This window comes from Stegostoma tigrinum, chromosome 43, assembly GCF_030684315.1.
Source record: "Stegostoma tigrinum isolate sSteTig4 chromosome 43, sSteTig4.hap1, whole genome shotgun sequence".
In the NCBI taxonomy this organism is placed as follows: domain Eukaryota; kingdom Metazoa; phylum Chordata; class Chondrichthyes; order Orectolobiformes; family Stegostomatidae; genus Stegostoma; species Stegostoma tigrinum.
The window spans coordinates 12138601-12210689 of record NC_081396.1 but is presented as its reverse complement, the minus strand read 5'-3'; the positions used below and the strand labels follow the sequence as shown (position 1 = coordinate 12210689).

General features: G+C 44.1%; 1 long non-coding RNA gene and 1 pseudogene across 2 annotated transcripts; both read left to right on the top strand.

The window, feature by feature from the left end:
• The first annotated feature begins 19015 nt into the window (after positions 1 to 19015).
• Positions 19016 to 69764, top strand: LOC125449039 (zinc finger protein 271-like; annotated as a pseudogene).
• Positions 23043 to 43324, top strand: LOC132206775 (uncharacterized). Of its 2 annotated transcripts, XR_009443142.1 has the most exons (3): positions 23043 to 23187; positions 28762 to 28936; positions 38646 to 43324. It is a non-coding gene; the product is annotated as an uncharacterized LOC132206775 (long non-coding RNA). The 2 variants fall into 2 exon arrangements; XR_009443143.1 differs by lacking the exon at positions 28762 to 28936.
• Positions 69765 to 72089: the final 2325 nt, after the last annotated feature.

The following is a 72089-nucleotide window of genomic DNA, read 5'->3' as shown; positions in this document are numbered from 1 at the left end:
AAACTCAGTTCCCGATTCAGAAATTTGTTACTCCCTGTTGCCTGGAGCAATGGTGCAGTGGATAAGCAGAGGTTCTCTGTAGTTGGAGGTTGGGATTCACCGGGCAGGTTGGGATATACAGCTTTTCCGGTTTGGGGAGTGTTCCTTTCCATCTCTCCCATGAAATGCCTCTTTTTTTTGTTGATGTCCAATACCTTTCCACATCATCATTGTCAGAGGAACTGCTGGTGTATCCATCATGCAGCTGCCCCTTTCCATTTTACGGTGGGCCAGTGTGGCCTGATGCATTTTATTTTCCCAATTGTTTCTCACCGGTATCCATTTGCCTGCCTCCTTCTTATCCAGCTCCTCCATTGAGTCTGACTGCTCAGGTGGAGGTTCGGTCGATGGTTGTGCCTCAATGCGGGCTTAAATTTTTCACTTCTCTGCTTTGTCCATATTCTGGGAACCCCTGTAATTAATTATCTTGCTGGACAATGAAATCTCATTGCACGCTGAGATCGCTACCTTGTGTAGCCACTTCTGGCGACCTTCACGTGTGTTGCAATGCAGTCCCCACACCTTAGGTCGGCCTTGACAAGGTGGCCTGCTTCCCTATGCAGGATGCAGCTTTTGGACTCCTTGCATTCCTTAGTCAGACGTCCCTACCATTTTCAATTCCCGCAAATCACTGTGCACTCTGCTGCCATGTGCTCTGATGCCCCGCAGGTTTACCACAGTCTAGGCTTCCCACTTAGATACGCAGCCTCAGTTCTTTCCGATTGCGCGTAGATAGAGGGCGGGTGGAGGCGGGGTCCACTGCTTCGATGCTGCGTCTTTCAAGTTGTATGTATCTTCCCAGGAAGGTCAGGACATTCACTAGTAGGACATGGGTACTGTACCTGCAGATGATAACAACGTGGTTCCTCTGTGCAGGAAGAATGAACAATGTTGCTACAGACAGGGCGGAGAGGGGACCTTCGCCTCCTTTCTTCTCCAATAACTTTAGGAGAAGTTTACATTGCTTCAAGCTCCAGAAGATCAAAATGAAGTTGCCCACGCTAGAGAAATCCTGCAAACAGAAAATATTTGCTGCTTTGAAGCCATGACAATCCAGAAGGACATTTTTTCATGACGAAGGTGAAGTCAATGTTGGATCCTTCCTCCATCTTCCACACAGTCACTCTGGCCTGGTATGCAAGCATTAGACAAGGCACCTCTGTTTGGCTAGTCAGTCGCTGAATTAGCGTTAAGGCAAAGCCAGCATAAGGAACAACCAACTCCAGCTTAACCAATGATATTTCACACTGTGCTCACAATCCAACAGTGACCTCAAGATATTCCAATGACGAAGGTTCTCAGCTCAGACCCCGGATAAGGTTTCTGCCCAGCCAAGTAAGAGGCAAAAGATGTATACAATCCAAAGAGAAACCAAAGAAAAAACACTGCATAAATACAGCAGCTCCACCTACCCAACAGTCATTCACTTTATCATTGCACTGATCACTGGGAACACTCAGAGAACATAAGCAGTCAAAGATTGGTACAACATGAGGAACAGTAATCACAATATTCCATCACTTTTAAATTCACTGCAAATTTTTGAATGTTACTCTTTCAATACAAAATGTGACCTAGAACAATATGGATCTGTAAATGAACTCTGAGTTCCCTGCAGTCTGAGATTACAGGCCATTTGTAATTCTTATTTCCTTCAATTTTATACTGCATCAGAGTTCCCTTTCTGTGTTTAAACAGTCAGGTGGACACATCATATTAGGACAGTGAGTCCGAGGACCTGTTCGGTTATCAAACCCTGTCATTGACTCGATTCCTGTAAGTAGTGTTCTGCATAGCTAAAAGTTGTCTTTTTTTAGCAAAGGCAGGGAATGTCAAATTCCAACTTTTGGTTTTCTTAGTATACAAAGACTGTATAGAAAAACTTTAAAACCTGTGTAAGTACATGAAGTTTTTTTTATAAATAAACATTATTTTTGCAATAAAAATTCAGTGTGGGACAGAACCCATGTGAATATATTGTTCAGGAAATTTTGGGGCAGTGCAGGAATTCAGTGCAGAGGCTAATAGCTTGAAAGGTTCTTTTATTTTGACAGTATGACTTGAAGCCCAGCATCAGGGGCCCAGTACATGAAAGTGGCATCAGAAGGAAATAGTACATTCATTGGTTAGTGATACCTAATAATCTGACCGTCTATTTTAGATTACATTCAGATCAGAAGTAAATACTGGATATATTTATAGAGGACAAACTGAATGACCTGTACGATTTTATTTTATTTCATTTGAATCAGTTCAAGTATTAAATAATTAAAATAGATATACGAAGTGAGGCAATGTGCTGTACTCGCATTGTCATTCATAGCTGTCACAAATGCATTGTATTGGTTGTATAAATAACTCCAGCTCACAGCTATAAGAGATAATGGGAACTGCAGATGCTGGAGAATCCGAGATAACAAAGTGTGGAGCTGGATGAACATAGCAGGCCAAGCAGCATCTTAGGAGCACAAAAGCTGACATTTCGGGCCAAGACTCTTCATCAGAAAAGCATCCACAAACTTACAACCTATGCCTCAAAAATTCTTACTCAAATAATTTACATGAATTGCAAACAAAAGTGGACTTTTGTTTGATCCTTGAAGAACACCACTGGGTACAGGCCTCCAATAAGATAAAGCAATGCTTCACAACTACCCTCCATCTCCTATCTTCAAGCAAATTTTCTAGCCAGTTGGCAAGCTTTCCCTGATTTCTATGTGATCTAACTTTACTGAGTCATCATGTGGAACTTTGTCAAAGCTTTATTAAAGCCTATATAAACAATATCTATCACAATACCCACATCAGTCCTTCTGGCTATGACCTCAAAAAGCTCATTCACATTTGTGAGACATGACTTCCTCCGCATAATGTCATGATAACTATTCTTAATTGGTCTTTCTTAAATAAAGTCACAACATTAGCCACCCAATTGTCCTCTACCAGCTCACCCATGATTGTGGTCACAGTCAGGGAACAGGATGGTGTGTTGAAGTGGTAGGCAGTTGGGAGCTCAGGGTCTTATTTGCCTACATAACGGAAGCGTTCTGTAAAGCTGTCACCTAGTCAACGCTTAATTTCTCCAATGTAAAGGAGACCACATTGTGAGCAGTGAATGCAGTAGAATAGATTGTGTGAAATGCAGATAAAACATTGCTTCACCTGAAAGGTATGTTTCAGCCGTTGAATACTGACCAGAGAGGAAATAAATGGACAGTCATCTTAAATGGTGGCTCACAATCCTTTGGATGGGGATGCTTGAAGGATTGTAGGTAATGACAAGGGGAACATTATCATTGTGACTGGATTGAGGAAAGGAGTGAGGGCTGAAGTATGGGAGATTGGTCTGAAGTGGTTGAGACCTCTGTCAACAACAGTGCTGAGGAGTCCTCAGTTGAGGAAGAAAGTGGACATTTCAGAGGCACAGATGTCAAAGTTAGCACAATCGGAACAAATGACAAGGTGATGGAACTGGGAGAATGGAATGAGGCTATTACAGAAAGTGGGATGCATGGCCGCGTAGTTCTGGTAACTATAGAGGTCAGTGGATTTATAATGGATATTAGGGGCCAATCTATCCCCAGAAATAGAACCAGAGATGTTGAGGAATGGAAGGGAAATGTTAGACATGGAACAAGGTGAAGGTGAGGGCGGGTTGGAAATCAAAAGTGAAAATGATAAACTTTTTCAATTCTGTATGAAAAAGGCACGCAGCACCAATTATACTATTGACATCTGGAGAAAGTGTTTTGGTGGGGGACAGGCCATTGTTCCAGAAGCGGAGGATACTGACACCATCCCAGTTAGAGGAAGGAAGTATGAAGGGATGGCTCATCCATGGTAAAGAGGAGGCACTGGAGCCTGCGAAATGTAAATTCTGAAATTGGCTTAAATCATCGGAAGAGTCGAAGATGTAAGTGGGCAGGAGTGGACCAGGGTAGAAACGATTGAGTGAATGTCGGAAGAGTTATGTTCTATGGTGCAGGAGCAGGTGGAAACAGGGAGTCTTGTCTGTGGATTTGGGGAACAAAACAGTAGCAAGCTGCATGAGTTTGGGGTCTATCAGCTTGGAGACAGTTGGTGGAGGTGCGGTGGGGGTGTGGTGAACAATGGCAGTTGACATGAATTTGGTGACTGCGATTGACACAATGGCTGGACATTCCACCATTGGATCCTGGCCCAGGGAGAGATCGGAGGAGGTATCTGAGTCTTGCAAAGACTTTGATTAGAACAGTTTCAGAGATTTGGAAATTCAATTCCATACAGTAAATGTTATGGTGCCCTATTAGAACTGAGAAAGTAAAGGAGATTTGCCAGCGGCTTTCACATTCTGAAATAAGAACAATATTTAACATAACAAAATTTGCTACCCAAAAAAGGAAGTGGAAACAGATCCAATGACAATTTCAAAGAGTTACTGGAATAAGAATGAAAACATGAAGTCAGGTGAATTTCGAAAACTCCTTCAAAGTCCAGTAGAGTCACAATGAGTTGGAATCCCCCTTTCTTGTGCTAATTATTCTATGATTGTGAGAAAGATTAAGTTCCTTCTGGGCCCCCAGAGTTACATATTTTTTTTTCACATGTGATGGCACTGTAGCAACTGAGCTTCTCCTCCAGAAAAGGTACATCGTGGATTGCAGAGGAACGTGCATACAGCAACAACTCGATTTCTCAACTTCAAAGGACCATAAAACCATAAGACAAAGGACTGTAAGTAAGGCCATTTGGTCCATTGAGTTCACTCCACCATTTAATCATGGCTGATGGGCATTTCAACTCCACTTACCCGCATTCTCCCCATAGCCCTTAATTCCTTGCAAGATCAAGAATTTATCAACCTCTGACTTGAAGACATTTAACGTCCCAGCCTCCACTGCGCTCCATGGCAATGAATTCCACAGGTCCACCACTCTCTGGCTGAAGAAATGTCTCCTCATTCCCGTTCTAAATTGACCCCCTCTAATTCTAATGCTGTGCCCATGGTTCCTAGTCTCCCCGCCTAATGGAAACGACTTCCCAGCGTCCACCCTTACTAAGCCAAAAATGATTTCATAAATGACTGAACTGCTGCAAACAATACCCATGGCTATATCCAAATTGTACACTTTAAGAAATAAAGAACAAATGTCTGCCTATAATTTGCAGTTTGAATGAGTGACAACTCAGTGTGGAGCTGGAGCAATACAGCAGGCCAAGCAGCATCAGAGGGGCAGGAAATGTGACATTTTTGCTCGGGACTTTTCTTCAGAAATGGGGAGGGGAAAGGGAGTTGGGAAATAAATAGAGAAAAGAGGGGTAGGGCTGGAAAGGTAGGTGGGATTGTGATGGGGTTGTGCATGAAGGTAGTGAGTGTTGGGGATTGTTTAGTGCGATGAGTGGAGTGGATAGATAGGAGAGAAAATGGACAGGTTGTGTCAGGTCAAGAAGTCAGGGATGAGAGGGAAGCTTGGAGGTGGGATGAGACTGGGGTTAGGGAGATTTTAAAATAGTGAATTCTGTGTTTCGACCTTTAGACAGTGGGCTCCCGAGATGGAATATAAGGTGTTCCTCCTCCAGTTTGCGTGTGGTGTCATTGTGGCTCTGAAAGAGGCCCAGGATGGACATGTCATTCAGGGAGTGGGAGGGGGTGTTAAAACAGATGGTGATGGAAAGGGGATGTTGTTTGTGATGTACAGAGCATAGATGCTCTAAGAAACAGTTCCCAGTTCTGCACTTGGTCTCACCATGTGCACGAGGCCACATTGGGAGCAATGGATACAGTAGACCAAGTTGGCAGATGTACAGGTGAACCCCTATTGGATATGAAAAGTTTGCTTTGTGCCTTGAGTGTAATTGAGGAAGGGTGGGGCAGGCAGGTGTAGCACTTCCTGCTCCGCTGATGCTACCTGGTCTGCTGTGTTGTTTCTGATTTCAGCATCTGCAGTTCTTGTTATCGCTCTTTAACTGAATCCTCCTTTAAGCCGAAAATGGCATCCTGCTCTTAGTGATTATCATTCCAGATTTTATAGGCTGTGAGACAGGTTCCATGGGTTGGAGGATGGATGATGGAATCCATCTAATAGAGAAAAAAAAAGGGGTAGACTGAAAAGAGAATGATAGACCAGTTAGTCTGCAATTGGGAAGTCAAAAGAGCCCATTGCAAAAGATGCAATGAATGAGCACTTAGAATAGAGCGTTAGTCTTGAACACTTTCAGTATGCTTCTGAAAAGTGACATCATGCTTGGGAGGTCACCTGCAACATTTAGAGATAAAACCACTGGAGCTGATTGAGCAAGTTAATAAATGTATTTTACATTGACTTTCAGAATACTTTTAATCAGGTCCCACTTCATAGATTAGTATGAAAATATAAAGAGCATAGGATTGGGTGTAATATACTGACATGGATAGAAATCGGTTTGCAATCAGCAAACAAAAGGTATAAACTGGTTTTAACCTGAATGGCAGACATCGACTACTGGTGTCCTGCAGGAATGAGTGCATGAACCCCAGCTATTGACAAAACATATAAACGATTTAGTTGAGGGAACAAGACGTAATATCTCAGAATTTGCAGAGGAGAAAAAGCTGGATGGGAGGGTGAGCTGTGAGGACAATGCACAGATGTTTCAGCCTGATAAGAGCAATTGAATGAGTGGCCCCATGCATGGTAGATGAAATGTAACATAGCTCAACATAGTGTAACACAACTATCTACTTTAGGAGCAAAATAAAAAGGTACATTATTTAGTGAATGTCATAGATTGGGAAAGATAGAAGAATAACAAAACCCATGTGTCCTTGTTCACCAGTCACAAAATAAGCATGTGAAGAAGTAGGCAAATAGTATGTAAGCTTTTACAGCAAAAATCTTCAGGTATGGGGAAGGGATGTTTTGTTGTAACTACACAGGACCTTGTTGGGGCCATCCCTGAAGTTTTGGTCTCCTTTATCTGAGGAAGGAAATTCTGGCTACAGAGTGTAATGAATTTCTGATTTTAGCATCTGCAGTTCTTGCTATCTCTCTTTAACTGAATCCTCCTTTAAGCCGAAAATGGCATCCTGCTCTTAGTGATCATCATTCCAGATTTTATAGGCTGCGAGACAGGTTCCATGGGTTGGGGGATGGATGGTGGAATCCATCTAATCCATCGAAGGTGGGTTCAATTCCATCCTTGGGCGACTGTTTGTGTAAAGTTTGCACATTCTCCCCTTGTCTGTGTGGGCTTCCCCTGTGTGCTCCCGGTTTCCACCCATAGTCTAAGGGCATGCAGCTAAGGTGGATTAGTCAGGTTACAGCTGTAGGTTGTGGGGGGGGGGGGGGGGGTGCGGTGGTGAGTGGAGTTCCATGAAGGAGTTAGGTCATATATTTAGGATTAAAAGGATCAAAGCACATATGGAGAATACATGAACCAGGTTCTGTGCTGAATGATCAGCCACGTTCATTTGAATAGTTCAGCTGAACAGCCTTCTCCTGCTCCTATTTTCACTGCTTCCTTATTCCTTATCCATGGGTGAAGTGTCTGAAGATTGCAGGGTGGCTAATTTTGTGCCATTATTTAAGAAAGATTGCAGGGAAATGCCTGGGAGCTACAGACTGGTGAGATTAAATACCGTGGTGGGTACGTTGTTGGAGGAGATTCTGAGAGACAGGATTCTCAGACATTTGGAGAGGCAAGGACTCATTTAGAATAGTCAGCATGGCTTTGTATGTGGGAGATCTTGCCTCATGCATGACTCAATTTTTTGAAGAGGTAGCAAAGATAATAGGTGAGGTTAGTAGGCTAGTCATTGTTTATATGAACTTTAGCAAGGTTTTTGACAAGGTACATGGCAGGATGTTCAGTAAATCTCACAGGATCCAGGGAAGCTAGACAATTAGATTCAAAACTTGCTTGGCGGTAAAATACAGAGGAAGGTGTTAGAGGGTTGTCTTTATTTTCCCCAGACTGGAGGCCTGTGATCAGTAGTGTGCCACAGGGATTGCTGCTTGATCCACCATTATTCGTCATTTATTTAAATGAATTGGATGAGAATGGAGCTATGGTTAGTAAGTTTGCAGTGCCACCATGATTGGTGGTATAGTGGGCAATGAAGAAGGTCATCTGTGAATGCAGCGAGATCTTGATCAACTGAGCCAGTGGGCTGAAGATTGGCAGATGGACTTTAATTTAGATGAGTGCAAGGTGTGGCCTTTTGGCAAAGCAAACCACAGCAGGGCTTACGTACTCAATGATAGGGCCCAGAGGAGTGTTAAATAACAACAAGATCTCGGGGTACATGTTCATAGCTCTTTGAATCTGGAATCACAGATAGACAAGGTGGTGATGAGGGCTTTTGGCATGTTTCATCTGTCATAGCATTGAGTATAGGAGATGGGACATCTTGCTGACATAGTGCAAGCTGTAGCGAGTACTACGTGCTGTTCTCTTCACTCTACAATAGAAATAAAATTAATACGCTAGAAATAGTACAGAAAAGATTTGCTAGGATACCATCTGTACTGGTAGGTCTGCATTATAGGTGAGGTTGGATAGGCTGGGGCCTTGTGTTTTTTTTCTCCTGGAACATATGAGACTGAGGAATGACATTATCGAGCTACATAAAATCATGATATCATATATAAGGCAGATAGTGAACAACTCTTCTCTATGGTAGGGGAGTATAAAACTAGAGGGCACTGGTTTAAGATGAGAGGTGAAAGATACAATATGGTCCAGAGGAGGCAACTGTTTCACAGAGAAGATGGTGAGTGTCTGGAATGGGCTCCCAGAGGCATTGGTAGAAACAAGTACAATTTCTTTATTAAAGAAACATTTAGGCACATATGAAAATGGGATAGGTACAGAGGGAGTTGGGCTTAATGCAGGCAAGTTGGATTAGTTTGATGGTGGAACCTGGGTGACATGGGTAAGTTGGGGCGATGGGCCAGTTTTCATGCTGTAGACTTCAATGACTTAATGGTTCATGTATAATGCTACATGCCATCATTAGTAATACATTGATTTGATATTATTCCCATTTTCCCCTTGGTGATGCATGCAAATTGCGTATCTGTTTCTGCTCTCTCTTCTTCTGTCTCCACAACATGTTTCTCAACAATCAACTTCATCCTCCTTTCTGCATAAAATCCTTTGCCTTTTCCTCTTCAATGGGGAAGCAGGAGCTGATGTGAGCTATTTGGCCTTGCCAGGCAGCTCTTCCACTCACTGTGACTAGGTTTTAATGATGTCATCCACATTGTCCCCCTGTTCATGATCCCCTTAACTGGCACTCACTCCTATCAATCTTGGTCTTGAATATTTTTAACAAGTATGTACCCTGAGTTCTGAGCGCCGAAATTTCTAAGGATTCAGAAACTTTTCTGTGGACATATTTCCCCTCATTTTAGTTTGAAATAATCTCTGCCTTCTGAAACTTTGATTCAGTGTTCTAGAAAATTCTGAGTAAATGTGGACACACTCAGCAGAGGTTGGCTGCATCCATGCAGACAAACAGAACAAATGTTTGGGTTGATGGCTCCTCATCAAGACTGGCATTTAGGTGAGACATGACTTTTTAAATCAACATCTATCATGAATAGCTCTTTGTAATTGATGTACTTTAATCAGATCTGTTCTCAGTCTTACGATATCCAAGGTATGGAGGACGATGCACACAGGGTACTGGTTGTGGTTATTGGAGGTCAGGCTTCTCAGCTTCGGGACATCCTTTCTGGAGCTCATTAGGGTAAGAATTTTCAATCATCCTGAGGAAGGGTCACTGGAGTTGAATGCTAATTCTGATTTTTCTTCACGGATGCTGCTGGACCTGCTGAGCTTTTCCAGCAAAATCTGTTATTGTTTGTGATTTACAACATCCACAGTCCTTTCGGTTTTTAAGCATGGGTTCAGAGATGTTATGTTGCATTCCTGGGCGAGATGGGACTTGAACCTTGGTCTTCTAGCTCAGAGGGAGAAATACTACAATGATACCATAAGAACAATCATTCCTCAGAGAAGTGTCCTAAGCCTTGCCAACTTCAGCAACTTAGTCAATGACAGTTTCTGCATGAGAAGACCAGAAGTGGGATGTTTGCTCATGATTATTCAATGATTAGTATCATTCATAACTCCTCAGGTACTTGAACAGTACATGTCCAAATGCAAAAAAAAAATCCATGCTTTCACTGAGGAATGACAAGTAACATTGTGCTCACAGAAACATCAGACAATGAAGGTCTACAATGAAGGATAATCTACTCACAGCCCCTTTATTTTCATTATGATCATTGAATCTCCACTATCAACATCTTGGAGTTAGCATTGACCTGAAACTAAATGGGATGGGGTTTATGGTACAGCACCTAGGGGGCTATGTCAGATGCTAGGAATCCTGTGCAGACACATGTCCAAAATATACAAATCACACGTCAGGAATGTGAGGAAATACTTCTCACTTTCCTGAATCGGTGCAGGTGCAAAACCAGTCAAGAATCTTGGCATTATCTAGAACATTGCCCTCTTGATTGGCGCCACATCCATAGGCATCCACTTCCTTCATCATCTATGTTCAGTACCTGCAGTGTTTACTATTTACAAGATGCAGAAGAGGAATTCACTACAGCGTCTTATATAGTAACTTCCCTACCAATGATCACTGCCGTTGTGAAGGACAAGGGCATTATATCATTGAGAGAAGCCCCCCGCCCCACTGCAAGTGAACCATCATGCAACTTACCATCGTGACTTGGGAATATTTCACCACCCCTTCAGTATTGTTTACCATGTCAAAATTCGAGATTTCTATCCCCAATGGCATTGTAAATCAAACTACTGTAGATGATTTCCATCAGTAAAAGACAACTGCTCCCCAGCACTCTTCAAGCACAACTGGAAACGGGCAATATAATTTCAGCCTAGACAGCAACGCCCACATCCCATGAGTGAACAAAAATAAATAAAATGCTTGAACACTCATTCCACCACCTCCAGGACATGTACAACATTCTCATGGTTTACAGCAATATCTGGATTTTTCTTCAGCATTTCCTCTCTTGTGAAGATACAAGACAATTGCTTGATCACATCATCATTATGAACTTATCAACTTACTGCCACATGTAGGCCAGACCAGGTGAGGATGGCAAATTTTCCGTGTTAAATGGAATCAATGGACCTGTTCAGTTCCGTATCCTGATGATGATTTTATAGTCTCCGTGACTGGGATTGGCTTTTACACATGATCTTTATGGAATTATTTTCATGTTGCACCAGATGGAAAGGTGTAGCTTAGATCGAACTTTTTCAGGTGTTTTGTGTTTCATTCTGGGAAGAAAAATGAGGAGATAGGCACATACGAATTTCAAGTTAAGTATACACTGCAAGATGAGGATAAAGGGTAATGTAGTATCAGAGATAATGGGAACTGCAGATGCTGGAGAATTCCAAGATAATAAAATGTGAGGCTGGATGAACACAGCAGGCCAAGCAGCATATCAGGAGCACAAAAGCTGACGTTTCGGGCCTAGACCCTTCATCAGAGAGGGGGATGGGGGGAGGGAACTGGAATAAATAGGGAGAGAGGGGGAGGCGGGAAATGGGAGAGAGATTCCCTGAGGTTGGTCCGGAGGGTAACTTCTTCAGGTTAGGCATCCCTGGAAGAGGCTTCGCAGTGAGGTTAAAATAGTATCAGAGATAATGGGAACTGCAGATGCTGGAGAATTCCAAGATAATAAAATGTGAGGCTGGATGAACACAGCAGGCCAAGCAGCATCTCAGGAGCACAAAAGCTGACGTTTCTTCCAGGGATGCCTAACCTGAAGAAGTTACCCTCCTCCCTCCGGACCAACCTCAGGGAATCTCTCTCCCATTGCCCGCCTCCCCCTCTCTCCCTATTTATTCCAGTTCCCTCCCCCCATCCCCCTCTCTGATGAAGGGTCTAGGCCCGAAACGTCAGCTTTTGTGCTCCTGAGATGCTGCTTGGCCTGCTGTGTTCATCCAGCCTCACATTTTATTATCTTGGAATTCTCCAGCATCTGCAGTTCCCATTATCTCTGATACTATTTTAACCTCATTGCGAAGCCTCTTCCAGGGATGCCTAACCTGAAGAAGTTACCCTCCTCCCTCCGGACCAACCTCAGGGAATCTCTCTCCCATTGCCCGCCTCCCCCTCTCTCCCTATTTATTCCAGTTCCCTCCCCCCATCCCCCTCTCTGATGAAGGGTCTAGGCCCGAAACGTCAGCTTTTGTGCTCCTGAGATGCTGCTTGGCCTGCTGTGTTCATCCAGCCTCACATTTTATTATAAAGGGTAATGTAACTGGTTGTTCTTCTTGCAGGTCAGCAGCGATGCAACAGGCCAAAACGGTCACTTTTGACTCTGACAATTCCTGAAGCTTACACATGCAGGGTGGAATCTCTTTGACTGTGCATTAATGATTTGTTCCATGTATGAGAATTATTATCTCATGTTGAAATGACAGTACAAAGACTTTTAATTTAAAACCATGAACATGGGCCAAATATGTTCACCTGTGTAGGAACAAATAAAACCAAAATAACTAAACATGAACGAACCATCAATTGGAATGAATATGTTCAGTATAGTGGTGTAAAAGAGTGAAATATCAAGGTGTGGTACTGCAGTGGAAATAAAAGTGATATGTGAAATGCATATTTGCAATGTAATAGAGTAATGCCATCTGAAATTGTGCACTAGTGAAAAGTCAGTGGAAGTAAAACAAGAGTACAGTGAGACAAGCTTCTATTTCCAAATTGCCTTAATTAATTCAAACCCCGTCAGTTGCTGAAAAGTGCATCGAACTGATTTCCACATCGGAATGTTTGGTTTATGAGTTCAGAAGCTTTGCTGTTGTTGCGCCATCTCCCCTTAACATTGAATGAGTTGGGAGTCAGTGTACGCTAGCAAGAACAGAGCTGACGGGTGAAGGAAACTTTGTGTGAGTGAACACAAAGACTGCGGGATTTCAATTATTTAAAGATCACATGGAATTTGAGAAGGCAGCCAGGACAAAGACGAAATCGCCATGTTCAGAGAACGTGGAAGAGGGATTCAAAACCATAGCAATGGGTGAAACGTTGACAAATGGCGATGTTACAGAAGTGTAAGAAGATGATGTTAACAATGGATGAGACATTTACTCAGAATCTCACCTTCTGATAAAACATGGCACCAAGATTGCGAAAAGTTTGATTCAGAGCTAGGCATTTCCAGCTGAGGGACAGATTCGGCAGTGAGGAAAATAAATATGTCACAGCAACCAAATCTTTATCTTGTCAATATCTATTTAAAGGAACATTTTTAACTCAATATTGAGTGGTGCATAAACATTCCAATAAATTACCAATGGTATAGCTTTCAAGAGAACTGGCCGCGAGGTAGAGCCAGGTATTGTCAGCATAGATTTTTTAAAATTTATTCATTCACAATATGAGAGTGTCACTGACAAAGCAGCATTTATTGCCCATTCCTGACTGCACAGAAGGCAGTTCAGAGTCAACCACATTACTGTAGGTCTTGAGTCACATGTAGGCCAGTCCAGGAGAGGATGACAGTTTTCTTCCCTAAAGGACATGAGTGAACCAGGTGGGGTCTTCCCGACAGTCAGAAATGGACTCACGATCATCATTAGATTCTTAATTCCAGATATTTAATTAAATTCAAATTCCACCATCTGACTCCCTTGTGACTCCCTTGTCTGCTCCACACTGCCCTCCAACCCTACCACACCCAGCACCTTCCCCTGCAACCACAGAAAGTGCTACACTTGCCTCCACTCCTCCTCCCTCACCCCCATCCCAGGCCACAAGATGACCTTCCATATTAAGCAGATGTTCACCTGCACACCTGCCAATGTAGTATACTGTATCCATTGCACCCGGTGTGGCTTCCTTTACATTGGAGAAACCAAGCGGAGGCTTGGGGACCGCTTTGCAGAACTCCTCAGCTCGGATCGCAATAAACAACTGCACCTCCCAGTCGCGAACCAATTCAACTCCCCCTCCCATTCCTCAGACGACATGTCCATCATGGGCGTCCTGCAGTGACACAATGATGCCACCCAAAGGTTGCAGGAACAGCAACTCATATTCCGCTTGGGAACCCTGCAGCCCAATGTTATCAATGTGGACTTCACCAGCTTCAAAATCTCCCCTTCCCCCTCTGCATCCCAAAACCAGTCCAGCTCATCCCCTCCCCCCACTGCATCCCAAAACCAACCCAGCTTGTCCCCGCCTCCCTAACCTGTTCTTCCTCTCACCTATCCCTTCCTCCCACCTCAAGCTGCACCTCCATTTCCTACCTACAAACCTCATCCCGCCTCCTTGACCTGTCCGTCTTTCCTGGACTGACCTATCCCCTCCCTACATCCCCACATATAGTCTCCTCTCCACCTATCTTCTTTTCCCTCCATCTTCGGTCTGCCTCCCCCTCTCTCCCTATTTATTCCAGAACCCTCTCCCCATCCCTTTCTCTGATGAAGGGTCTAGGCCCGAAACGTCAGCTTTTGTGCTCCTGTGATGCTGCTTGGCCTGCTGTGTTCATCCAGCTTCACACTTTTTTATCCACCATCTGCCATGGCTGGATTTGAACCCAGGTCCCCAGGATGTTATCTGAGTCTCTAGATTAACAGTCCAGCGATAGCACTACTAGACCATTGCTCTAATGCTCTAGTTTCAAATGATGTCAGCAAGAGGCATCATGTAGTTTAAAAATAGGTGGTGGTTAACATTGGATCCTCGGGGGACACCGGACAAAACCGTGGGAGAGTAGTGGTTGTTGTAGGAAAAGTAGCTGGTGCAGGAGATCCTCCCTGCTACACTGAGATCTACGAGGATGCACCCAAAAGAGTGCAGTCCTACCTCACGTGGCAACACTGCAGAGGGATTGGTAAGAGAGGGGGGGCTGGTGGTGTGATCAACCATGTCAAATACTCCAGACAGGTCCAAAATACCAACATATTGTTTATCTTTCTCACTGCCATACAGGGTGTCAATGTGACTTGGGACAGAAATCCTGATCAGAGAGATGCAAACGTTATTTCAGAAAAGAGAATCAGGAACTGAGGGGTTCATAGATTTTCAAGAATTTTAGAGAGAAGGGAAGTCACAGCAATATTGGAAGAAAGGGAAACAGCAGAGGAAGCTGATCGGATTTTCCTCGATCTTAGAGACAAGCTCCATGAACTCTTCACTCTTTTTTTTAAAATTGAAGGTGAGGATGGGGAAGATAAAGGAGTAAGCCCTTCAGAATGACGAAATTTGTTTTGCAGATACCAAAAAGACTTTACACGGATTTGAGATATCAAGGTGTTGAGCCGAATGAACACAGCAGGCCAAGCAGCATCAGAGGAGCGGGAAAGTTGACGTTTTGAGCCAACACCCTTCTTTTTCTGAAGAAGGGTCTAAGCCCGAAACATCAGCCTTCCTGGTCCTCCCATACTGCTTGGCCTGCTGTGTTCATCCAGCTCAACACCTTGTTATCTCAGATTCTCCAGTGTCTGCTGTTCCTACTATCTCTTACACAGATCTGTCTGATCTGATGTTTATCTGGAACATTAATACCCATGATTGGGCAGCATATTAGCATAATCAAAAACTGAACCCAAAGAAATGTTGATGCCTGATTGTGATGAACATCAAAATCCAATTACTGTAGTTACTTATGAACTCACTAGTGACTCAGAAGATAGATGACCCAATAAATATCTTCCCATATACAGAGCAGGGGAATCATCTCTCCACATAGTGAAGATGCTGGTGTACAGCAAGATCAGATGATTCTCTGAACCCAGCACTACAGCAGAACATTTGAGTGGTCTTCTGTCAGTGTAAACACAATGATGGGATACCCCAAAACATTAGTACATCTTGAGAGACAGGGACAGGCAGGGAGAATTTATTCTGTATTTTATTCCAAACTACCTGCACCATTTCGATCACCTTTCTTCCCCCCCATTGTTAAATCTTTCTACCTCTTCCCTGCATTTCCCCGACTAGATATTCATTGAGTTTCCTTTTTGACAAAGTGATTGCTAGAGTGCTACAGCGATCCTTAGGAAACTTGCAGTCTTCAGAACTCAATATTGAGTGCAACTATTGTCGGGCTCGAGCATCCTTTCCCACATCCTTACTCCAAACACCACATACCAGAATTTTATACAACATGGGTTGCTACCACAAATAATATATTGTCAGCTACTAATGCTCCCAATTTGCAGCAATTTATTTTCCGAGGCTGGCCTCTATCCATTCCTTTGTCTACTTCTCTGGGCTTCATCTGCACCTATCATTTTCTTACTCAACCAAGTCCACTTTCAATTCATTGCTTCACACAGACATACACACACACAGACTGGCACTACCAAAAGAAGGCAATCAATGCAGTTTACCAAGTATAATTAGGCTGTGAAATGCACTGCTTTGATGCATTCTACAGGTTCAACAAGGCAGTCAAGATTACATTAGTTTATTATTAAAATGAAAACAATGATCTGGGTCATGCGGCGAAGGCAGGATAATAGCACAAAGTGACGATGCTGACTCAGAGAGTCAATGCAGACATGAAAATGAAATCATTTACAGGGTTAGTGTTGTGTTGTGTTTGTTGACCGACATAATGTTCAAAACCACAATAGAGGTCATCTCCACTGCAAGAAAAATAAACAATCATCCTGACTGAAAGATGCTGCAGGTAGCGTGCCTGGCAATTCAGCAGCACAGCAAGATCCCCAGATCAACAGAACTGGAAACCTCAATTTAGAAAACACACCGAAGTGATAGTAAAATACTAAAGAGTTAAAGTTCACACATTATTAGAGGCAGAGGAAGTTAGACAGGAGGAGTTCAGGCAGGTGCATGTTGAAACTGAGCAGTGGATAGATTGAACAAGTCAGTGTGCACAAATCACTCTTCATTTTGCCCTTACCAACATAGCTGCCACACAGATGCCCTGGTGCAGCCTGCCTGTTACAAAAAATGGTGAACAGTCTGCAAACCTTGAACATCTGTGAGATCCTGAGAAAGCAAGGTGTAGAGCTGGATGAAGCCAGCAGGCCAAGCAGCATCATAGGATAATGTCTAGACCCTTCTTACGGAAGCTCCACACCTTGTTATCTCAGATTCTCCAAAAACTGCAGTTCCTATTATCTCTGCCTTTGAGATCTTGCAGTGTTTTGCAAACGAGGAACCAATAGCTTCTCATTTTGAACCCTGCACCCTCCACAATATGCTTATGACGGTAACCCGGTTGACTGCTCCGGCCACCCGCAATTAATCCTACAGACAAACGGGGTGGCCACGTTTACCCACATGGGCCCGAACTATGCCTGCTTCTTTGTAAAGGTACATGGAACAATCCCTCTTCCAAAGCTACACTGCCCCTATCCCCCATCTCTTCCTCTGTTACATTGATGACTGTTTTGGCACTGCCTCGTGTTCCCATGAGGAGCTCAAATAGTTCATCCATTTCACTAATGCCTTTCACCCCAACTTTAAGTTTACCTGGACCATCTCTGACACCTCTCTCTCCTTTCTGGACCTCTCTGTCTCCTTCTCTGGCATCCACCTGGAAACCAACATCCATTTTAAACCTACCGACTCCCACAACTACCTGGAATATTCCTCCTCTCACCCACCTTCCTGTAAAAAGGCCATCCCCTATTCCCAATTCCTTCGCTTCTGCCGCATCTGCTACCAAGATGAGGCATTCCACTCCCGAACATCCCAGTTGTCCTCTTCTGTCAAAAACCACAACTTCCCCTCCACAGTGATCAAAATTGCCCTCAACTGTGTCTACCACATTTCCCGTGGCTCATCTCTCACACCCCCATTCGCAATGTTAACCAAAACAGAATACCCCTCGTCCTCATGTACCACCCGACCAACCTCAAAATCCAACACATCATCCTCCGACATTTCCACCATCTGCAATCCAACCCTATCACCAAAGACATTTTTCCTTCCCCACCCTTATCTGTTTTCTGAAGGGACCACTCTCTCCATGACTCCCTAGTCCACTCCACCCTCTCCTCCAGCCCCACCACCCCCGGCGCTTTTCCCTGCAATCGAAGCAAGTGCTACCCCTGCCCCTATACCTCCTCCCTCACCCCGATCCCAGGCCCGAGGAAGACTTTTCACATCAAATGGATGTTCATCTGCACATCTGTCATGTTATATACTGCATCCGCTGTTCCCGTTGTGGCCTCCTCTACATCGGGGAAACCAAACGGAGGCTGAAGGACCGCTTTGCCGAACACCTACGCTCTGGTCGCAAAAAACAACTGCACCTCCCAGTCGCGAACCATTTCAATTCGCCCCCGCCGGACGACATGTCCATCCTGGGCCTCTTGCATTGCCACAATGACGCCACCCGAAAGATGCAGGAACAGCATCTCATATTTTGCTTAGGAACCCTGCAGCCCAAGGGTATCAATTTGGGCTTTACAAGCTTTAAAATCTCCCCTCCCCCTACCTCATCCCAAAACCAGCCCAGCTCGTCCTCGGCTCCCTAACCACGCCGCCCACCTCAAACCCCACTCCCATCCCCTCGCCACTAACCTCATCCCGCCCCCTTGACCTGTCCGTCCTCCCTCGACTGGACTGGCCTATCCACCCCCCGCCCCCAACTCCCCACCCACATTCACCCTCACAGGCTCTAATGCCGCCTCTTTGACCTGTCTGTCTCCTCTCACCCTATCTTCTCCTTTATCCACCTCCCTATTTATGTCAGAATCCCCTTCTCCTCCCCCATTTCTGAAGAAAGGTCCTGACACGAAACATCAAGCTTTCCTGCTGCGTTCATCCAGCTTCACACCATGTTATCTCATTAATCTGCAGCTCTTCGTTCAATTGAATTTTATTGCATGTTTGATTATCGCGCGGTTACGAGAAGGGGAGCATGAATGGCTGGCCTTTCAACCAATAGAGGTGAATGGAGGGCGGGGCTGGAGGACAGGCAGTGTACGACTGGTCCTACAGCCAATGGGAGTGAACATGGGGCCGGGCTAACGGGCGGTGACGTGACCATCACCCCGAAAGGCACCGCTGCCTCTGCGGGCTGGACGGATGCGGAGTTTGAGCGAGATGGTAAACGGGGAGGGCTTGCCGAGAGTGGGAGGAAAATAGAATTCTTGTAGAGACTGTGAGGTTTTCGAAATGCTGGATATATCCGCCAAGCCCGAATAAAGTCTCCTCGTCCCCTGTTTTTAGAAAACGGCTGCAGGCCTAGGGCATTTGCAGCCCTGGTTTCTCTTTAATGGGGCAATATCCAGCAAAAAGCGTGTGCGGCCGCTATTTTTATTCCTTCGCCTCTCCCATCTAGGGGTTTTTAGAGTGTGATTCCGCCGACAACAAACTCAAACCTGCATCAATGTTTGTCTGTTCTGAGTTTCAGTCCTGGACTGATAGTGGAAACACCTTTGATAGGGTAAGGCCACAAAGTAAGGCCCTTACAGAAAGATATACCTGCCGCTGTATTTGTCCTTCACGGTGAGATGATTCAATGTATCACTTGCATTCTTCTCTGTTTGCTGTACCAACATGCTGACCGAAAGAGTTAGTGGAGTATGAAACAAAACAACTTCAGAGACTCTAATATAAAATTGTTGAACATATTGTTCCCATTGTATCCATGCTGATCATCAAGCACCTCCTTACATTCATCCCATTTCTGGCATTCAGCCTGTAACCTATGTTGTAGTGTTTTGCATCATCATTTGAGCACTTCAAGGTTACAATGTTTCCTGTATCTGTCACCATTTCAATTGCAGCCAGACCTGCTGAGTATCTCGGAGTTTCTGTTTTATGTCAGATTTCCAGCATTTTCCTTCTGCACTTGTGCTTAGTCCTTCTGATGGATCACAGGGTGTGGGACGAAAACAGGAACAAGTTGAATTGCAGATCAATAAAATGATCCTGACCACCTTTTTCTGTTTCTGTAACTTTGTGAAAACACTCCCTAGTTACCTTTCCTGAAGGGTGTTTATAAACCAGTTTTAAAGATAATCAGCAGTTTATCCAGATGTCAGCTCCACAAGCAAAACAGTTTAATTTCTAAGTTTTACAAACTGTCAATTTTTCTGGTTTCTCAATAACTACATTTGTTTTCTATTTGATAGGTTATCATGCAATTGGAAAATTCAAATGGAATCCCATCCAAATCAGACTGTCACTGTGTTTATTAAAACCTAATTATCTCTGGACTTTGAACCTTAAAGAAAATTAAGGAAACACAAATGTTGTGTGTGTGGAAGGGTCTATGAAGATATACCTGAAATGTCCAAACACCAGCACACTGGCGAGAGACTGTGGAAATGTGGGGATTGTGGGAAGGGATTTCTTTACCAATCCCAGCTGAAAATTCACCAACGCAGTCACACTGGGGAGAGACCATTCATCTGTGCTGACTGTGGGAAGGGATTCACTCAGAAAACAAATCTGTTGAAACACCAGCGAGTTCACTCTGGAGAGAGACCATTAACCTGCTCTGAATGTGGGAAAGGATTTGCTCAGTCATCCAACCTGCTGATACACCAAAGAGTTCACTCTCAGGAGAGACCGTTCGCCTGCTCTGAATGTGGGAAAAGCTTCACTCAGTCAACTGACCTGCTGAAACACCAGCGAGTTCACACTGGGGAGATACCATTCACCTGCACTGTGTGTGGGAAGGGATTCACTCGGTCATCTGACCTGCTCAAACACCAGCGAGTTCATTCTGGGGAGAGACCTTTCACCTGCTCTGAGTGTGGGAAAGCATTCACGCAGACAGCTGACCTACTGAGACATAAGCGAGTTCATACTGGGGAAAAGCCATTCACTTGCTCTGAGTGTGGGAAGGGATTCACTCAGTCATCCCATCTGCTGAGACATCAGCGAGTTCACACTGGAGAGAGACCATTTACTTGTTCTGAATGTGGGAAAGGGTTTGCCCAGTCATCCAACCTGCTGATACACCAGCGTGTACACTCTGGGGAGAGACCATTCACCTGCTCTGAATGTGGGAAGGGATTCACTCAGACAACTGACTTGCTGATACACCAGCGAGTTCACACTGGGGAAAGACCATTCACCTGCTCTGTGTGTGGGAAGGGATTTACTCGTTCATCCAAACTGCTGAGACATCAGCGAATTCACCCTGGTAAGAGACCATTCATCTGCTGAGTGTGGCAAAGGCTTTGCTGATTTGTCGAACCTGTTGGCACACCAATGGCTTCACCTTGGGGAGTAACCGTTCGACTGTTCCCTGTGAGAAAGGATTTATTCAATCACCAGCCTGCAGATACACCAGCAAGTACACAAACAATAGAATCTGTTCACCTGCTTCAGGTGTGGAGAAGTCTTTTCACTTTTATCAAACATGTTAACACAACAGTGAGTTAACACTGAGGAGAAACTGTTCACTTGCTCTATGTATGGGAAGGATTCACTTGGTCATCCATCCTGTTCACACATCAGTGAATTTGCAAACACATACAGTTGAAAGACTTTCCTCATACTCACACCAATGAATGAACCATAGTCATTGAGCTATTTGTATTGATGTTATTAAATGCTGCTTCATTAAAAATGCTGATATTATAGTTAACTTGCTTATACAATTGTTTATTTTTGAACAGATCACAACATCAATTTACAACAGTGCAATGACACCGGCAATAAATTATCCACCTGCACAGTGTGTAAATTGGAATTTTTCTGGTTCATCAGGACTGGTTAAACACTAATGAGTGCCCAATTAACTGAATGGGTTGAACTTTGACGTGTACCTCCAAACTATGTTTTCTCGAGCATGTTTTTGATGATATTTGTAAACACTAAAGTCTGGTTAGCTACTTGGGATAAAACTATATAAATCAGCTTTATATGAACCACATTTTGCATCAATTCAAGTGTGAGGATCTCATGGAGTTTCTTTGTGACTATGAATGAGACAATCAGTACACTTGAATGATCAGTTGGGAGGAGATAAATCCAGAGTGAGGTACTACTTGTGAGCAGGTGCTGCTGGAAAATTTAGTGCACCATTGCAATTCTGTGCACAGGGAAGAGGTGTTGCAGTTTGTCTTGCTCATTGTCTGGAAGGTCATTGTTCAAGATTTACTTTTTGTAAGGCTACATTTTTCAGCTTCAACTAAGCAAGCAGAGAGATTTGTAGTTTAATAGCAAACTTTCAGAGGACTGACAACTGGGAAACAAATCAAAAAAGTGACAACTTGCAAATGATTAATCACATTAATTCATGGCATTACGTATCAATTACAGATGAGTTCTTATAAGACACCATGACAGCAGGGCTGACACCTGTGATGTGCTATTCCTACTCTGTAGCAAATAATGCAAGCTTTGGTTGTTTCTGGTGCCCATGTGTGGGAAATGTGCCCAGCTATGACTAAGCCCACATGTTAAAAAAATAAATTTCTGCAAAAAATTCACTGGACCTGAAAATATTAACTCCCTACAGGTGTTGCCTGACCTGCTGAATTTTATTTTAAATCAATTTCTGCTTTTGTTTCTTATTTCTAGCACAAGCAATTCTTTAGTTTTTTTTCCCCCCTTGTTTTCCAGCTTTTATGGAACTCATTTTTGTCTTAGACCTCCAAGCTCTAAATGCTCATCAGCCACAGAGTCCAATTCCAATAACTTGCTGGATAATTCTTTTCCTGTAAACAATTTGGGACAAGCGGAAGCAATGCTCCTGGCCCTCACATCTCATTCAGCAACCCATATACAGACCAACACTGGGAGTCAGAAACAGTCAGAAAATGTTTTCGGAACAAAAGTGCCGGAAAGGCTCAGCAGATCTGGCAGCATCTGTGCAGAAAAATCAGTTATGGTTTCAAGTTCAGTTACCCTTCCGCAGAACCGGTAATTTCCAGCAATTTCTGCTTTGTTTTACATGCAAACGAACTGATTGACGGCTCTCAACCAGAAGGAGGAGGGGGCGGGACTGGAGGACTGAGTAGGGGGCAGTCCTCCAACAAATGGGGGAGGCGATGGGTGGGGCGAGTCCTTCGCAAATGAGAGTGAATCAGTGACAGGAGAAAAACAATCGAACAATGGGTTGCACATGCGCCGTGCTGACGACAGGCTCCGGTGAGGATGGCGGCTATTAACCTGGGTTATGTGATCGAAGAATCTGAGGCGTTGTCGCCGATTGACATACCATAAAGGTAAGTTTCAGTCAGTATTCACTGTCTCCTCCTCTCGTGTTTCTGTATCCAGGCAACCCATTCACCGTTCTCTCCCTGTTTCTCTGGGGCGCCCTCACCGGGTTAGAACAGAATGCGGCCCACTGTCGCAGTCCAACCGCCGGCCAGCGCGACTTCACGGCAGAACGCAGTTGATTGACAGCAGATCAGAACCAATAGAACAGGAATCTGGCTGCAGGACTGTTCGAATGCGGCTAATTCTCCAACTAATGGGAGTGAAAGAGGGGCGGGCCTAGTTCTCTAAATCATTGGAGTGAATGAGGGGTGCGTCGAGATAATTAGTTTTCAGTGGGGGATGCGTTTTGGGAACAAGAAGTTGCTGAGAAAGCTCAGCACGTCTGGCAGCTTCTGTGAAGAAAAATCAGAGTTAACACTTCGGCCTCGGTGACCCTTCCTCAGAACTGATGATAACAAGGAAAATGAGATAACAAGGTGTAGATCCGGATGAACACAGCAGGCCAAGCAGCATCAGAGGAGCAGGAAGGCTGACATTTCGGGCCTAGACCCTTCTTCAGAAATGGGGTGGGTAACTTCTTCGAGGTAGGCATCCTTAGAAGAGGCTTTGCGGTGGATTTAAAATTGTTTCAGAGATAATAGGAACTGCAGATGCTGGAGAATCTGAAATAACAAGGTGTAGAGCTGGATGAACATAGCAATCCAAGCAGCATCAGAGGAGCAGAAAGGCTGACATTTTGGGCCTAGACCTTCCTTCAGAAATGTCCTCCTCCTGTGATGCTGCTTGGCCTGCTGTGTTCATCCAGCTGTACACCTTGTTATCTCAGATTCTCTAACTAGGAAAATTTCCGTTTTAGATGCAAATAAGGATAAGGAGTAAATAACAGGTGGGGATAAAGCCCAACGAGAGACAAGCAGTTCCATAGACAAATGAATAGATAATGATCTGGCTCAGAGGGTGAATAGTTGTTAATGGGGACTGTTAGTGACTACCACAGATAGATCTGCCCTTACGCACAATGTGATAACAAGGCCTGGTTTATGGGGCTAGGACATGGGAGAGTTTAGACTCTAAAATTATTGAACTCAGGGTCCATGGAAAATGCAGCAAACCTGAGACAGATGTTAGCCAGGGAACAGGGTGATCAGTTAAAGTGGGAGGTGACTGGAAGATCAGGGTATAGTGGGCAGAACATTGATGATGTTCTGTGAAGCGGCCACCCTGTCTGCATGCTGTTTCCCCAATTTAGAGGAGACCACATTGTTAGCAGGGAATGCAGTAGACTATATTCTGGGAAGGGCAGGTGAAGTGCTGCTTCACTTGGAAGGTACGTATGGGTCCTTGGACACTAGGGAGGGAGGAGGTAAATGGGCAGATGTTACACATTTGGTTGCATGTAAAGAATGGTGTGTGGGGATGTTGGGAGTGAAGGAAAAGTGGACCAGGGTGTCCTGGAGGGAATGGTCCCTGTGGAAGTCAGACAGGGGAGGGGAATGTGACATTTTGCTGGAGGTGGTGGAAATGGTGTCTGATTTTCTGGATCTGGATGCGGATGCTGGTGGAATGGCTGATAAGGTCAAGGGAAATCCTATGACTGTTGCGGGCAGGAAGACACCGAGTGAGGGTGGAAGTGCAGGAGATGGGCTGGACCCATTTAAGTTCCTGTTGACAATGTTGCTGGGGAATCCTCAGTTGAGGAAACAAGTGAGTATTTCGGAGGCTGCCTTTTCAAAGTTGGCCTCATCTGAACATGTGTGACTAGTGACAGAGGTACTGAGAGAATGGAAGGGAACCTTTACAGAAAGTCGGGTGAGGATGTATAGTCCACGTAGCTGTGGGTGCTTGGTGGGTCATGGTGGACATTAGTGGCCGCTCTATCCCCGGAAATGGAAGCAGATGTCAAGGAAGAGAAGGGAAAAGTCAGCGATAGACCAGTTAAAAATGTAGGCATGGTGGAAACTGGATGCACAATTGATGAAGTTTCCTGTTCCAGAAGAGACAGGGAAGCAGCGCTGATGATATTATCGATTATATTCGAGAAAGAGTTATTGGTGGAGCAGAAAAGGAACAAGAATATTCAACATACCCCAAGAAGAGACAGGCATAACTGTGGTGCATGCAGGCACCCATGGCCACCCTGCTGACCTGAAGAAAATGACAGGAGTTAAAAGAGAAGTTGTTGAGGGTGAGGATAAGCTTGGCCAAGTAGATGAAGGTGGCAGTGGGTGGGGACAGTTCAGGCCTTTGCTGCAGGAGGAGGCAGAGAGCCTTGAGACCATCCTGGTGAGGGACGGATGTGTGAGGGGATTGCACGTCCATGGTAAAGACGAGGTGACTGGTACCTGCAAACTACAAACTTTGAAACTGTCATCAGAGGAATCACGGTTGTTTGTGGGTAGGGACCGGACCAGAGGAGATGAGTTTTGTGGGGCAGGAGCAGGCTGAAATCACGGGTCTGCCGGGCAGACCTGATTGTGGATTTTTGGAAGGAGGTAGAAGCGAACTGTGCAGGGCTGGCACACTGTTAGCTTGGAGACAGTGGAGCGGAGATCACCAGATGAAATGAGGCCAGTTACTGTCATTAATACAGTGGCCTGTTCTACCACAGTGGGGTCATGGTCCAGGGGCAGCTAGATGGCAGTATGAGAGCTGGTGCTCAGCCTTTACAATATTAATAATGTAGTGAAGCTTGGATCTAAGCACAGAGACTGCGATTTTTTTTCTGAAGGGAGATTAGTTGTCTCGATTTCTCTGTCTCCCTCACCCAATCCAACCTATCTCCCTTCGAACTTACTGCACTTAGATCCAGCCCTGACTTTGTTATTAAGTCTGCCAATTACGCGTGGTGCTGTTGTTGTCTGGTGTACTGACCTTCACATTACAGAGGCAGAACCCACAGTGGCACATCAGGCCATTGTATCAATTTTGGTAACTGACCTAATTTCATCCAGTGATCTCCTCCCCCAGTTCCTCCAAGCTAATAGTTCCCTATGCCTATACGACTCGCTTTTATCTTATTTCCAAAGATCCACAAAAACCCATTGTTTCAGCCTATTACTGCCCCACAGAACTCATCTCCTCCTACCTAAACTCAGTTGTTTCTACCCTGGTTGATGCCCTGCCCACATATCTTTGATTCTTTTGAAGCTTTATGCCAGTTTGAAGGATCCGGCCACTGCCTCTTTACCATGGACGTGCAATCCCTTAGCATGTTCTTCCCTCACCAGGATGGTCTGAGGGCTGTCCACTTCTTCCTTGAGCAAAGACCTGAACCGTCCTCACCTGCCGCCACCCTCTTGCAATTGGCCAATGTTATCCTCACCCTCACCCTCAACAACTTCTTTTTTAACTCGGCTCATTTTCTTCAGGTCAGAGGGGATGCCGTGGCTACCCACACGACCTCAATTATGCCTGTGTTGCCGAGGAGTATGTGGAATATTCCTTGTTTCAGTCTTATTCCAGCCTCCACCCACAACGCTTTCTCTGATATATTGATGATCTAATCAGTGTCGCTTCCCTCACTCGTCCAGAATTGGAAAAGTTAATCAATTTTACTTCCAATTTCCACCATGCCCTCACTTTTACCTGGTCAATCTGACTCCTTCCTTCCCTTCCTTGACATCTCTGTCTCCATTTCTGGGGATAGACTGGCCACAAATCCATTATAAACCCACCGAACTCCCACAGATACCTGGACTATATACCCGCACACCCTACTTTCTGTACAGACCTCATTCCATTGTCTCAGTTCCTCCGTCACTAGTTCAGATGAGGCCAAATTTGACAAGTCAACTTCAGAAATGTCTACCTTCTTCCTCAACCAAAAATTCCCCAGCACCATAATCGGCAGTGCCCTCAACTGGGTCCAACCCACCTCCAGCACTCTCATCCTCACCCTCTGTCTTCCCTCCTGCAAAAGTGTTAGGGTTCCCCTATACTTATCTGCCATCCCTCCAGCATCCACATCGTAAAGATCATCAGATGCCATTTCCGCCATCTCCAGTGAGAAGTCACCACCAGACATGTATTCCGCTATCCTACCCTGCCTGTCTTACACAGGGACCATTCCCTTGGGACTCCCTGGTCCACTCTTCCTTCACTGGCAACACCACCCACCCACAGTGCCCTTCCCCTGCAAGGTTGGAGGTGTAACACCTGCCCGTTTACCACCTCCCTCCCCCATATCCAAGGGCCCGAACATACCTTCCAGGTGAAGCAGTACTTCAGCTGCACTTCCTGCTGTCGAGTCTACTGCATTCGCTGCTTGCTATGTGGTCTCCTCTACGTTGGAGAAACAAAGCACATCTGGAAGGTCAGGGTCTTTTTTGCAGGGAGAACGATGTGGCTGTTTTGCAGAACATTGTTCTCCCTGCAAAAAATGACCTTGACCTTCCAGATACCTTTCACTTTAACACACCGCCTTGTTCCCTCGTCAACATCTCTTATCTCCGGCTTCCTGCAGTGTTCCAGTGAAGCTCAGTGCAAGCTGGAAGAATGACAGCTCATTTCCACTTGGGGACCCTGCAGCCCTCCAGACTCAATATCGTGCTCAATAATTTTAGGGCCTAAACTGTCCCATATCCTAGCCCTCTTACCCCACCCCCACACAAGGCCTTGTTATCACAGTCTGCCATTACATGCCATCTATTGTTAGTTACTAACAGTCCCCATTAACAGCTATTTGCCCTCCTCGCCAGTTCGTTATCCACTCCTTTGTTTATCCAACTGTTCTTCTCTCTCTGAGTTCTATCCCCACTTATCGTTTACTCCTTACCCTCCATCTTATATGTTTAAATGGACATTTTTCCTGTTACCAACAGTTCTGAGGAAGAGGCACCAGACCCGAAATGTGAACTCTGATTTTTCTTGACAGATGCTGCCAGACCGGCTGACCTTTTCCAGCAACTTCTATTTTTGTTCTTGATTGACAGCATCCGCAGTTCTTTGGGTTTTGAGGAGGCATTTTGCGATTTCGTGATCATAGATTGTTAAGATAGTTTATGGAAAAGGACTGTTACTTGGCTGGAAATGCTAAATTGGGAAAAAGCTAATTGCCACAGTTTTAGGCAGGCAGTATAAAAATTGGATTGGGTAGCTGTTTCAGTTATCTCATGTGGCAGACTTAAAACCAACTGACGAGATTTTGTGAACTGAATGTTCCTGTGATGAAAGATAAGGATGACAAGATTCACGAGCATTGGAAGATGAGAGACGTTGTAAGTTTAGTTGAAAAGAAAAGCAAAGCAAAAGTGACATTAGATCTTAGAATCCCTGCAGTGTGGAAACAGGCCCTTTGGCCCAAGAAGTACACACTGACCCTTAGAGCATCCTACCCAGACCCATTCCCCTGTAACCCACAAAAAAATGGAAGGAATTGCAGATGCTGTAACTCGGGAAGAAAATCAAAGTTGCCGGAAAAGCCCAGCAGGTCTGGCAGCATCTGGCAGAGTTAACGTGTTTTGGGTCTGGTGACCCTTTTTTTTGCCCTATAACCCACCTAAGCTACACATCCCTGAATGGTACGGATAATTTTGCATGGCAAATCCACCTAACTTGCATTGCACATCTTTGGACTGTAGGAGGAAACCGGAGTACCCGGAAGAAACTCGCACAGATACGGGGAGAATATGCAAACTCCACGCAGTTGCCTGAGGCTGGAATCAAACCTGGGTCCCTGGCACTATGAGGCAGCAGTGCTAACCACTGAGCCACTGTGCATCCCTGGAAACAAAAGTGAAATGAGGCTTTTCAGAGGTAAAAAGCAAGCAGAAAAGAACTTTAGAAAGGAATTTGGAGGGCTGGAATGGACCATGAAATGCCCTTCAATTATGCTCTGCACACTTTGCTCTACCAGTAATCTTGGTCTGTGAACTTTGACTCACTATACTTGGTATTAAGGAGAATCACAAACAATTTTATACGTGTATTTGGAGTAAGAGGGTATCTAGGGGCAAAGATAGGTCCACTCGAGGATAAATGAGGTAATTTTGTGCGGAGTCAGAGGAAGTGGGTGACATCCTTAATGAATATTTTACATTAGAAATGAGCAATGAAAATTATATGGATTTTGAAAAGGATTTATTGATACTGTAAGCATGTCAAATTTAAGGGGATGGTGTTGGGTGTCTTTAAAAACATTAGGATCCGACCCAAGATACTGAAGAATGTAAGGGAGGAGATTGGCTATTCTCCAGTCTTTTGGGACTTCTCTTGTGGCTAAAATTTCTGCCAGTGTTGTTCTTTGTTCAAGAAGGGCAACAGAGAAATGAGAACCTGGTGACCTGGTGGTTGGGAAATTATTGGAGAAGACTCCTGGGGACACAATTTATTTGCACTTGAATATGAATGGATTTATTAGCAATAGTTAGCGTGGCTTTGTTCAGGCGAAGTATTGTGTCTCAAATTTGATTGAGATTTTGAAGAATTGATGAAGGTGATTGAGGAAAAAGCAGTGAATGTTGTCAACATTGACTTTACTGAAGCATTTGACATGGTAGACAGATCCAGAAGATCAAATCGCATGCAATACATGGTAAGTTGACAAGTTGGATACAAAATTGGCTTGGCTGTCAAAGACAAGGTTTGTTGTGGAGGGGTGCTTTTCTGACTGGAGTTCAGGGAGTAGTGGTATTTCACAAGGATCACTGCTGGGACTTCTGTTACACAAAAACATATAAGAAATAGGGGCAGGACTGGGCCATCTGGCCCATTTGAATGTGCTCAGCCATTCAATAAGATCTCAGCTGATCTTTCCGTGGACTTTGGTTCCACTTCCTCCACTCACTCAACAGAACCCATAATTCCCTTACTGCAAAAATGTATCTGTCTTTACCTTTAAATGCATCCAGTGAGGTAGCCTCAACTGCTTCACTGGGTAGGGAATTCCATAGATTCACAACCCTTTGGGTGAAGAACCTCAGCTCAGTCCTACATCTGCTTCTCCGTAGTTTGAGGCTATGCCCCTAGTTCTAATTTCATTAGCCAGTAGAAACAACCTCCCTGCTTCTAGCTTATCTATTTCCTTCATAATTTATACGTTTCTATAAGGTCCCCCAGCTTATTTTTCTAAATACCAATATGCATTGTTTCAGTCTACTCAATCTCTCCTTGTAAGCCAATCCTTTCAACTCCAGAATCAACCTAGTTAACCTCCACTGTACCGCCTCCAGTGACAATATATCCTTCATCAAGTAAGGGGACCAAAACTGTACACAGCACTGTAGGTGTGGCCTCACCAGCACCCCATATAGCTTCAGCATAACCTCGCTATATTCCTCCAGTAATGAAGGACAATATTCCATTTGACTTCTTAATTTCCAACTGCACCTGCAGACTACATTTTTATGATTCATGTGCAAGAATATTCAGGTCCCTCTTCACAGCAGCATGCTGCAATTTTTAACCAGTTAAATAATAGCCTATTTTGCTGTTATTCTGACAAAATGGGTGACTTCACATTTACCAATGTTATACTTCAACTGCCAGACCCTTACCCACTCACTCAACTTATTTATATCCTTCTGCAGATTTTGTGTTGTCTGCACACTTTGCTCTACCAGTCATCTTGGTCTGTGACCTGTGAACTTTGACTCACTATACTTGGTCTCCAGCTGTGAATCAGCTATGAAAATTGTAAACCTTTGCGTTGCCAACATCGATCCCTGAGCCACATGTCCAGCCACAGTTGTTTGTAATACATATAAACGATTTGGATGGAAATGGTGGATAACAAAGTGTAGAGCTGGATAAACACAGCAGGCCAAGCAGCATCAGAGGAGCAGGAAGGCTGACGTTTTGGTACTAGACCCTTCTTCAGAAGTGCTCCTCTGATGCTGCTTGGCCTGCTGTGTTCATCCAGCTCAACACCTTGTTATCTCAGATTCTCCAGCATCTGCAGTTCCTACTATTTCTGGATGGAAATAGTAGTCTGATTAGGAAATTGGCAGATGACATGGAAATCGATAGAGTTGTGGATTGTGAGTAAGGATATCATTGAATATGTAGGATTTTGATCAGGTGGAATGGACAATGGAGTTTAATCCAGACAAATGCAAGGTGATGCATTTTGTGAGATCAAATACAAGAGGAATGTATACTGTAAATGGCCAGACCCTTAAGAGTATTGATATAAAAAGGAATCTTGGGGTCCAAATCCATAGCTCCCTCAAATGTGGCAAACAAGACAATAAAGTGATAAAGGAAGCTATTAGCATGCTTGCTTGCCATCTTCAGTAAGGACACAGTACAAAAGTTGACAAGTCATGTGGAAGACTTTTAAGTAGTGTGCATAGTTCTGGTTGCCACACTGTGGGAAGCATGTGAAGGCTTTGGAATGGGTGCAGAAGAGATTTCCCAGGATATGGCCTAGATTAAAGTGGATTACCTATTAGGAGAAGTTGGACAAAGATGCTGCCTAGCCAGGTGTGTTCATCCAGCTTTATAGCTTGTTATCTTAGATTGTATGTTTGTTTTCGTTAGAGTGCAGGGGCTGAGGTGTGATGTGATAGAAGTTAGCGAATGGGAGCTGGAGCTGGTTGGACTCAGGATCACCTGGGGTGCAGGGAACATCATTGGTAAGAGCTATAGTGAAATGGTCACTCCAAATGTACTGGCTGCAGGTAGCTGGAAGAGGTAAGTGGTTGTGGGGGAGAGGCAAATAGTGCAGGGTTCCCCTGTGGGCCATTTCCTTCAATACGGGTATGTTGTTTTGGATACTGTAGGGGAAGATGATTTTTGGAGCTAGCAGCAGCAGTTAGGTTAGTGGCACTGAGGCTTAGGGAAAGGGTGCTGTCGGGCAGAGCAATACTGATAGGAGACTCTGTTCTGAGGGGGACAGTCTGGAAGTTCTGTGGCTGCAGAAGAGACACCAAGATGGTGTGTTGCCTCCTGGATGCCAGGGTCAAAGATGTCTCTGCGCAGTTGCAGAATAGTCTGAAGGGGGAGGATGAATAACCAGAGGTCATTGTCTACCTATGTCATTTGTACCGATGTGCACAAAGGGATGGGGTAAATACTTCCGGTTTGAAGTGCATTACTTCAGTGCACAAGGCCTGATTAGTAAGGCAAATGAGCTCAGAGCATGGATTGCCTCTCGAGACTGGGATATTATAGCCATAACACAAACATGGCTGAAAGAAAGGCAGAACTGGCCGCTTAATGTTACAGTATACAGAAGCTAAAGGTGTGACGGAAGTGCAAGAAAACCAGGAAGGGGAGTTGCCCTTTTGATAAGGGAGGACATAAGACTATCTTCTTTAAGCACTATTGTTAAGGGTTATGAAATGTGGCCATTTGGTTAGAACTTAGAAACAAGAAGGGGATGGTCATTCTGTTGGGACTGTGTTGTAGACCCCCAGATAGCCAGTAGGTAATTGAGGAGCAGATATGCAGAGAGATTGCAGATACGTTTTAGGAATAACAAAGGTGAATGGTTGGAGATTTTGATTTTCCCTGTATTGACTGGGTCACCCAGAGTTTAAAAGGCCTGGACAGGGTAGAATTTGTCCAAATATGTCCAAGCAAGTTTCCTAAATCAATATGTAGATGGTCCTCCTCAGGAGGGTGCAACGCTGGACCTCCTCTGAAGAAACAATATTGGACAAGTGACTGAAGTGTTGGTCAGAAAGCACTTTGGCTCCAGTGACCTTAACTATCTTAATTTTAACATAGTTACGGATAAAGATAGGACAGGACCACGGGTTAAGGTGCTGAATTGGAGAAGGGTAAATTTTGGGGCCATTAGGTAAGATCTAGCAGAGGTCGATTGGGTGAAGAAAAGGAATGACAGGCAAATGGGAAGCTTTTAAAAGTGTGATATCAAGAATCCAGGGACAGTACCATCCTATTAAGGTAATGGGAAAAGCTGGCAGATTTAGGGATCCCTGACTGACAAGGGATATTGATGCTGTGATCAAGAAGAAGAAGAACTCTAGATCATTCAGGAGGCTGAGAGGGTGACAGATAGGAATTATAGGAAGGTGGTCACACCCACATTACTGGACAAAGGTGACTGTCAGAAGGAGGAAAAGGAATAGGCAAATAGTGCAGAGCTCCCTGTGCCAGTTTCCCCTCAATAATAAGTATACCTCTTTGGATACTGTTGGTGGTTGGGTGGGGTTTGAGGGGTGGGGGCGGGGAGAGGTGGTAGGCAGAGACTACCAGCGAAAAGCCATAGCGTCCAGGTCTCTGGCATTGAGCCTGGCTCTGTAGCTCAGAAGGCAAGAAGAGATTCTGTGGTACCATGTGAGAGTCCTGGATGGTATGTTAACTCCCGGGTGCCAAGGTCAGGGATGTCTCGGATTGAACCGTCAGGATTGTTAAGGGGGAGGGAGAGCAGCCAGAAGTCATTGTACACGTCGCTATCAATGACATAGCTAAAAAACAGGAAGAGGACCTGAAAAGTGAATATAGGGAGTTAGCATGGAAGCTCAAGGCAGGACGAGCGGAGTAGTAATCTCAAGATTAGGACCAGTACCGCGGGCTAGTGAGGTCAGAAACAGAGAGTGACTGCAGCTGAAATGTAGCTATAGAGCTGGTGTAGGAGGGAAGGCTTCAGGATTGTGGATCATTGGGATACGTTCTGAAGAAGCTGGGACCTGTACAAGAACGACAGGTTGCACCTGAACTGGCTGTGGGGGAGGCACCAAATCCTAGGCAGGAGGTTTGCTAGAGCTCTTCGGGATGGTCTAAACTAGTTTGGTGGGGGGTGGGGTGGATGGTGATGGTGGGAACCAGAGTCACAGATCAGAGGATGGGGTAGCTGGTGTACGGACAGATAGAGCAAGCAGAGAATCTGTGAGGAAGGATAAACAGCTGATAGGGCAAAGTGGCAGTCAGTGCGACGGGTTGAGATGTGCCTACTTCACTGCAAGAAGCGTCAGGAATAAGGCTTACGAGCTTCCAGCATGAATCAGTACTTGGAACTATGATATTGTGGCCATATGGAGACTTGGATAACATAGGGGCAGGAATGGTTGTTGGATGATCTGGGGTATAGATGTTTCAAAAGAAATAGGGAGGGAGGTAAAAGAGGTGGGTGAGTGGCATTGCTAATCAGCTGTGATACCATCCCCGCAGAAAGAGGGGTTGTGGAGGAGGGTCTGTCCACTGAGTCAGTATGGGTGGATGTCAGAAACAAGAAAGCGGCAGTTGTTTTGTATGGAACACACACACACACACACACACACACACCCTCCGCAGCAGAGACACGGAGGTGTTGGACAGGTGCAGAATAATAGGGCTGTTGTCATGGGTGATCTCAACTCCTGTAATATTGACGGGAACGTCCTAAGTGCAAATACTTTGGATGGAGCAGATTGTGTCTGGTGTATCCAAGAAGGATTTCAGTGTGTTGATAGGCTGACTAGAGGGGAGGCCATATTGGATCTGGTGCTTGGCAACGAACCAGGCCAGGTGTCAGAACTGTCGGTGGGAGAGCATTTTGGTGATAGTGATCACAACTTCCTGACCTTTACTATAGTTATGAAGAAGGATAGGAGCAAGCCATATGGGAAAGTATTTAATTCGGGGAGGGGGAATGAGGTGCTATTAGGCAAGAACTGTGGAGAAATTGGAAACAGATGTTTTCAGGGAAATGCACAACATAAATGTGGATGTTGTTTAGGGAGTAGTTGCAACAGGCTGAATACTTTACTTTCCATCTACTACCACTCTCTGTCTTCTATTAGACAATGAATTCTGTGTCCAGACAGCCAAATTTTCCTGAATTCATGCCTCCTTACTTTCTGAATGAGCCTACCATATGGAACCTTCTCAAATGCCTTCCTAAAATTCATATACACCACTCCCACTGCTCTGCCTTTGATTTTGTCACATTGGCCATTGAGCCAATTTGAAATCCAATTAGCTAGCTTTCCTTGGATCCCATACGACCTGACCTTCATGACTAGCTTGCTGTGTAATGCCCTGTCAAAGGTCTTACTAAAATCCATATAGACAATATCCATTGCCCTACTCTTATTTATCCTCTTGGTTGTCTTCAAAAAACTCTCAAAGGATTTGTCAGACATGACTTCCTGCACATAAATCCATGCTGGCTATCTTTAATCAGACCTTGACTATCCAAATATTGGTTGATCTTATTCCTCAGTATCCTCTCCAATAACCTGCCTACCACTGTCAGGCTCACTGGCCTATAGTTCCTTGGTGTGTCCCTGCCACCATTCTTAAACAGTGGAACAACATTAGTTACTGAAGTAGTTCTGAAAGACTGCAGGGTGTTTAAAGATGAAGCAGAAGTCTCTTCAAGGTCCTCTGCAATTTCTTCCCTCGCCTCCCACAACATCAGGGGACATTCTTTACCAGGTCCAGGGGATTTGTCCAGCTCAATGCACTTTAAGGCTGCAAAAACTTCCTCTCTGGTAATATGTACATGGTCCAAAACATCCCACTTGTTTCCATCATTTCCTTAGCGTCCACAATTCTCTCCTCATTAAACACAGAGGACAAATATTCATTAAATACCTCCCGCATCTCCTGTGGCTCCACACGTAGACGATCATGCTGACATTTAAGAGGACCTATTCTCTCCCTAGCTACTGTCTTACTCTAAATATTGCTGTAGAACCTCTTGGGATTATCTTTAACTGTATCTGCCAAATCCATCTCTCTTTTTTTGCTCTTCTAATTTCCCTCAAGTGTGCTCCTACACTTTTTATAGTCCTCTAGGCATTTACTGGAGCCTGATAGCTTATATGCAATTTATGCCTTCTTTTTAAAACATAGAACAGGACAACACAGCACAGGCCTTTCGGCCCACGATGCTGTGCTGACTTATTATCCTACAAAGATCAATCTATCCTGCATACCCTACGTTTTACTGTCCTCCATGTGCCTGTCCAAGAGGTCATTTAAAAGTCTCTAAAGTATCTGACTCCGCTATCGCTGCTGGCAGCGCATTTGACACGCCCACCACTCTGTGTTAAGAACCTATCTCTGACAATTCCCCGACACCCTTCTCCAACCACCTTGAAATTATGCCCCCTCGTAATAGTCATTTCAGCCCTGGGAGAAAGTCTCTGATTATCCGCTCTATTTATGCCACTCGTCATCTTGTACACCTCTATCAAGTCACCTCCCATCCTTCTTTGTTCCAATGTAAACAGCCCTGGCTCCCTAAACCTTTCCTCATAAGACCTGCCCTCCAGTCCAGGCAGCATCCTGGTATATCTCCTTTGCACCCACTCTGAAGCTTCTGCATCTTTCCTGTAATGAGGTGACCAGAACAGAACATAATATTGCAAGTGTGGTGTAACCAGAGTTTTATAGAGCTGCAGCATAACCTCTCAGCTCTTAAACTCAATTCCCCTGCCAATGAAAGCCAACACACTGTACACCACCTTAACAACCCTACTAATTGGGGTTGCAACTTCGAGGAATCTATGGATGTGGACTCCAAGATCCCTCTCTTCTTCCACACTACCAAGAATCTTGCCGTTCACCCTGTGTACTGTATTCAAATGCCACCTTCCGAAATGAATCACTTCACAATTTTCTGGGCTGAATTCCATCTTCCCCTTCTTTGCCCAGCTCTGCATCCTGTTGATGTTGTATTGCAACTTACAGCAGACTTCCAAGCTGTTCACAACTCCACCAAACTTCGGCAAGCTTACTAACCCACCCTTCCACTTGCTCATCCAAGTCATTTATAAAGAACACAAAGAGCAGATCAATTTGTAGAGATGTGGCATCATTTCTTTGCTTTTACACTCTATACCTACCTCTATTTCTAAACCCAAGGATCCCATAAGACTTGTGATCAGAGATAATGGGAACTGCAGATGCTGGAGAATCTGAAATAACAAAGGGTGGAGCTGGATGAACACAGCAGGCCGAGCAGCATCTTAGGAGCACAAAAGCAGATGTTTCGGGCCTAGACCCTTCATCAGATGGTCTAGGCCCGAAACGTCAGCTTTTGTGCTCCTAAGATACTGCTTGGCCTGCTGTGTTCATCCAGCTCCACCCTTTGTTATCTCGGATTCTTCAGCATCTGCAGTTCCCATTATCTCTGATCCCATAAGACTTAACTGTTTCAACTCATCTGGTTACCTTCAGAGAATTATGAACATAATTGTACACCCCTCAAAGTTATACCTTTTGAAGCGTACATTGTCCCTGTGTGTTGCTTCTACCAAAAAGCATCACCTCACTGTTCTGTAGATTGAGTTTCATCTGCCAGGTATTTGCCCATTTGGTCAAATTGTCAATAACCCTTTGAAGCCATTTAGCATCTCTTCAGAATTCACTATTTTCCCTTTCTTAGTATCAACTACAAATTTGGAGGTTTTGCCATCAACTTCGATTTCCAAATCATTTCTACAAATCAGAAAAAAAACAAGGGTCCCAACACTTGTCCTTGGGGTCTGCACTTGCAACTCATCTCCTGTCTGAGAAATGCCCATGTATAACTACCATCTGTTTCCTATCTTTAGCCAGCTTCCAATCCATACAGCCAAGGAGCCATGAATCCCAAACATTTTGATTTTTTTTGCTAACCAACCTGCCTTGTGGCACTATATAAAATACTTTTTGAAAGTCCAGATAAACAAAATCTGTAGAACCATCTTCATCTGCTGCTTGTGTTACCCTGTCAAAGAATTCTGTCACATTTGAGAATTGACCTGCTCTTGACAAAGCCTTGTTGATTGCTGAGAATTAACTTCTTTATCTCTAAGTTTATGTTTACTTTATACTATATTCTGGCATTCATCAGTTTTCCCACGATTGATGTCAAGCTGACAGGTCTGCAGTTTTGAATTATCTTTGCCTTTTTTTTAAACAAAAGTGTCACTTTTAGTCTTCTAGCTCCCGAGGCCTAATCGAATGCTCAGAAAATTTCTGTCATTGGCATCACAATTTGCTTCCTTACTCTCTCAGCAATTTAGGATACATCCCACTGGGCCTGGTGACTTCTGTATCTGGATTTTTGCCAGCCTTTTGACCATCTCTTTATGTATCGCTATACAGTTCAGTTTCTCAAGACCCACATTGTTAACTCTGCCATTGTCACCATTTTCATATTTGGTAAAGGTAGAAGTAGATAGGTACTCTTGACTTTCTGGGACAGTATAATGGGGATAATGTTGAGGGATATTCTGTGTGTACCTGAGCTGTGCTGTATCTGGCTGGGACACTGGACTGGGGATAATGTGAAGGGAGATTCAGGTCTAACCTGAGTTGTATCCGACTGGAGAATGCTTCAAGTGGAAACTGGATGTCCTACTGTCTAGTCATGACCTATCACTATAAGAACATAATTGAACCCAGAGGTTATAGAAGACATAATCTTTTTGTCCAGGACAATGTTCTGGAGGTACTCCTGAGTATTTATTAAAAAACCTTATGAGAAAGCCAGGGAAACAGTTGCTGTCTTGACAGAGATTGAGCAAGTGCATTACCATCTTTACCCAGGAAGCAGAATTCAAATGTTGTGCTTTTTATCAAGGATCTGAAAGGATATTAGAAGCTCCTGTTGGAAACACTACATCGGACAAACAGGAAGGAGTCTAACAACGAGTACATGAACACCAACTGGCTACAAAAAGACATGACCAATACTCACTCATCTCAATCCACATGGACGAGGAGAACCAGCATTTTGACTGGGACAACACCAAGATCCTGAGACAATCTAGGCAGAGACCAGCACGTGAATTCCTAGATGCCTGACACTCCACGAAGCATGCTGTTAATAGACACATTGAACTTGACCCCATATACATTCCATTACGAAGGAAAACCGGAAGTGAGGCAGTCCAGCTCAACGGACCCGAGAGTTTAAAAACAATGTTGGAAAACACACCAACGCTTCATTCGGAGGCTGCACTGAGGACATTACCTAGCATTGTAATGAAACGTCTGCGAAACAAGAAACCAGCTCTGTGAGCCAACCAACCTCAACAACCACAACCAAGCTATAAATCTACTCCAAAACCTTGTATCAGAGATAAAAGGACATTTCTGATGAAAGATCTAGGCCCGAAACGTCAGCTTTCCTGCTCCTAAGATGCTGCTTGGCCTGCTGTGTTTATCCAGCTCTACACCTTGTTACTCCAAAATCTTAATGTGTACTTTAACCATGTTTTGTACTTTGTTCTTGTTCTTGTTTCTGCAAACTTTGCCCAAATGAAGTTTCCACTGTTGCCCCTGCCCAGCAATTTGCTACTGATATACCAGCTTTATCATCTCATTGCCAGGAACTGTTTTTTCCTACACAGGAGCTAATTTCTCTTCTTCTGATCTTCTGTAGTAAAGCAAATTCTCCACCATTTTATTAGTTGTAATTTATTCAGCATATCCTGAAACATAGTAATTACCTTGCCTTCTGATTATTTCCACTATTTGCTGTTTTTTTTGTAGCAGAGTTTCAACATCAGAAGTTATGATCGATTTGTAAGCAGCAGAACTGCAGATCACTTCAAAATTACTAAGAGCTTAAATGTGAGAGGCCAGCCGGGAGTGCAGCATGATCGTTTAAATATAAGAATTCAATGGAGAAAATTGCAAAATAGGTGAGCTGACACGAGGGTAGAGTTGGATGATGTCACTATGTGGAAATAGATGGTTTTTGATGATGATATGAACATCTTGTTTAAAGTTTAGATTACGCATGATGTTGTAAATGGTATGGTTCAGCATCAGACAGTTGCAGGGAGAGAGGGAAGATTAAGGTTCTTGCGAAGATTTTTACCTCCAAATATGGATGAGGTTGTTAGCTGGCTTCCCAGTTATCGTACAGACACTTCATCACCATGCGAGGTAACACCATCAGTGCAGCCTCCGATGAAGCGATGTTGTTCGACTCCGCTTGGTAATTATATGATCCAGTCTGTTAAGCTGGGTTGTGTCCTTTCCGGTTCTGATCTGCGTGGGTTTGTATATGTGGTCTAATTCCACATGTTTGTTGATTTGCATTACAGCTTGAAAACCAGGATGGGACAATGTGACCATTCTGGCTCAAGCCAACCACAGAGACACACAGAAATTCCCTCAGACCTGGTTTTCAACCCCTAAGGTAATCATCAAATACCAAGCAGAGTAGAACAACATCACGTCATCAGAGACCACACTGATGTTACCTAGCATGGTGACAAAACCAGCTATATCGATGAGCAAGCCAATAACCTCAGAGAAATAATGTGGGCTAGAGTGTGGAGTTTGTAACTGAAAATAGTTTCTTTTATCTTTTGGAGAATATTTCTATTTATCTTGTATTAGATGCCAGGAAAATTTGGAGGTCACAGTGTTCACATACATCTCCTATCCCAGTCCTTCTAAATTGTAAAGTTTGGGAGATTCTGTCACAGTTCTTGTTGAACTGTAAATACATAGCATCTCTCTCCTTTGCCTCTCCCTCTCTCACTCCTGTCTTTTTGATTCACCCTGCAGAGGCCAGAGTGTTGTGCATGTTCAGACTGCGGAAGCAGATTCCCTTCCCCGTGGACATTAGTGGTCCAGTTTGGTTTATTTTATGACATTCTGTCAGCTTTCCAGCCCAACAAATTAGCAAGTTTATTCAGCTGAATTTCGCAACTTGCTTTTGTGTATTTGTGGGTGTACCCTCACTCCCTTTTATTTTTGTTCTGTTTTGAAACAGTTTCAGAGGGTGTTTAGAGGAGGAGGAATTACAGTCAGGGATCACTGATCTATCACCTCAGAATCTGATGGAGGTTTCTTATTTGTCACAACCAGAATGTAAATAGATTTTGAACATGGAAAGAAAGAGCACAGTTCACATTGAAGAGAGCCCCTATACATGTTTGGTGTGGGGAAGGATTCAGCCAATTATCTGGCTGTTGGGAAACAAATGCAGTCACAATGGGGGAATAAACCCCATTTCTTATCTCCTTGAAAGAAAGGTTTCTGTCATTTAGGTGTTGTCATCCATGTACTTTATTCAAAAATGCAATTGATAAAATGTCATGCAACAAACTTGAGTGAGGATAGACATCGTAGATTAAAAGTACAGCAGCAACTTGAGTACGAAATTGACTGAGAGATGGGAGAGAGAGGCTACTGGATAATCAATGTTTTTCAGGCTGCAGGAATGTTAATAGTGGAGTTTTCCAAGGATTCATGCTCAGACTGCTACATTTCCTGATTCATTCAAATTACCTAGCTGTTAATCATAGTATTATTTCAAAATTTGCAGAATCTTAAGTGGGTCCAAAGCAGTGGCAGTTTCTCTTCTCTGAAGGACATCGATGAAATAGTTGTTTGTTTTTATGAAACCCTGCAGCTTTCATGGTTACTTTTCCCACGTCCTGGCCCCACAAAAGACCAGATTCATTAAGGTCAAATTCCCAACCTACATTTGAGATTTTGAGTGCTCTGTCTCTCACTCTCTTTATAGATTTCAATCAACTTCACAGAGTGCTAGAAACAGAAGGTTTACAGGACGAATTCAAAAACCAATCATTAAATCGAGCTCTCTGATGAAGGGTCTAGGCCCGAAACGTCAGCTTTTGTGCTCCTGAGATGCTGCTTGGCCTGCTGTGTTCATCCAGCCTCACATTTTATCATCATTAAATCGAGCTCGCACAGATATGACTCATTTATTCACAACCTAAATATCAATGGATTTTGAACATGGAAGGAAAAAGCAGGCATATCTTAAAGAAGGAAATTGGAGTAGAGAGCAGGAGTACTTTGAGGAGGAAATTCCAGAGCTCGTATAATATGCAACTGAAAGAATGACCATTGATAGTGTCACAATTTAAATCAGGAATGCACAGAATCCTGAATTGATTTTTTACAGACATTTTCAGAAGAGTGTGCTTCTTAGGAGGTTGCAGAAATGGGGATTGTTGTAACGATGGAGCAAAATAAAGGTGTGTATTTTAGAATGTTGTGGCTGCAAACCTAAGCCCATTGTCGCATCGGGTGTGCATGTCCATATTTAAAGACTGTGTAATATGCTGAAATCAATGGAATTATTTTGAGATTTTCAGGATAGTGATTTTGTGGCCATCTGTTCAGTAGTGTTTTGGTCTTTTTGCTGAAGTCAAAACTCTTGAGGAAATCAAGTGAAACACTATCAAATTCATACTTGGGAGAGACCTACCCAACTTGTGGAATGTGCTGTAAAATTTCAGTTTTATTTAATGGCCTATTTATGTGTTCAGAGATGAGACCTTTTCAATGCCCACACTGTAGGAAGTGTTACAAAATTCCAAGGGGACTGATGAACAGTGGCTCACTGCTGCCTCGCAGCACCAAGGTCCTGGTTTCGACACCACCCTCGGGCAACAATCTGTGTGGAGTTTGCACGTTCTCCCTATGTCTGCATGGGTTTCTTCTGGGTGCTCTGGTTTCCTCTGAGTCCAAAGATTTGCAGGCTAGGTGGATTGCCCACGCTGAATTGCCCATAGCGCTCAGGGATGAGTACATTAGGTGGGTTACAGGAGATGGGTCTGGGTGGGATCTCCTGAGGGTCGGTGTTGGGCCAAAGGGCCTGTTTCCACACTGTAGGGGTTCTATGATCTCCTATGATGAACCAGCAACACGTTCACACTAAGGAGAGACCTTTGAATGCTTAGATTGTAGGTAAAGCTTTAAAACATCCAGCAATCTGATCTCCCATTGATGTGTTCACACTGATAAGAGGCCTTTCAAACACAGATTGTGGGAAATGTTTGAAGTTCCACAGGTTTGAGTAATCAGCGTGTTCCTTCTGATGACAAGCCTTTTAAATATTCAGACTGTGGGAGGTGCTCTAAAAGTTCCTGGGCACTGACTTCCCATCAATGAGTTTACGTGCTGTCACTGTGGGACCAGTTTCAGAAGATCATTTGACCCTATCTAAATACTGGTGAATTCACACTACAGAGAGCCCTTCACTTTGGTCCTGTTGCCTTGTGGTACACCAGCAAGTTCACACTAAGGGGAGACTTTAAGTGGTCTCATCACTGCACACCAGTGACTTCAGACTGGGCAGAGGCTGTTCATCTGCATTAGGTGTTAGAGATTTACACAGGACCTTATAAGTCTGAGACACAGAGTTCACAAATTATTTAGGGAGTTGGGTTTTTCTCTTAATTACTTCCAGGACTGAACTCTGTCCATTGGTTTTCTTTGTTGATATCCTGAATAAAAGTCAAATAAATCAACTTTGTGTTAAACCCATATTGTGTTAAGACTTTTTAATATCTCTTCTACAAAAGTATCTAAATTATTTGTTTGTTTCACTTTCCCTCTCCCTTGTCTTCTCAAAACTGCTGTTCAAGTGTGAGTTGTGCTTTGTCAATGAGCTTCCACCTCCAATGGCGAACAGTACACCATGCAGGATGCAGAAATGTAATCTTTAATGTGGCTGTGCACTGAGTCAAAACTCTGACCCCTTCCAAGTGATAATTTTCCAATGAGTTGACTGTGGAATATGTCCCGGTGCTTTTCCTGTTAGACTGATATTTGAATTCTTTTGAAGAGGACTGAACAGACAAATATTTTTCCTTTAAGTTTCAAAGGCCAGTGATATTTTGTTCCCGTTGTATTAAATGACTCTGTTAGATCTTGATGAGATGTTTGGTTGAGATTTAATTAATGGGTTCTGCAATTTTGTCCTTTCCTTCCAATATCTTGAGGACAGATATTTTTAAAAAAGTCACCACTGTTATTATGTAACTTAAGAACAGATTCTGCTTTTTTTCTGGTACACTGCCTCCATTCTCACACTGTTCTCCTAATATACACCTCCCTATTCTCCTAAAGGAGCTGATTCACAAGTTCATAAGATATTAGAGCAGAATTACGCCATTTGGCCCATTGAAGTCTGCTTTGCCATTTGATTGTAGCTCCTGATCCCATATTTCCTGCCTTCTCCCCATAACCTTTCAACCCATTACCAATCAAACATCTGTCTGACTCCTCCTTAAATTTACTGACTGTCCCAGCATCTTCTGCACTTTGGGGTAGCAAATTCCATAGATTCACAACACCTTGGGAGAAATAGTTTCTCCTCAGATTTGTTTTAAGTTTGTGACCCTTATCGTAAGACTGTGGCCCCTTGTCCTGGAATGCCCCACAAGAGGAAGTATCCACTCCATGTCAATTTTATATATTCCTTTTTTATAATTTCAAAAACCTCAGTTTGACTTCCCCTCATTCTTTTAAATTCGAGAGAGTGTTGGCCTAAACTGTTCAATCTCCCGTCACACGACAAAGCTTTGGTCTTTGACCCCAATCTATTGAACCTCCTCTGAACTCTCTCCAATGCTACTACATCCTTTCACAAAGGGACCAAAAGTGTGCACTAAACTACTGGTGTTGTCTCACGAATGCCTTGTGCAGTTGTAACAATACTTACTTTGCTTTTATTCTATTCCTTTAACTATAAAAGCCAACATTCCATTCGCTTTCTTTATTATCTGCTGTACCTGCATGCTAGTTTTCTGTGACGCATGCTTCATTTGCCGGGGTGGCATGGTGGCTCAGTGGTTAGCACTGCAGCCTCCCAGCAACAGGGGCCTGAGTTCGATTCCAGCCTCTGGTGACTGTGTGGAGTTTGCACATTCTCCCTGTGTCTGCGTGGGTTTCCTCCAGGTGCTCCGGTTTTCTCCCACAGTCCAAAAATGTGCAGGTTAGGTGGATTGGCCATGCTAAATTGCCCATAGTGTTCAGAGGTGTGTGGGTTATAGGGGAATGGGTCTGGGTGGGATGCTTCAAGGGGCAGTGTGAATTTGTTGGGTCGAAGGGCTTGTTTCCACACTGTAGGGAATCTAATCTAATTTCGGAAGGTCAAATTTAAATGCAGAATTTAGGGTTAATGGCAGGATTCTCGGCACTGCGGAGAAACAAAGGGATCTTGGGGTCCACGTCCATAGATCCCTCAAAGTTTTGACCCAAGTTAATAGGGTTGTAAAGAAGGTGTATAGTGTGTTGGCTTTCAGCGGCGGGGGAATTGAGTATGAGCCATGATGTTATGCTGCAGCTCTATAAAACTCTGGTTACACCACACTTGGAATATTATATTCCGTTCTGGTCACCTCATTACAGGAAAGATGCAGATGCTTCAGAGTGGTGCAAAGGAGATATACCAGGATGCTGCCTGGACTGGAGGGCAGGTCTCATGAGGAAAGGTTTATGGAGCCAGGGCTGTTTACATTGGAACAAAGAAGGATGAGAGGTGACTTGATAGAGGTGTACAAGATGACAAGTGGCATAAATAGAGTGGATAATCAGAGACTTTCTCCCAGGGCGGAAATGACTAATACGAGGTGGCATAATTTCAAGGTGGTTGGAGGAGGGTGTCGGGGAATTGTCAGAGATAGGTTCTTAACACAGAGTGGTGGGCGTGTCAAATGCACTGCCAGCAGTGATAGTGGAGTCAGATACTTTAGAGACTTCTAAATGACTCTTGGATAGGGATGTGGAGAATAGTAAAATGTAGGGTATGTAGAGTAAGTTGATCTTCGTAGGATAATAGGACGGCACAACATTGTGGACCAAAAGGCCTGTACTGTGCTGTACTGTTTTATCCTCTATGAATGAGGATGCTCGGATACCTCTACACTGGAACTCTCTTCCCCCCCCCCCCCATTTGGATTACAGGTCGCCTTCCGATTTTTTTTTTCCTGACCAAAATGCATGACATAACAGCTGTCCACATTAAACTCCATCTGCCATATTTTGGCCCTCTCCTAACCTATCTATATCCATTTGTAACATTCTTATTTTCTTATTGCAAGTTACCTTCCTGCCTATTTTTGTGTCATCAGCAAGTTTGGCTATAGAACCTTCCATCCCTGTATCGAAGTCATTAATAGAGATTGTAACTAGTGAGAGTCCATGGACTAAACCTTGTGGCACCCCATTACTTACTACTTGCCATTCAAAAAACAACATTTATCCCAACTCTGTCTTCTGTCCATCAGCTAGTGACCTATCCAACTAATAATTACCTGTAATCCGGTATGATTCAAGTTTCTGAATTAACCTTTTGAGCAGCACCTTATCAAATGCCTTCCAGAAGTCCACAAACATTACACCTACAGGATCCCCATTATCCACTTTGCTTGTTACATCTTGAGAGAACTTTAGCAAATTACTTGAACATGATTTTCCCTTCATAAAACCATACTGACGGATGGATAGCATTTTGACTTTTCAAATGTCCTAATATTGCTTATTTGATAATTGATTCTGACACTTTGCCAACAACAGATGTTAAACTAACTAGTCTGTAATTTCCCACATTGTGCCTCCCTCCCTTTTTGAAGAAGGATGCTACATAAGCATTTTTCCAATCTGCTGGAACCTGTTCTGTGTCCAGGAGATTTTGGAACATTGTAACCAACGGATCCACAATCTCTACTGCCACTTCCTTAAAACCCTAGGATGTATGCCATCAGGCCCAGGGGAACCTAACAGTTTGCTGAGTACCTTTTCCCTTTCAATGTTGATTATTCTAAGTTCTATCCTTTCTGTTGCTTCTGATGTGCCCATTCCATTAGAAACAGTACTATTATCCTCCACCATGAAAATTGAGCTTTGATTTAGCATCTCTGCCATTTCTGTGTTTCCTACTATTAACTCTCTGGTTTCATCTGTCAAGGGACCAACATTCACCTTCGCGGCACTCTTCCCGTTTATGTACCTATAGATGTTTTTCCTACTTTTTTGATATTTTGTGCTGGTTTCCTTTCATATTTTACCTTAACTTTTTTGTGTGTCCCTTTTGGTTATGCTTAAAAGTTTCCTAATCCTGCTGCTGCCACTGGCCTTTGCGATATGGTGTATCTTAGTTTTTGACTTTATATTGTCCTGACCTCCTTGTTTAGGTGTGGATGTATCTGCCCATGCCCCTCCCCTGACCCCACCTTGCCATCTTCCTTCCTCACTGCGATATTTTGGTTGTCAAGAATTGAGTAGCTTCTTAAACAACTGCCACTGCTCATCTGCGTGACCTTTTAGCCTTTCTGCCCAATCTACTTGGGCCTCATGCTTGTGTAACTTCCTTTGTTTAATTCCAGAACACTACTGTAGGACTGCACTTTCTCACCCCCAAAATGAAATTTGAATTCAATCATACAAAGGCCTCCATTCACACTAATTTGCAGATCCACACTGGTCTGTTCCTATCATGGACAGAAATCGTAAGAAAATCACGAACAGTGAGATTATTCATACGACAAAAACAATGTCCCTAGTAATTCCCTCCTCAGCAGATAATTCTAGCTTCAGAGACCCACTACTTTTTATATGAAGTTCTCTATATTAACTCAATATAGAGAGTTCTGCGGAAGAGTCACTGGACCCGAAACGGTAACTTGTTTTTTATCTTCTTTCACGGACATTGTCGGACCTGCTGAGCTTTTCCAGCAACTTTGTTTTTGTTCCGAATTTACAGCATCCATAATTCTTTCAGTTTTTACTCTCTATATTTACGTGGGCTGGTGGTGGGTAGTCAGGGTGGAGGTTGAGGGGTTGCAAAAGTGTTTTTGGTTTTACGTTGGAGAAGGTACGTTTTGGCGAATTTGAAAGGAAATCACGTCTGTTCAAAATCAAACTTTGTGATTTGAAAAAAAACACAGCAATAGGCCATTCAGCCCATCTCTGCCACACTTTGAAGCTTAATGTGATCAGGCTGACTGAACACTTCAATGCCTTTTACTCATCATCCGCGCAACAGTTCATTTTATGCTATTGCTAATGAGATCACTATCAATTTTTCTTGTAGTCAAGGACTGAGCTTCCACAGCTCGTTCCGAAAGAGAATTCCGAGGAAATTTTGGGTAAAGAAATTCTCCTTGTCTCAGTCTTAAATGGCATGCTCCTTATTTTTAAATTATGTTTCCGTTTCTGGATAATAATACTGGAAACTTCTTACTTGCAAAACCCCTGCCTGGCCCTTTAAATCTGTCTTCTTTAGGCGGAGGAAAACGAAAAGAAGTGATTTTTGCAAAAGCCTGTTGAGGATGGGGTAGAGTGGTGCTTAGCCCCGCCCCTCTTTCACACCGATTGGTTGGAGGACCAGTCGTATAAATTCAGTCCTCCGGCCCCGCTCGTCTTTCCAGGTGGTTCAGCGATGTCAATGGGTGCGGGGATAGTCCCAATGCAAGAGCCTCACTGAGACGTTCTATTGGAAAGTCGTGGTGGGTGCGGTCAGCCACGGGATCGCGCAGGATGAAGGATGGAACTGGAGAAGTAGATTCGAACGGTTTGCAAACTCTTCGAAAACGAATGAGAAGTTACTTTTGTGACATTTCAACCGGTGACAGCAGTTCGATCAGTTTCGGTGGTGAGGTTCGGGTGAGCAGCCGGTGGCTCTGCAGGGGTATCTCGGGAGTTGTGCGCATGCTCGATTCTGCCTAGCCGAACTCGTCCTCACCCTCAACAACTTCTCTTTTGACTCCTCCCACTTCCTACAGACTAAGGGGGTGGCCATGGGCACCCGCATGGGCCCCAGCTATGCCTGCCTCTTTGTAGGTTACGTGGAACAGTCCCTCTTCCGCACCTACACAGGCCCCAAACCCCACCTCTTCCTCCGGTACATTGAGGACTGCATCGGCGCCGCCTCTTGCTCCCCAGAGGAGCTCGAACAGTTCATCCACTTCACCAACACCTTCCACCCCAACCTTCAGTTCACCTGGGCCATCTCCAGCACATCCCTCACCTTCCTGGACCCCTCAGTCTCCATCTCAGGCAACCAGCTTGTAACTGATGTCCATTTCAAGCCCACCGACTCCCACAGCTACCTAGAATACACCTCCTCCCACCTACCCTCCTGCAAAATTTCCATCCCCTATTCCCAATTCCTCCGCCTCCGCCGCATCTGCTCCCACGATAAGACATTCCACTCCCGCACGTCCCAGATGTCCAAGTTCTTCAAGGACCGCAACTTTCCCCCCACAGTGATCGAGAACGCCCTTGACCGCGTCTCCCGTATTTCCCGCAACACGTCCCTCACACCCCGCCCCCGCCACAACCGCCCAAAGAGGATCCCCCTCGTTCTCACACACCACCCCACCAACCTCCGGATACAACGCATCATCCTCCGACACTTCCGCCATCTACAGTCCGACCCCACCACCCAAGATATTTTTCCATCCCCACCCCTGTCTGCTTTCCGGAGAGACCACTCTCTCCGTGACTCCCTTGTTCACTCCACACTGACCTCCAACCCCACCACACCCGGCACCTTCCCCTGCAACCGCAGGAAATGCTACACTTGCCCCCACACCTCCTCCCTCACCCCTATCCCAGGCCCCAAGATGACATTCCACATTAAGCAGAGGTTCACCTGCACATCTGCCAATGTGGTATACTGCATCCACTGTGCCCGTTGTGGCTTCCTCTACACTGGGGAAACCAAGCAGAGGCTTGGAGACCGCTTTGCAGAACACCTCTGCTCAGTTCGCAACAAGCAACTGTACCTCCCAGTCGCAAACCATTTCCACTCCCCCTCCCATTCTTTAGATTACATGTCCATCATGGGCCTCCTGCAGTGCCACAATGATGCCACCCGAAGGTTGCAGGAACAGCAACTCATATTCCGCCTGGGAACCCTGCAGCCTAATGGTATCAATGTGGACTTCACCAGTTTCAAAATCTCCCCTTCCCCAACCACATCCCTAAACCAGCCCAGTTTGTTCCCTCCCCCCACTGCACCACACAACCAGCCCAGCTCTTCCCCTCCACCCACTGCATCCCAAAACCAGTCCAACCTGTCTCTGCCTCCCTAACCTGTTCTTCCTCTCACCCATCCCTTCCTCCCACCCCAAGCCGCACCCCCATTTACCTACTAACCTCGTCCCACCTCCTTGACCTGTTCATCTTCCCTGGACTGACCTATCCCCTCCCTACCTCCCCACTTATACTCTCTCCACCTATCTTCTTTTCTCTCCATCTTCGGTCCGCCTCCCCCTCTCTCCCTATTTATTCCAGAACCCTCACCCCATCCCCCTCTCTGATGAAGTGTCTAGGCCCAAAACGTCAGCTTCTATGCTCCTGAGATGCTGCTTGGCCTGCTGTGTTCATCCAGCCTCACATTTTATTATCTTGGATTCTCCAGCATCTGCAGTTCCCATTATCTCTATCCCTCGATTCTGTGGGGCTGTGGCCGTTCCCCTCATTGGATTGCAGATGCTGGAAGCTTGATTCAAAAATGTGGAGAAGCAGGGACGTCAATGTTTCGGACCGAAGCCCTTTGGCAGGACTGGAGAGAGGGAGGGGAGTCCAGATCCAAATGGAGAGGGTAGGCCTGTGGACAGGATGACTGGGATGGGGACAGGTGGAGCCAGGTAGGAGGTTATTGTTGTTGGTGAGTGGGAAAAGTAGAATGGAGATGTGAGTCAGAAGATGGACAGGTTGGGGGTGAAAAGATTTTGAAGCTGGTGAAGTCCTTATCAGGTGTGGTTCCTCCAGTTTGTTTGGTTGCTCTCTGACAGTGGAGGCCAAGGATGGAAATATCACTAGGGAAGTTAAAGTGGATGGCAGCTGGAAACTCAGATTGGTTCGTACATACAGAGCCCATGTGCTCTCTGCGAACCTCTTCCTGAGTCCGTGTTTGGTCTGCCCGAAGTAGAGGAGACCATGTCGGGAGCAGCTACAGTAGATGAGGTTAGGTGAAGTGCAGGTGAATCTCTACCAGACTTGGAAGGATTGTTTCGGGCCTTGGATGGAGGTGACAAGGGAGGTGTAGCACTTCCTGAGGTTGTGTGAAAAGGTACCAGGTGTGGTAGAGGGGTTGGTGGGGGATGTGGAGCTGACGAGGGAATTGCTGAGTAAACAAATCCTTTGGAAATCAGTTTGGGGTGGGGAGGGGAATATCTTTTGGTAGTGGGATCTGATTGTAGGTGGCTGAATTGTCAAAGGATGATATGATGTATTTGGAGATTTGGCAGGGTGGGGGTGTGGTATGTAAGGACTGAGGGGATTCTATCCTTGTAGGCATGAGAGGGTTTGAGGGCACAAGTGTGGAAATGGGGTAAATGAGGTTCAGGGCATTCTTAATAACAAAGGAGGGAAATCTACGGTCACTAAAGTAGGAGGATATCTGGGAACTCCTAGAGTAGAATGCCTCATCCTGGGAGCACATGCAGCAGAGGCAGAGGAATTGAGAGTATGGGACAGCATTTTTGCAGGAGGTTGGGTGAGAGGAGGTGTGCTCTAGGTAATTGTGGCAGTCAGTAGGCTTGAATTGCATGTCAGTGGTGAGATGGAGAGGTTCAGAAATGGTCCAAGTGAATTTGAGGCTGCAGTCGAAGAAATCGGCAAAGTTGATGTACTGTTTGAGGCCCCTGTGGAAGCATGAGGCAGCACCAATAGAGTCATCAATGTAGCGGAGGAAGAGGTGAGTGCTGGGGTAGTTGTTGAAGAAGGATTATTCTACGAATCCTACAAAGAGGCAGGCATTGCTTGGAGCCAGTTGTTGAAGTTAAGAGACTATCTGAATCACCTGTTGATGTCTGTCAACCTGGACTCCCTGGTAGCACAGCTTAACAAACTATAATTAAGATCTCATTGTCAATAAGATCCGCCTGGTTCCAATTTCTACATTCCTCCCACAATATTACCCCCACCACTGCCTAAGTACAGGGATGAAGGCCTGGTCTTTCTCGGACAGTTTCTCCTAGGACATTTTTGATCCAAGTCCAGTTCCAGACACGGGCAATGTGTACAGGACTGTAGCCCATCTCTTGCACTTGGAGCATATCAGGAGAGTTTCTTCCATTTCTTCAGCCAGTAACAGTATTGTATCCATCTCGGATTCTGAGCTTTCCTCAACATGGAATGGATGGAGAGAACCCATGGTTCCTGATAGACCTTCTGGCTGTTCTGAGGAGGCAGATATGTTTGGCTTTTGCCTCTTTTATTTGTAGGATGTGGACATTGCTAGTTGGCCAGTATCTATTGCCTGTCCCCAGTTGCCCTTGAGAAGGTGGTGTTGAGCTGCCTTCTTGAACTGCTGCAGTCTACCTTGTGTGTTAACCCACAATACTATGAGGGAGAGAATTCCAGGATTTTGAGCCAGTGACAGTAAAGGAATGGTGATATATTTCCAAGTCAGGATAGGGAGTAGCTTGGAGGGAAACTTGAAGTTGGTGGTGTTCCCATATATCTGCTGCCCTTGTCCTCCTTCTAGAAGGAAGTGATTGTGGGTATGGAATGTGCTTCTGAGGGTCGTTAGTGAACTTCTGCAGTGCATCTTATAGATAGTACACTGTTGCCACTGAGTGTTAGTGGTGGATGCTTGTGGATGTAGTGACAATCAAGTGGGCTGTTTTGTCCTGGATTGGTTCAAGTTTCTTAAGTGTTGCTGGAGCTGCACTCATCCTGGCAAGTGAGGAAAACGCCATCACACTCCTGACTTGTGCCTTGTAAATGTTGGGCTGGCTTTGGTGATTCTGGATGAGAGTTACTTTCTGCAGTATTTCTGGTCTTTGACCTGCTCTCGTAGCCACTGTGTTTATGCAGTGAGTCCAGTTGTGTTTCTGGTCAATTATAACCTCCAGGATGTTGATAGCAGGGGATTTGGTGATAATAACACATTTTGAATGTCAAAGTGGTGAATAGATTGTTTCTTATTGGTGATGGTCATAGTGTGCATTTGTGTGGAGCAAATGTTACTTGCCACTTGTCAGCCCAGGCCTGGATATTGTCTGAATCCTGCTGCATTTGAACATGAACTGTTTCAGTATTGGAGTCACAAATAGTGCTGAATCAGTGAATATCCCCACTTCTGACCTTATGATGGAAGAAAGGTCATTCATGAAGTAACTGAAGATGGTTGATCCTAGGACACTATCCTGAGGAACCCCTGCAGAGATGTTCTGGACCTGAGACGACTGACCTGCAGCAACTATGACCATCTTATTTGCCAGTTAAGACTACAACCAGCAGAGAATTTGCCCCCTGATGCTGATTGCAGTTTTGCAAGGGGTCCTTGATGCCACACTTGGTGGAATGTAGCCTTGATGTCTCACAGCTCACCTCCCGTCTGGAATTCTGCTCTTTTGTCCATGTTTGAACTAAGGCTGGAATGAGGTCAGGAGCTAAGTGGCCATTGCAGAATGCAAACTGGGCATCACAGAGCAGGTTATTACTGAGCAGATGCTGCTTTGATAGCACTATTGATGTCACCTTCATCACTGTACTGACAATTGAGAGTAGTTTTGGAGCAGAAATTGGCTGAGTTCAATTTGATGTACTTTTTATGTAAAGGACATACCTCAACAATTTTCTACATTATCAGGTAGATGGCAGTATTGTAACTCTATTGGAACTGCTTGGCAAGGGGAGTGACAAGTTGTAGAACACAAGTCTTCAGAACAATCGCTGAAAATGTTGTCAGAGCCCAGAGCTTTTGCAGTATCCAGAGTCTCCAACTGTTTGCTGATATCCATTGGAGTTTTTCAAATTGGCTGAAAACTGGTATCTGTAATGTTGGGGACTACTGGAGGCGGCCAGGATGGATCATCCACTCGTCACTTCTGGTTGAAGATTGCAGCAAAAACTTCAGCCTTGTCTTTTGCTAAGCCAATCTACCATTGAGGACGGGGATATTTGTGGAGCCAGAAATGGCAAAACCACAGATGCTGGAATCAGTCAACATAGTGTGCAGCTGTACACTGGGAGATGCTGGCCTTGTGGTATTATTGCTGGACTGTTAATCCAGAGACCGAGATAATGCTCTGGGGACCTGGCTTTGAATTCCGTCGTGGCAGATGGTGGAAATTGAATTCAATAAATATCTGGATTTAAGAATCTAATTATGATTGAGAGTCCATCTGTCAATTTTCAGAAAAACCCATCTGGCTCACTAATGTCTTTTTAGGGAAGGAAATTGTCATCTTTACCTGGTCTGGCCTACATGTGACTCCAGTCCCACAGCAATGTGGTTGACTCTTAACTGCTCTCTGGGCAATTAGTGATGGGCAATAAATGCTGCCTATCCAGTGACACCCTCATCCTGTAAATAAATAAATGAATAAAATAAAGCCAGAGGAACACAACAGGTCCGGCAGCATCACAGGAGTCCTGATGAAGGGTCCTGCCCTGAAACATTGACTTTCCTGCTCCTCTGCTGCCTGACCTGCTTGTTCCTCCAGCTCCACACTGTATTGACATGTGTGGAGCCTCCTCCTGCAATGAGTTGTTCAATTGTCCACCACGCATGACTAGATGTGGCAGGACTGCAGAGCTTAGATCTGATCTGTTGGTTGTGGGATTGCTTATATCTATCACTTGATGCTTATATTGCTTGGCATGCAAGTAGTCCTTTTTGGTAGTTTCACCAGGTTGACATCTCATCTTCAGGTATGCTTGAAGCTCCTGGAGGGCCCTCCTGCACTTTCCATTGAATCAGGTTTGATCCCCCAGCTTGATGGTAATGGTTAGGTGGGGATATGTCAGGCCATGAGTTACAGATTGTGCTGGAGTTCATTCCTGCTACTGTTCATGGTACACAGCACCTCGAAAATGCGCGGTCTTGAACACTAGATATGTTCCAAGTCTATCGTATTTAACATGGTGATACTGCCACACAACACAACGGAGGGTATTCTCAATATGAAGGCAGGACTTCACCTCCACAAGGACAATGAGGTGGTCACTTTTAATCTATGGAAGTGTCACCAAATCTGAAATGTTAACTGTGGATTTTTTTTTCCACCTTCACAGATGCTGCCAGACCTGCTAAGTGATTCTGTTAACTTTAATTGGTTCTGATTCGGATGTTGCTAAGCAATTTAACTGTTCCAACCCACATGAAGCTGAACTTGAGGGTGTACTCACTTGTGTAACGTGAGTTTGGGTGACTGAATCCTTCATAAAATTTGGAGCAGCCTGACTCCAGTGTGAATTTTGCAGTGTACATTGAGTTTTGATAGTTTTAATCCAGTCCCACAGTGAGAGCGCCTGAATAGTCTCTCATCAGTGTGAACATGTTGAAGGTGCATCAGCTCTCTGGAACTTCTAAAACATTTTCCTGCAGTTGGGCATTTATAAGGTCTGTTTTAAGAGTGAACTCGCTGGTGTACTGTGAGATGGAATCACTGGTGAATCCTTTCCCACACACGCTGCAGGTGAATGGCCTCTCCCTGTGTAAATTCTCTGATGCATAGTGACCTTAGATGAGTGACTGTATCTGAATGGTCTGTCCTCAGTGTGAACACATTAATGCGACATCACTTACCCAGAACATTTGCAGCACTTCCTGTAATCTGTATTTAAAAGGTTTATCCCCAGAGTGAACTTGCTGGTGGACCATGAGCTGGGAAGACAGTATAAATCAGTTTCCATGCTCAGCACATGAATGGCATCTCCCCAGTACTATTGTGCCAATGGATCTCCAGCTCAGGTGGGGAGCTGTATTCTTCATCACAGTTCCAGTATATTTCCATGGTCTCTTCCCCCAGTGTGACTGAGTTGGTGAATTACTTCCCACAGTCCCAACATTTCTGTTCTGTTTCCCCACTGTAACTCTGGTGAATTTCCAGCTCAGATTAGTTACTGAATACTTTCTCACATTCCTCTCATTTCCACAGTATCTCTCAAGTGTAACTGTGTGGACGAATTACCAGCTCATATTGATCACTAAATTCCTTCCCCCAGACACCACATTTGCATGGTCTCTCTGCAGTGTGACTGTGTGTGTTTCTCAACAGGCCAGATAATTGGTTGAAGCCTTCTCCATACTCAGAATACCTGTAAGGTTTTTTCTTTAGCATGAACAGTGTACTTTCCTTCCCAGTTCAAAATCCAATTACATTTTGGTTGTGATAAATTGGAAGCTGCTATCAAATTTTGAGGTGCTGCTAGATTTGCGATCCCTGACTATAATTTCTCCATCTCTGGAGTCCTCTGAAACTGTTTTAAAACAGAAATGAGGGTGAGAGAACACCTACAATGGCAGACATTGAACTGAATGAATCTGTTAATTTGTTGGGTTGACACTGTGAAATCAATCATGAAAGGTGAAATATGTCATAAAAACCAAACAGGTTCACTAATGTCCATTTCGACCCCAGTCTGATCTTTCAGAAAAAAACTGCTACATTCCATCAAGGTCAAAGAAAGAATTTAAAGAGGCAGAGGCAAAGGAGAGATATTGTCTGTATTTACAGTTTGACCAGAACTTTGACAATCTCCCAAATACTCAAACTTCGCCATCTAGAAGGACTAGGATAGGAGATGTTTGTCAACAGTGTAACCTCCAAATCTCTGCACGCCGCCCCCCACCCCCTGTCTTGTCTGACTTCTAGTACTGTATGGATAGAACTATACTCTAAAGATGAAAGGAGCTGTTTTCAGTTAGATACTCTACATCCTGGACCCAACGTCATCCTCCTTTCCTGCAACTATCTGATGCTGAAACAGACCATTCAGGGCAATAACGTCACGCACAACCGAAACGTCAAACTATAGATTCACCATCAACACCAAGTCCATCTATTTCCACATCAGTGACATCACTCAACTCCGTGACATCACCCAACTCCACCCTACTCTTAGCAAATCTGGCTTTGAAACGATTGTCCATTCTTATCTTATTTCTAGAAGTAAGCATTGTGTCATGCTCCTGTCTGACTTCACACAATCAAGATCTGTAATTTTGAGGTGACTTCAAATTCTACTGCTTACAATTGGTTCTAAGTTCTGCAGATGCTGAAAATCTGACGCAAGAAAAGAGAAAATATTGGAAATAATCAGCAGGTGAGTTAATACCAGCAAAAAAAAACCTGAAATAACTCGGAATGCTGTAAATCAGGAGCAAAAACAAAGGTGCTGGAAAAGCTCAGCCTCTGTTAAGGGGGAAAAAAAAACAGTAAACGTTTCAGATCCAGTGACCCTTAATCAGAATTGATGGTGGCTGGGAAAACATCAGTTCATATGCAAAAAAAAATGGGGAGGTGGGTAGGGAGTAAACGACAAGAGAGAGCCTTAAGAGAAAGAAGGACAGTTGGGCAAACAAAGGAGTTGATAATGATCAGGCTGGGAGGGTGAATAGTTGTTAATGGGGACTATTAGTGACTGACAACAGGTAATGTGTAATGGCAGGCTATGTGGTGATAATAAGGTCTGCTGAGTGGAGTAGGTGGCTAGGACAGCAGAGAGTTTAGGCTCTTAAGTTATTTTAACTCGATTATTGAGACCGGAGGGCTGCAAGGTTCCCAAACAGAAAATAGGTGTTGTTCTTCCAGCTTGTGTTAAGCTTTGATAGAACACTGCAGCAAGCCAGACACAGAGATGTTGGCCAGAGAACAGTGTGGTGTGTTAAAGTGGCAGGCAACAGGTAGTTCAGTGAGTTAATAATTGTGTTTTAGGATGTGCTGAGTAAATCACAGCTAATGGTGGAGAATTTGACTTTCCACAGAAGATCAGATGCAAGAGAGAAATTAGCTCCAGAGCAGTCCAGTGTTCCTGAGGGTGGGTAGAATAAGCTGGTATAACAAGGTGTAGAGTTGGCTGAACACAGCAGGCCGAGCAGGAAGGCTGACGCTTCAGGCCTGGACCCTTCTGTGTTCATCCAGCTTGACACCTTGTTATCTCAGATTTTCCAGCATCTGCAGTTCCTACGATCTCAGAAAAAGCTGTGGTAAATCAGCGACACGTTGCTGTGCATCTGCAAGTGTGGAAATTTCAGTTGGACAAGAACAAAAAAAAATGGTTGAAGTATGCATTATTAGAGTACAGAAAGTTGTACAAAGGGAAAGAGGTTATGGAGAAGGACAGCAATGTAACAGAACCATAGATGGACGTGCATTCTGTGGTAAGGGAGCCACACTAGCCCCAAAGCCATTGCACAAAAGCGTAGTATGAATGCTTTAACTGAAAGTGTTTCAAAAGCGGGCCAGTCGTCTAGTGACTCTACCTCTCCCAGCCAAGGAACTCAATAATTGATGATAAGTGAATGGCGGCCATTTAGGCCAGCATTCCCCGTGGTGGGGAACGCTCCTTTTCGAGAACAGAGCAGTGCGCAGGCGCTGACCTGAACACTTTGGAATAAGCGCAGGGTGACTGATGGCGAGACGTTTCTTCTTTTGCAGTCGCCAGTGAACGAGGCTGGGGCACTGGGAGGAACGAGAGAGCCGTCGGGTGAAAGTGGCGGTCTTATTAATACCTGTTGGAGGTCCCGGTCACCGAACATGAACTGGTGGGCCCCGTGTTGGTAGCGCGGTGTCTGATTCTCGGGGCCACGCCCCGTCAAGGTCTGCCATCTTTTGTGAAGCAGTGCGCATGCGTGATTAGCTTGGTAACTGCGCGGGGAGTGGGTGGGGCCTCTATTCCGAGCGTCAGAGACGGTGGACGTGTGGAGATGGATGTTTGTCTGAACGCAGGCAGGAGGGAGAGGGATTCACAGTTCTGGAGGGGAACAAGAGAGGTATGATAATTCATAGATATTGGAATTGCCTGAACTTCTACCCGATACTGACAGTGATGACTTTTATAAACTCCTTTTACAGGGGGCCGGTAGAGAACTGCAGATAGCAAACTCAACCCAAATACTGTTCAAGTTCGCACACAACATTCCTTTCATCCGGAACTGGATGTTATCTGTCTTTTAACGTGGAAGGAGAAATGTTACAATCAGATGCACAGCCTACAAAAAGCGCAGCGCTGTTCACATAAGAGAAAACCTATGCGTGAGTTATAGAGACCACGGCATAGAGTCTGTCCTACTCAAAAACAGCTATCTAACTATCTAATCCCATTTTCCAGCAATTACTCCATATCCTTGTATGCCTTGGCATCGCAAGTGTACATCTAAATGCATATTAAATATTTCTGCCTCTATCACCCCTTCAGACAGTGAATTTCAGATTCCCACCATCCCGTGGCTGTGCTTTGTGTAAGGGTAAGTCTTGAACTAGTCATCAAACCTGGAGACAGACAACCATGCCAGCACCACAGGAAAACCATGTAAATGTCGAGAATGTGGAAAGGCATTCAAATATCCATCGTTGCTGGAAATTCATCGGCGGAGTCACACTGGAGAGAAGCCGTTTACCTGCTCCCAATGTGGAAAAGGATTCACTCAGTCAACAACCCTGCTGAGACACCAGCGATTTCACACAGGCGAGAGACCATTCATGTGTTGTGTCTGTGGGAAAAGATTCACTCAGTCATCTGAGCTACTGGTACACCAGCGAGTTCACACTGGGGAGAAGCCATTCACCTGCTCCAGCTGTGGGAGGGGATTTACTCAAATGTCCCAGCTACTGACCCATCAGCGAGTTCACACTGGGGAGAGACCATTCACCTGTTCTGTGTGTGAGAAAGGATTTACTAATTCATCCAACCTCTTGACACACCATCGAGTTCACACTGGGGAGAGGCCATTCGTCTGCTCTGTGTGTCAGAAAAGGTTCACAACTTCATCCAACCTACTGACACACCAGCGGATTCACACTGGAGAGCGACCATTCACCTGTTCAATCTGTGCGAGGAGATTTAGTCAGCTTGCCCACTTGCTGACGCACCAGCAAGTTCACACATGACTGCAGGGGTTGGAATATACCAGAATTTCTGCTGTTTTTCACATTCAGGACTGAATCAGGTATGCTATGACAGTTAGAGTGTGTTTTTGTTGATGTTACTCATCATATGACTGGATTAGAATTGAGTTGAAGATTCTGGTTATGCAGATCATTGTTTTCTGAGGGGTATAGTGCCCCTTACTCAACAGCTGTATGTGATAGTATCCCCGATTTCTGAAAATCTCACCAGCAATGAGTTTGCAACTAATATTAATCTTCTGCTTCAAACCTATGTTGATCCCCAATAAAATTTGAAATATGATGTTCAAACAGTTTTGCTAATTAACATCTCCAATTGGAAAGTGCTAATTAATGTTTGCTGACAATGCTTACTGACTTGCATATTCCACACAAAGAGGCCTCCATTACCACAAGGAAGAACAGGAATGGGAATCAAGGTTTACATTGGACTGGAGGAGTTTAGTGACTGAGATTGTGTCACTTGTTTATGTCTGACAGTAGGAGATTGGCGTCAGTGACTGTGAGGCAGGTTTATGTGAACTGGAGGAAAGTATTTTGAGTGACTCTGGGTCTGCTTTAGTGACTGTGGACTGGTTTGAAATTAGACAAGATATTCCCGTCAGTCACTGTAGGTTTCGTTTCTACCAGGCAGGAGGAGATTTTTCACTGTGACTGTAGGGCTGGATTATATCAGGTGACAGTGACTGTGGGGCTGGTTTATATCAGACAGGAAACGATTGATGTCAGTGGCTCTGGGGCTGGTTTCTAGCAGACAGAAGGAGATAGATGCCTCAGACTGTGGGTTTATATCAGACAGGAAGATGTTGGGGTCAATGATTGTGATACAGGTTTATAACCGACAAGAGGCAATTGGCAACAATGACTGGTTTTATCCTGTGTCAGACAGAAGGAAATTGGTGTTTGTAACTGTGATGTTGGAATCTTTCAGATAATGACTGCAAGCCTGGGTTATATCAGACAGCAGTAGATTGGTATCAGTGACAGCGGGCTGGTTTCTCTCAGACAGGAGCAGATTGGTAAGAGTAATCTTGAGCTCTGAAGAGACATACAGATTCAAAGTTTGACACCAATCTCGTCCTATCTCACAGTCTGCGATACCAGTCTGCAAGTGAAAATAAAATATGCTGAAGATCTCAGTGGGTCAGGCAGCATCCCTGGAAAGACAACAAGCTTACATTTCAAATCAACATGACTTCATCAGAGCTGAAGTAGGGCTGGTTTATATCAGATAGGAGGATATTGGTGCCAGTGACTGTATTGCTGGATTATTTCAGAAAGGAGGAGATTTTTAACAATGACTGTGAGGCTGGTTGATGATCAATTTTAAGCTCTGATGAACAGTCATCGAGACTTGAAGCTTGCTTGATCCTCCCAGTCATTGACATCATTGTCCTACTGTATGATATAAACCAGCCCCATAGTCACTGACACCAATTTACTCCTGAAAACAAAATTGCTGAATATCATAGCCGGTCAGGCAGCAGCCATGGAGGGACAGGGAAGAAACGTTTTGAGTCTAGATGACACTTCATCAGAGCTGATTTGGGGCTGAATTATGTTAGACACGAGGAGATTGGGTTCAGTGAATGTGCAGCTGATTTATATCAGGTAGGCTGACATTGGTAGCAGTGACTTTGGAGCTGGTTTACATCAGGCAGGAGATTGGTACCTGCGACTGAGAGTTGCTTTATATCAGATTGGAGGAGATTTGTGCCATAGGCTGTGGGTCTGGTTTATGTCAGTCAGGCAAAGGTTTGTGTCAGTGACTTTATATCTGCTTTAAACCAGACAGTAGGAGATTAATTTCAATAACTTTGGGGCTAGTTTATATCAGACAGCAGAGGATTGGTCTGATCTGGTTTGGTTTTTATATATTGGACAGGAGAATATTTGAGTGTGATGTTGAATTATTTCAGACAGGAGGAAATTTTTGACAGTGGCAGTGGGGTTGGTTTATATGATTGAGGACATTGGTGCCAGTGATTTGTGGGGTTGTTTTACGTCAGACAGGAGGAGATTTGTGTGAGTGACTGTGAGGGAGCTTTATTGCAGACTGGAGAACATTGTTGCCAGTTACTGTAGAGCAGGTTTACATCTGACGGGAAATTTGTGTGAGTGACTATGAGGGTGGTTTATATCAGCTAGGGGAGTTGGTGTCAGTGACTGTGGTGCTAGTTTATATCAGACAAGAGGCAACTCATGTCATTGACTATGAGGTTGTTATTTATCAGACAGGACGAGATTGCTGTCTGTGAATATGATGTTGGATTATTTCCGACAGATGGAGATTTTTGACAGTTTTGGATGTGAGTTGGCTGGCTGAGCTGGAAGGTTTAGTTTTCAGACGTTTCGTCACCATTCTAGGTAACATCATCAGTGAGCCTCCGATGAAGCGCTGGTGTTATGTCCCACTTTCTATTTATCTGTTTAGGTTTCCTTGGGTTGGTGATGTCATTTCCTGCATTGGTGATGCCATTTCCTGTTCTTTTTCTCAAAGGATGGTAGATTGGCTCCAAATCAATGTGTTTGTTGATGGAGTTCTGGTTGGAATACCATGCTTCTAGGAATTCTCGTGCGTGTCTCTGTTTGGCTTGTCCTAGGATGGATATGTTGTCCCAGCATGGCATTCCAACCGGAACGCCATCAACAGACTCATTGGCTCCAAATCAATGTGTCTGTTGATGGCGTTCCGGTTGGAATGCCATGCTGGGACAACATATCCATCCTAGGACAAGCCAAACAGAGACACGCACGAGAATTCCTAGAAGCATGGTATTCCAACCAGAACTCCATCAACAAACACATTGATTTGGAGCCAATCTACCATCCTGTGAGAAAAAGAACAGGAAATGGCATCACCAATGCAGGAAATGACATCACCAACCCAAAGAGACCTGAACAGATAAATAGAAAGTGGGACATAACACCAGCGTTTCATCGGAGGCTCACTGATGTTACCTAGAATGGTGACCAAACGTCTGAAAACTAACCTTCCAGCTCAGTGAGCAAACTCACATCCAGAACCTCAACCTGAGCTACAAATCTTCTCAAAACTCGCTATTTTTGACAGTGATCGTGCAGCTAGTTTATCTGAATTGGAGGAGATTGGTGTCAGTGAGTGCAGGGTCGGTTTATGTAAGTCAGGAAGAGGTTTGTGGGAGTGCCTGTGAGAGTGGTTTATTTTCTGATAAAGCAATATTGGTCACAGTGACTTTGGGGCTGGTTTTGATCAGACAGTGAATAATTTTGTCAGTAACTGTGAGGGTTGTTTGTTTCAGACTAGATGACATTGGTCAGTAACTGTTGAGTAGGTTTACATCTGACAAGAGGAGACTTGTATGAGTGTCTGTGAGGGTGGCTTATATCAGACAGAGTGGTGTCAGTGATCATACAGTTGGTCTGTATCAGCCGGGAGATGATTGGTGTCACTGACTGTGATGTTGGATTATTTCAGACAGGGTGGGATTTTTAACTGTGGAGGTAGTTTATATGAACTGGAGGAGAATGACATCACTAACTTTGTGGCTGGTTCATATCAGATCGGAGGCGAATTGTGTCAGTGACTGGGTCTTTTTTGAAAAGAAGAGAGGAGGAGATAGTTTTCTGTGAACGTGGGGCTGCTTTATATCAGATAGGAGGAAATTTGGTCTTGTGACTGTGTGTGCTGGTTTATATCAGACAGTGGAGATTTTTGACAATGGCTACAGGGCTGGTTTATATGAACTGGAGGAGATTGGTGTCAGTGAATGTGAATCTCGTTCATGACAGAAAAGAGGAGACTCGGGTGAGGGTGGTTTATATTAGACAGGACGATAATGGTCTCAGTGACTGCAGCTGGTTTACATCAGTAGGAGAAAGTTTGTGACGGTGACTGTGGGCCTGGTTTGTATCAAACAGGAGGAGATTGGTGTGAGTGGTGAGTTTGGTTTATGAGACAGGAGGAGATTGGTGTCAGAGACTGTAAAGTTTTTAATATATCAGACAGGAGGAGGTTGCTGTCCGTGAATTTAATGTTGGATTATTTCAAATAGGAGGAGATTTTTGACCATGACTGAGTGGTGTGTTTATATGGATTGGAAGAGATTTGTGTAAGTGAGTGTGAGGGTGGGTTATAACAGACAGGACAATATTGATCTCGGTGACTGTGGGACTGGTTTTGATCAGACAGGTGGATATTTTTGTCAGAACTGTGAAGATTGCTTATATCAGGCAGGACATCACTGGTGTCATCGAACGTGGATAGGTTTACATCAGAAAGGAGGAAATTCATGTATAACTGTGAGGGTGGTTTATATCAGACAGGATGAAATTGGTAGCAGTGACTGTGGGACTGATTTATACAACACAGGAGGAGATTTGTGTGATTGACTGTGCAAGTGTTGTGTCAGACAGACAGAGGTTGGAGCCAGGAAGCATGGAGCTTGTTTATGTCAACCCAGAAGAGATTGTTGTCAGTGACTGTGATGTTGGATTATTTCAGACAGGAGGAGATTTTTCACAGTGAGAGCGGGCTGGTTTATATGCACTGGTAGAGATTGTTGTCAGTGAGTCTGGGGCTGGTTTATATCAAACACAATGATATTGTTCCCAGTGACTCTGGCTGTGTTTCTATCAGACATGAGTAGATTGATGACAGTGACTCTGGGGCTGGTTTAGCCATCAGATTAGAGGAGAATGGTGTCTGTGACTTTGGGGCTGGTTTACGTCAGAAGAATGACTTTGGCGTCAGTAACTGTGGAGCAGTTTTATGTCAGACAGGAGGAGATTTGTTTGAGTGACTGTGGGAGTGGTTTATATCAGAAGGAAATTGGTCTCCGTGCGTTTGAGATTAGCTTATATTGGACAAGAGCAGAGTGGTGACAGTGACTGTGGGCCTGGTTTATGAGACAGGAGTAGGTTCGTGTGAGGGATGGTGAGGTTGGTTCACATCAGACAAAGATTGGTGTCAGTGTCTGTGAGGTTGTTGTTTATCAGCCCATCTAGTCCCCGCCTCCCTAACCGTTCCTCCAACCTCAAGCCTCACCCCCATCTCCTACCCACTAACCTCATCCCACCTCCTTGACCTGTCCGTCCTCCCTGGACTGACCTATCCCCTCCCTAACTCCCCACCTACATTCACCTTCACTGGGTCTAACCCTGCCTCTTTGACCTGTCTGTCTCCTCTCACCCTATTTTCTCCTTTTATCCATCTTCTATCCACCTCCCCCTATTTATTTCAGAATCCCCTTCCCCTCCCCCATTTCCGAAGAAAGGTCTCAACTTGAAACATCAAACTTTCCTGTTCTTCTGATGCTGCTGGGCCTGCTGTGTTCATCTAGCTTCACGCCGTGTGACCACTGATTGTGGATCTGGTTTATGTCAGACGGGAGGAGTTTAGTATTAGTTACTATGGGTCAAGTTTACATCAGACAGGAGTATATTCGTGGCAAAGACTGCAGAACAGGTTTACATCAGACAGGAGAAGATTTTTGCCAGTGACTGGTGGGGCTGGTTTATATCCGACAGGAGGAGATCGGTGTTGGTGACTGTGTGGCTGGTTTACGTCAGACAGGAGAAATAAGTTACCTTGGGAGAGGTTCTCTGCAGATGACATGAAAGGAGATGGAGGAAGACCACACTGGGGTTCCAGGATGGAGGTCAGAGGGTCAAGGGATGAAATGAAAAACTGGCATTAAGTGCAAGTTTTGAAAATCAGAGTGAGGAAATGGAATTAGTTTAGAGAGAACATTGTGTATTTCTGTACTGAACAGACGGAGGTGGATTTTGGAAACTCCTTTTACCGAGTGTGAATGGTGGAATATTGGCAGCAAATTCAAACTAGTGATTTTTTTAAAAAAAAAATCTTCTGACTTTTTTATTCTGGACTGACCATGATGGTTTATTGTAAACTCCATTTTACAGGATATTAAATGATAAAAATTTGCATTCAAAGCAAGGATTGCAAGACAGTTTGATAGAGTGACATAATTCATCAGCACTTGAAAGCATTGACCTTTGAATGTGGAAAGAGAAACATTTGCCAGCTCTGTGAGAAAATATTTGAAACATGACTGTTACTGGAAAAGCACTGAGTGATGAACCCCGAATGAGAGTTTTCCAGTGAATTTTTCAGAAAGTACTTTAACTAGTCAGAAAGCCAAAAATAGTTAGATTTCACAGTCAAGAGAATGAGCTTCCATGTGTTCCATGCATGGACAGGGCTTTGACTGATTATTCAACCTGCAGAGACACAGCATAAAAACATCAAAATGTGAGGACTTCAAGAAGGGATTCAGGTCCCCATCCCATCTGGAAACACATCTCGGCAGTCAAACTGCAGAGAGGCTGATCATCTGCTTCATGTGTGGGAAAGACTTACTGGGTTAACAAGGTGTAGAGCTGGATGAACACACTAGGCCAAGCAGCATCAGAGGAGCAGGAAGGCTGACGTTTCAGGCCTAGACCCTTCTTCCGAAATTGTGGCTTACTGGGTTATTCTGCTTTCAGACACACCAACACGTTAATTCTGATAACAAACATTTACATGTTCTGACTGTGGGAAGATCTTTAAAAGGAAACTAGACATGCTAACACACCAACATCTTCACTCCGGGGAGAGATACTGTTCAGTTTCTCAGTTTGGAAAGGCAGTCAGTAATTCATCGATTCTGCTGATACACCAGTGAGTTCACTCTGACGAGAGACCATTCTCCAGTTTTCTGTGATATGTTTTCACTCGATCTTTCCATTTGTTGAGTCACCAGCAAGTTCACACTGGGAAAAGGCCTTTCACTTGATCCTTGTGTTGGAAGAGATTCACGAATTTCCCCCAAATCTGAGACGCTGGCAAGTTCAGAAGCGACTGCAGGGGTTGGTATGATAGAACATAAGAAAGGTCACACCACAGAAAGAGGGCATTCATGTGATGGTAGTCTACACTATCTGAAAAAAACTATTGTCTCCCTAACCACTTTCTAATCCCAATTGTGAGGCCGTGGTTCACATCCTTTGCAGGTTCCAGTGCTTCAGGAGCAGATTCAGGCTCCTTTTAAATAAGAGCTTCTGCCTCAAACTGGGCAGTGAATTCCAGAAAGCCACCATCCTCCAGGTGAAAAACATTTCCCTCAAAGTTTGGATTTTGCTGTTAATCATCTCCAGGATTGGACCAGGTTCAGTTTGTCAATTGGAGGTTGTTTCTGCTGATGTTTAAGGATAAGTATCAAATATAACAGTTTTCTGTCAAGTACACTGTGTGGAGTATTTGTATTTTTTATTCAATCAAGATGAGATTATTTAATATTCTGTTCTCAATTGTTCTGTTTCTGGACTTTTCCTTCTCTGCTAAGTTAAGATTTGTATTTCCGAAGGACATTTCTTGACTACAGGAACTCCCAAACACTTTTCAGGCAATATTGCAGTGTAGGAAATGTGGTAATACACTTTTTGCACAACGGAATCACAGACAGCAACATGATATACTTTGAGTGGTGCTGATTCCGACTCTGAGGAAAATAGCCCTGCTGTTTGAAACAGCCCTGAATAATTTTATTAAAGGAATAGAGCTGGGATATTGTGTATGTGGCAGAGGAGAGGAATGGAGGTAGAGGACCTTGTCAAAAGGAATTTGGACTTTTCCTCAAACAGGCAAGGGCAAGGGAGGAGTGAGGTGAGATCACAATAAGCCTGACCCCTGCAGTGAGTAAGGTCACAATGGGTTTGACTCCTACAGTGTGAGGTCACAATGATTCTCATTGTCTCCCTCACTTCTTCTCAAGCACAGTCACACCACGGAAGACCTGTGGACATGTAGACACTGGGAAGAGATTCAGTTCCCCACTTGACCTGGAACATCATCCCCATATGGACAGTGGGCAAAAGTTCCATGTGTTGGAAGGGATTCACTTGGTCATCCAGCTTCAAAAGCACACCAGTGAGCTCATACTGCAGAGAGCAAGGATTCAATTGCACAGACCCTGGTAGATTTTTAAAAACCCATTCACTTTTTATACTCTATGTGAACTACAGCCTCTAAAACTGTGTGGCTTGGTCCTCTGTGAGGCTAAAAAGCAGTACTTCAGAGCCAGAAGTTCCCAGACAACAATAACTTGTGAAATTCAGACTGATGCCTGAGAGCTTCAAACTCGTTTTAAATCCTGGTGTTTATTTTGTTGATGGGTAGATCCTAGTAGATCCACTGCAAAACAAGCATGTGAAAAGGAAGGTGTTTATTCCTTTTGAGTCAATTTCTTCAATAATCAGGATCATTTTGCATCAATAAATAGCATAATGATGTGTTAGTACTAATTGTACAATTATGTTAAAAAATGTAATTCCATTACATTAATCATGATCTAATTATTTAAGTAGTTCCTGTGGCATTAGTGATTACTTGCCTCTTCAGTAATTAGGGTGCAAATAGATAGATACAATTGGAAATATTTGTGTTAATAGTCAGCCCTATTACATAAATAATCAGAATCATATTACATTAATGTACTTGCACAGCAAATGACTTCAATCAGCTGGTAATAACACCTGTTTGCCTCACCCTCGGCATCCCATCAGGAATCTTCATACCCTGCCCACTTGACCTAAAACCATTCCCAGGGGTCATACTAGGATAACGTTTGGGAGCAGTGATTTAATACAACCCGATTCTGGATCTCAAACACACTGATCCCTGTTCTCATCCACTGTCACACCTTCCTATTCTGTCTCCCTGAGAGAGTTTTTATTGTTATTCAAAGTTAACAATCATCGTTGTGAGTTGTTGATTCTGCTGTTGGTGATAGTTTCACTCCATTCTTCACCCTGAAATTGTTGGACATGATGCTGTTCAACGGACCTTTTGGTCCAGCTTGCCCATGCCAACAAGATGTCCCAAATTAAGCTAATCCCATTCGCCAGCATTTAGCCCATATTCCTCTAAACCTTTCCTATTCAAAAGCCATTCCAGATGCATTTTTAATTGTTGTAATTGTACCAGCCTCCACCATTTCTTCTGGCAACTTATTTAATCTACACACCACCTCTGTGTGAAAAACTTGCCCATTAGGTCCATTTTAAACCTTGCCCCTCTCACTTAAACCTATGTCCTCTAATTTTGGACTCCCTCACCCTAGGGAGAAGACCTTGACTATTCACCCTATCCATGCCCCTTATGATTCTATAAACCTCTATTTGTTCACCCTTCAGCCTCCAACGCACCAGGGAAAACAGCCCCAGCCTATTCAGACTCTCCCTACTGCTAAAACCCTCCAAACCTGGCAAGATCTTTATAAATTCCCTTGGAACTGATATATGGGAGAAGACCATGCCCACCGTCCTGCTGCCGAAACAGAAACCTCGGTATTCCTGGATACACTTGGTTTGCAAATAGATGCAGTACTTTAAATATGACCCTCATGAAGGCCTTCCTTGTAATGCTGAGTATAAGTCACTATTGCTTTTTCAATCACTTCTGGTACCTTGTTTTTTGTAATTTGTAATGAACTTTGCACCTTACATGTACTGTAGACGGGATCATACCTTCCAAGAGAGGAGGAGGAGCTCATGAAGCTGTAAGAGAATGTGTGACTTTCTGTCCTTCAGCAGTTCAGGTAAAGTCTACTTTGCTGCTGGTTTCCAGCTAAGTAGGCAACAAATGGCCTTTTCAAACTGCAGGCTCCCTCAACCAACTTAGCCACAATCAGAAACTGCAGAAAAGCATTAAATGGAAACTGGAAGATGACTGTCTCGTAGGAGTACAGCTCACTGTAATGTTCAACACAGTAGGCTATCTGTTCACTTCTGTCGATGGCAGGAAGACAGTTTTTCAGAAGGTCGGATAAAGTGCTTCTTGAAGGACATTGATCATATGCAGTGCGTTGATTTCCATCATAACATGCAGGATGGATTACTTCACATAGTTTGATACAGCCTTCATTCATACAACATCTCTCTTTCGCATAACTATCTTGGCTGTTTTCAAGTCATGCAGGTTTCTCCCTGTTGGGTTGATGCTGTACGTCAGCTCAATTTTGTTTCAATGACGGATTTGTCATCTCTTTTGAGTAGATTTCAAAACAGTGTTGCTGGTTCCATCTTTACCAAGTGTTACTGCTGTTATGTCAGAAATGATTAAACTCTGTGACTTACAAACATCATCAACGTTTATGGACAATGTTTTTTTTATTGATGACGTGTCTGTGAAATATTTTACTGTTCTTTTCCATGTTCGTTAACTTGACAAAAGTGCAAGTTAGGGAGAATTATCTGCAAAGATTAATCACCCCTTTCTGGTTGGCGAAGTTCATCAGTGAGACATTTCGCACGCTGAATTGTACATTTTAGGGCACAGTTTAAGTGGTAAAGTTCATAGGTAAAAGTCTATAATTGCAATTCAGTTTCTGTTGTGAATTATTGGAGTCAAGCGGAAAGATCAAGAAAAAAACATTTGTAAAGGGTCATTGGATCCCTGAATCAGCAACATTTGTAAATAATTTGGATGTCAATGTGAGAACTATGATTAAATAATTACACTAAAATTGGTGGTGTTGTGGACTGCAAAGGACGTTACCTCAGAGTATGATGGGACCTTGTTCCAATGAGCAAGTAGGCCAAGGAGTGATAGATGGAGTTTAAATTAGATAAATGTGAAGTGTTGCATTTTGGCAGGGCAGACCAGGGTAGGACTTAGATATTTAATGGTAAGGATCTTGGGGTGCAGATTCATAGTTCATTGGAGGTGGCACAAGTAGACAGTGTAGTGAAGAAGGCATTTGGTATTATTGTCTTTATTGGTCAGTGAATTGAGTATAGGAGATGAGAAGTCATGTTGTGGCTGTACAGATATTGATTAGGGCACTTTTGGAATGATGCATTCAATTCTGGTCCCCCTGCTGTGGAAAGATGTCGCAAAACTTGAAAGGATTCAGAGAAGATTTACAATGCTGTTCCAGTTTTGGAACCTTTGAGCTAAAGGGAGAGGCTGAATACACTAGGGCTATTTTCTCTGGCATATTGGAGACTGAGGTGTGACCTTATAGAGGTTTATAAAATCATGAGGATCATGGATAGGATAAATAATGAAGGTATGTTACTCCAGGTAGCAGAGTGCAAAACTAGAGGGCATAAGTTTAAGGTGAGGTGAAAGATTTAAAAGGGACCTAAAGGGCGACTTTTTTTCCATAGAGGGTGGTGTGTGCATGGAATGGGCTGCCAGAGGAGGTGGTGGAGGCTGGTAAAACTGCAATATTTGAATGGCATCTGGATGGGTACATAAATAGGAAGGGTTTAGAGGAATTGGGTCCAAATGCTGGGAAATGGAACTATATTAATTTAGGATATCTGGTCAGCATGGATGAGTTGGATCGTAGGGTCAGTTTCTGTGTTGTGCATCTCCATGACTCTATATCCAGAATATTAAATTCCAGCCTCTTATGGGTTGCTGAAATGAGCAGAAACAAACTTAATAGTGCCAGACTATCAATCCTGGATGTGATGAAGAGCAGAATCCATCCTCTGTGATCTCTTATGAACTTGAACATGTGCCACAATATTAGAGGACCTAGTGAACCCTTACCCTCACGTGGAGAAGGTGAAAAGTCTTTCTCCGGTTTGAACATTTTGGTGAGCAAGGAAAGCAGATGAACACCCTGAAGCATTTGTTGCAGTAAAGGCAGTTGAATGGCTTCTCTTCAATGAGAATTTACTGGTGTGATCTATGAGTCAACAATACAGTGAATCCTTTCACACACACACAGTGGGTGTGAATGGTTTCTGCTCAGTATGCATTCTCTGATAGACATCTGCCCTTAGTGCCAACCTTAAGCCTGCCTTGTGGGTAGAACTTGCAGTCTGAGCATGCTGACATCTCAAAAGATTGGATGACCAAATATATACCTTCTGATATACGGTGCAGGTAAATGATCTTCCCCAGTGTGAATTTGGTGATGGTCCTCAAGACTGTGTAAATGTTTGAAACTCATTCCACAGTGGGTACAGCTGAATGATTTCTTCACAGACTAAGTCACCAGGTTGGATACCTTTGACAATCCCTTTCCATAAATGGAATGGGTGAAGGTTCTCTCCCCAGTGTGAAGTCACTGATGTTGATTCAGGTAAGATGAAGATCTGAATCTCTTTCCACCTGAGTGCAGTTTCTCAGTGTGAATTTGCTGATATGAGAAGAGGGAGATCTGACTGAATTATTTTCTACATAGACAACAGCTGCATGACCGTTCATCACTGTGACTGCGTCAGTGGATTTCCAGCCAAGATGGATAATTAAAACGCATCCCGCAGTCCCAAGTTTCAATTGTTTGTCCCATTGTGTAGGTTTCTTTGTACCTCTCCAAGTTAAACAAACAGTTGAAGCTTCATCAACGAGCTGAATTTTTTGGATGCTCTCCATCAGGCTAGGCAGTTCATTGGAACTCTCTCACTCAGCTGTGTGCGCCTTGGTCAAT